Raw genomic sequence first — 72,089 nt, 5'->3', positions numbered from 1 at the left:
TCTACGACCCCTCTCTTCTTTGTAGATAATTTGTGCATCTCTAATAGCTGCTTCTTCAGTATCCCATACAACTTGTTCTCGTCGTTGGGCTGTTTCTCTCGCAGCCAAATCTACATTATCCTCACCGTTTCCAGCCATAAGTTCTTTGGTTGAGGATTGCCCAAACTTTTCCGATGTCTCGATAAGATTTCTTTCCTTCCCCAGCTATCACGGTAGTTTTTCTATATCTGGCTCGTATGGTGGCACTTTTTTCGCAGAGGCTCAAGTCATGCACCAATCTAAACCTGTAACTTGTGCACTGTCAACAACACCAAACGTAAAAAGAGAAAAATAAAATAAAATAGAAAGAAAAATTCCTGAATTAGCACTAGAAACTATTTCAAACACTGTTGATTGCCAATCCCCGACAACAGTGCCAAAATTTGACGAGCTCGAAACACACACTTAAATTATGGTCGCTAGTCAAAGATAGTATAGTATAATATTGTGTCCACAGGGATTGGAGTTAAATAATATTTTCACAGTTTCTAGCTTGATTGTTGTCCAGGAGAATCAACAATTGAGAATTATATGATTAATAACTAAAATTAACTAAGAATCTAAAGCTGTTTACAAATGACTATCGCAACGAAGGTAAGCAAGGAAGTTATCCGTGGGAGAAAAATGGGATTGATAGGCTAGGTGTAAGATAATTATTTGGTATCTAACTCTAGATAAGTCACTTCTAATGTTTAAGTGAGTCTTTCGAATTCACTCAATTATCATTTCAAACGTTCAGCAAAATCTCCTATCTCGATCAAGTCTTAACCTCACAAGTTGAACCAATTTAAGCACGTGAAGATATGCAGGAATGAGTAGTGGATTGGTATTTAGGATAACCTCTCTCGATTATTCTTCTAACTAGGTTTAATCAATGATTCAACTAGCCTCTTTCGATTACTAAGAAGAATTAATAAACTCACCCAACAATATAATGCAAAGATATCACAAATTATGCCTCTCCCGATTATATGAACCAGTGAATATAGATGCAATAGTTAAATCATCCAAAAATGCTTCAATACATAAAACTAGAGTTATAATCCTCAAACAATCATCAATACACCAAATCCATCAAACCCTAAAGAGAACTACTCCATAGATATGGAGTAATTTATCACAAATATAATTAAAAGATAGGAAAACATAAATTCAATCCAAACTCGGGTCTTGAGTGAGGAAGGAATGATGAAATACTTGTGCTCGTGTTCTTCCCAGTCCTAATTAGCCTCTTTATGTCGAATATGTGTCAAATGTGTTTTTTGGAATAATATTTTTCCATGTATTTATACCAAGTAGGGTGGGACCCAGACGAAATCACCTTCTCCTAGCCGAAATAGGACAATTAGTCTGTCAAACTTGCACAGGCATTCAGCATGGGGCGACGCGCCATGCGGGGCATAAGTGGGGAAATCTAGAGAGTTGGTTCTGAATGGCAGCAGAGATTTTCATAGCCACGGCGCCCCATGCGCCATGGCAGTGAGGTTTTCTCAAAGTACGCATTTTTCTTGCATTTTGACGTTCAGACTTGGTCCTCGACCCCGAACACAATCCCGACTTAATCCCTTAGGCTTTTACTCAGAATTCAAAGCTCAAAATCACTCGAATTCATTCTATAACAACTACATATCTCGGAATCACTCCTACAAGGAAGAAAACATATAATAAGTGCAAAACACAATCACTTAAAGCTCAAAACAAATAAAGTGCAGTAAATTTGAGTACAATAAGCGACTAAACCACTAGATTATAGCCTACCATCAGGAACTACTCAGTAGACATGGAGCAATTCATCACAATTATAATTAAAGTATAGGAAAACATAAATTCGATGCAAACTTGGGTCTTGAGTGATGATGGAATGATGAAATCCTTGACCTTTTGCTCCTCCAACTCCTCCTTAGCTTCTTTAGGTCTAAAGTATGTCAAAAGTCCAGAAAATAACATTTTTCCATGTATTTATACCAAGTAGGGTCATGCCTAGAAGAAATTTTCCTTTCCTAGCCGAAATAGGAAAACTTGCAAACTTATTGCTTTTCATGAGTCGCACTGTGCGTCGCCCACTGCGTCGCATTAGTGCTTTTTCTTGTCAGACCTCAGAAACCCATCCTCTGAACTTTGTCATTTCCTGACATAAAATTACACTGCTGCATCCCACAGTGCGTCTCCCAGTGCGTCGCACTAGTGCATTTCTTCAGTTGTTGCTTCTACCTTGATTTTTGACGTTCAGAAGTTATCGTCGACCCCCGAACACTATCTTGGCTTAATCCTTTGGGCTTTTATTCAGACTTCAAAGCTCCAAATAGCTTAAATTAGTTCCACAACATCTACATAACTCGAAGTCACTCCTACAAGGCATACAATACACAATAAGTACAAAACACTAGTAATTAAAGCTCAAACACAATTAAAATGTAGTGAATTAGAGTGCAATAAGCGAATAAAATAAGAGATTATAGCCTACCATCTAGACCCCGCACTTAAACCATTGCTCGTCCTCGAGCAATCAAACTACACTTCACATAGACGCGACCTTTTTCAACAACTATAATTACTCATCACACCAAGAATATTTAAAACAGATTAAGTACAATACCGTAACATCCTTGCCTCAATATTTGACTCAAAAGCACCACGCAATTTTCACAACCCACTCACTTACTCTAACATGGAGGTCAACGACATTACCTTTCCTTCGTGAATCAAGTGCCCCCACTCAACAATAGAGAGTAGTTCCACACACAATAAAATTTAAGAACAATCAGGAACTCAAGATAGAAAGAATTCACTCACTCTCACAAACAACATTCATATGCCACAAAAGACGTGCCATAGGCTTGCCCGTAGTGCACTACTCTACTAATTGAGCTCATTTAGTCAAGGATCAAGTAGGACTTTAATTGATTGTAATGTAAGCTGCGGGACAGGTAGGATACATTTAGATATAAGAGTGACTACACCTCCCTAAGCATTTTAATACATACAATTAGCCATTCAAAATCCCACATTTATGTCAAACTACGACTCCACCTTCACATCAATATACATTAACACCCTACTTCTTTAAGCACAATTACATCAAGTTACCACTATCAAAGAACACTTCTCACAATCATACATTTATTTTTTTTCTTTCCTTTTCAATTCAAGTGGCTCTTACATCTTCAAAACAATGCACCTTTCTCCTTATTTCAATAATTCCACTCAAAACCAAAACCAACCACCCCATACTTCAACTTTTACAAAGTTCATAACAAATGCAAGTGCTCACGAGAGGTACAAAGTTCAATTAGATGGTCAATTTAAACAAATGGGTAAGGCTTGTAATGTGGTTGCCAAGAAAATAGGGTTACATGCTCAAAAGGGTTAACTAAGACTAAATAGGATTACAGGCTCAAAGGGGTTAAATTAGATGGGTAAAAGCATATAACTGGCTCAACAAAGAAATGCCTATATCGCTTCCAAGGCTGAATACAACTATTATTTCGCTTTGAAAACACACGGGGCAAGTTCTAGACATCAAATACAATTCACAGAATAACACAAAACCTCACACACACATGGCACATAACTCACTCAAGATCGGAATCATCAAGACACTCTAGTCAAAGTAGTTAAGCAAAGTTAAGATCATACAATTTAAGGTACTTATACAAGTGCCAAAAACTGAGCCTAAGCGTCACAACTAAAGCACTCACTATTCTCAAGGTATAATAGAGTCAAGAGATATTGCCTTCCATTCAAATCATAGCACAAGGTTTCCTACTGCTAAAAAAAATAAAAACTAACTACACCCGGTTCAAACAAGGGGGAGTTGTTACACTACCTAACAAAATAAAATCTTTTAGTTTTTATCTTTCGACTTTAATCTCTCAAAAAACCCGTCGAATGATATCCATCGTAGGGAAAAATCAAAAAAATTCAATTTTCATATTTTTTCCAATTATTTTATATCTCTGACTACTACAATCAACGAGAAGAAAACTAATATACATACATACAAATATCCCCAACCCCACACTTTAAGTTGTGGCCCCACTAGTCTCCAGAATATCCGCCGTGCAAAGAATCCGTTAGCACCTATCCAAGAAGTCCTGGGCGTCCTCAAACTCAGCCCCACTAAATGATGGAGGCTAGAAGCTCCCAAACCTCTCAAGTCTTCTCTGCTCATCATCAGTCATAACGGGATCCACCTGGGCCTGAGCAGCTACAACCGGCTGGGCAGGCAATACCCCCGGCGTCTGAAGTCCCTACATCACCTTCTCTGGAGTACTGGGCATGGAGAGTCTGAGTACCTCCCCCGGCCTGAGAAGTGGTTGGCGCGGTCTGAATAGAAACAACCTGAGCAAGGTTAGTGCACCCAGGAAAAATCTGAGCCAAAGCGTCCTGAAGGCCTGGGATCACAATGGGCACAGGTTGTGCCTGAGCTGGCCCCACTAGCTCAACCACATCTGGAACCTACTCCTGAGCTGGAGCAACTGGTGGATCTGCAGGCGCTGCTCTACATGTTGTATGAGCTGCACCTCTGCCCCTACCGCGGCCCCGACCGCGACCTTGGCCTATCGTGGCCCTGGCTTGTGGTTCTAGTGGATGTCCGTCCTATCCAGTATCATGTGTCCTCACCATCTATGAGAGAATAGAATAACATAAGTTTTAACTTTTCCGGAATCAACAAATCCGCACGACAAGAATATAAGAATGTGAAATTTCCTAAGGGTTTGACAACCTCTCAAAGATAAGTACAGACGTCTCTGTACCGATCCGCAAGACTCTACTAAACTTACTCATGACCCGTGAGACCTATGTAACCTAGGCTCTGAAACCAACTTGTCACGACCCAAAACCTACCCGTCGTGATGGCGCCTATCAAAGTACTAGACAAGCCGACTACTCAGACATTTCCAACACTTTAAATCTTTGAAAGATATGAAAACAGCTTAAATAAAGGGAAAACCTTTAAGAGCAGTATAGGAAGTCATAATTTAATACATAATCTCTCCCAAAACCGGGGTGTCACCGAGTATATGAGCATCTACATAGAGATATAGTCTGGTACACCGTCTAGGAAATAAAACTAAAATAAGTAAAATGAAAGGTAAGGAAGGAGAGTCAAGGTCTGCGAATGTCAAGCAGCTACCTCGATGGTCTCCGAAAGTCTGGCCTCTGCAAATTAACAATAGCTGTAACCGGAAGCACCCGAATCTACACACGAGGTGCAGGGTGTAGCGTGAGTAAAACCACCTCAATAAGTAACAAATCTAACCTTTGGACTGAAAGTAGTGACAAGTCCAATTATTACGGTCCACTTTCAACATTTAACAGTACGAAAAGTTACAGAAAATACAACCATGATATCTCATATATTTATATTCTACAAATGAAGGTACAAGAACTTAGACATTCTATCAACAAGAACTTAGACCTGCTTTCAGATTTCACAAAAAAACATAACACATAACAGGGTAGATCTAGCCCACATGCAAATAAAATAGTGCACATCCAACCCAAATATCATAACTGCTAACATTCCGCCCACTGTGGGTGTGGAGACTCCGGAGGGGCCGATCCATCCCAAGCGCTATAATAAGCCAAATCATGGCATGAATCAACAAACCTACTGCAACGTGCATTCCGATCCATTAAATATCACTCATAATACACCTTCAGCCACACTCAGCCAATACCTCCTCCAGTCTCTCGGGCTCACCAAAATCATGATATTCAACCCACTAATGATGATATGATATAACAAAATAAAGACAACAGAGACTGAGCATAATATGCAAGCAATAACTGTGATTGATTACAAATTGACAAATTAGGCAGTTAGTTCAGCAGCAAAGTACGACCACTGTAGGTCCTAATAGTACCATCATATAGCCTAAGAAGGGTTTCTAACATGACTGACAGCTCAATAAGCCTAGCACATGGTGAAAATACGAGTAACACTAAGATTTAACAACTATTCAGTTCCATGGAATCGACAAAGTCACAATTCTTACGGTGCACGCCTACATGCTCGTCACTTAGCACATGCGTCACCTCAACACCAATCATATAATATGAAATTAGGGGTTTCACACCCTCAGAACCAAGCTTAGAAGTGTTACTTATCTCAAACCGTGCAAATCTCTACTCCAACACGCTTTTGCCTCGTGAATCGGCCTCTAAATGCCTCGAATCTAGCCATAAACAGTTCGATACAATCAACACGGGCTAAATGAATCAATTCCATAAGAAAAAACTAAGTTATTAATCAAAATTCAAAAAGTCGACTCCAAAGCCAGCCCCCGGGCCCACGCCTCAGAATCCAATAAAAGTCACAAAATCCGGAAGACCATTCAACCACAGGTCCAACCATACCAAATTTACCAAAATCCAACACCAAATCCTCAAACCCCCAAATTACACCTCAACACCACACAATCTAGGTAGGAAATTCAATGGGAAAACATAATTATTGAATAAATTTAACCACAAGTGACTTACCTCAAGAAACCCCTCGAAAATCCTCTCTAAAATCGCCTTAGATAGTGTTTGCAAAGTCCAAAATGAGAGAAGTCATGAAACCCTTCTGTTTTAAACACTGCCCAACTATCCCGCTTCTGCGGTCCCAACATCCGCTTCTATGGTACCGCTTTTGCGGTCAATCATCTGCATCTGTAGAGGCCACTTAAGGGCAGACCAACCACTTCTGTGGTCACAAATCCCGCTTCTGCGGGTGCGCACCTGCGCAAGCCTATCCGCTTCTGCGGACCAGTGGCTCCAAGCTCCTCTTTGCTTCTGTGATCCCCCGCACGCAGGTGCGAGTCCGCATCTGCCGAAATCTTTCTGGATCCGCGCTCCACAACCCCCAGTCCAACTTCGATTCTGTGCTTCCCAGATCGCACCTTCGAGCTCGCACCTACGACCAAAGCTCTGCATGTGCAGTTACACCAGTAGACTCCCAGCTTCACCAATCACCCAAACTCCAAATTCGATCCGTTAACCATCCAAACTCCACCCGAGGCCCCCTGGACCTTAACCAATTATACCAACAAGTCCTAAAACACTATAAGAACTTAGTCGAGCCCTCAAATCACATCAAACAACATCAAAAACACAAATTGCACCCCAATTCAAGCCTATTGAAACTAAGGAACTTCCAACTTCTACAAACGATGCTGAAACATATCAAATCATGTCCGATTGACCTTAAATTTTGCACACAAGTCATAAATGACACCACATACCTACTCCAACTCTTGGAACCCCAATCCGAGCCCGGTAACCACAAAGTCCACTCTCAATCAAATTTATAAATTTCCAATTTGCCATTTCAAGCCTAATTCAATTATGGACCTCCAAAGCACAATCCGGACATGCTCCTAGGTCGAAAATCACCAATAGGAGCTAACGGAACCATCAAAACTCTAATCTGGAGTCATTTACACATAAGTCAACATCCGGTCAACCTTTTCAACTTAAGCTTCCAACCTTGAGACTAAGTGTCTCAATTCATTCCGAAACCTCTCCGGACTCGAACCAACTACCCCGACAAGTCATATAACAACTGTAAAGTATAAAATTGGCAGTAAATGGGAGAACCGGGCCTAAACTCTCAATACGACCGGCCGAGTCGTTACACTCAATATTTATCCCGTATATGCACTCGTCACCTTGCGTACACGGCCTCCACATATCACAATTTTCACAAAAGTACCAAATCCTATGGGGAATTCCCCCCCCCCCCCCCCCCCCCCACAAGGTTAGACAAGTCACTTACCTCAAACCACACTAACTCAATTAAATAGAAGGTCTTTCCCGTGATTTTCCAACTCCGAACGGCTTGAATCTGGCCAAAACAATTTCATACTATAAATATAACTATAGGAAACTAATTTAAATAATTAAATTATGATCTTGGCAAAGAATTAAAAAATTACTCCAAACATCACCTTAGGCCCGCGCCTCGGATCCCGACCAAAACTACAAAAACTGAACACTCATTCAATATTGAGTCCAACCACACAAGAATTATTCAAATCCGACCTCATTTCGCCTTTCAAAACTCATAAATTTAGCCTATGAGTTTTATCATTTTCCCCCAAATTTTCCAACCAAAATCCCTAACTACATGATCAAATTAATGATAGATTAGTGGAATTTAATCAAAATCGAGTTAAGAACTCTTACCCCAACAATCCCTTTACAAATCCCTTGAAATATCGCCTCAAACCGAGCTCTCTAAGTCCAAACTGTGAAATATGATATAAACCCTCAATTTCAAACATACGTTCTGCTGCCCAGTTAATTACACATCGTGATTGCGGCAATACCCTTGCGACCGAGAAGAAAAAAATATCCATCAGCTCAAAAACCTTATACCCGAACGCGGAAGACTGCTCGCGAATGCAGTGAGAAGCTTCACCAAGGTTACGCGATCGCATGAACCAAATCTCGACCGCATAGAGGAATGCACTCACCTCCCAAACCTCCCCTTCCTTCATCACGAACGAGGCACCACCCACGCTTTCGCGATACACTGACCTACCAAGCTTCGCAATCGCACAAGCCATCTCGCGATCGCATAGCACCAATCCACGCCTGCCAAATCTCATATCATCGCGATCGCAGCCCACTGGAACTTCAGCCATTCCTAAATGATCTGAAATGTGCCGAACAAGGTCTAAATCACACCCGAGGTGTGCGAGAGCTCAACCAAATATACCAAAGAGTCCAAAAACATTATACGAATACGCTCAAAGCGTCAAATCACATAAAACAACACTAGAATCACAAATCGCGCATCGATTCAAGCCTAAGAACTTATGGACTTCTGAATTCCGAAACCAAAGCTGATTCATACCAAAACAACTCCAATTGACACAAAATGTTGTACACAAGTCATACATGACATTACAGACCTATTTAATTTTCCAGAATCCGACTCCAACTTTCAAATTTTCCAAAATCTTCCAACTTTCCAACTTTCGCCAATTAATGTCGAAATGACCTACAGACCATCAAATCAACATCCGGACACACTCCTAAGAAAAGAATCACCCTACGGAGCTATTGGAATAGTCAAAACTCCATTCTGGAGTCATCTTCACACAAGTCAAACTATGGTCAACTCCTACGACTTAAACTTCCAACGTAGGGACTTTGTGTCCTATATCACTCTGAAACTCTCCCGAACCCGACACCAAGAACCCTGGCAAGTCACGTAACCACAATATAACATAGATGAAGTATAATTTAGGGAATCGGGGCTAAAATACTCTACATGACCGGCCAGGTCGTTACAACAGGAGACGTACCTCCCTCCGAAGTTCCATAACCGGCTCCAACACCTCACTAGCACCTCAAACCAATTCCCATCGATCCAAAACTAGTGAAAAAATCATGAAAACCAATAAAATATACTCCAACAGTCATAATTAATCAATTTATAAAAATTCCCAACTCCGCTCGAAAAGTCAACAAAGTCAACCCTCGGGCCCACGTGCCCGGACTCCAAAACTCTTCGACGATAAACATTACTCATAATGTCACGAACTAACATATATAACTTATTGTCAATTCCATGTCCAATTTCGTGGTGAAAATCTAAAAATATCAAATTCTAAGTTTTCTTCCAAAATCTCACAATTTTACAAATTTCCATGTTTGGATTCATATATAACTCATGTATTTAACTTACAATGAGTGAGAATAACTTATCTCATAATAGATGATGAAAATCCCCCTTCCAAGAGCTCCAAAAATCGCCCCACGAAGAGAAAATGAGAGAAAGGTGAGCCAATTCCCGTAATTAAAACATTCTGCCCAGGTCCTTCCCCTTCGCGATCGCAGAAAGCACCTCGTGGTCGCGAAGGCCAACAACTAGTTGCCCAAAAATCCTCAATCGCGATCGCGAACCTCCACATGCGTTCGCGGAGCGTTACCTCCCAGAACTACGCGTTCGCGAACTAAACGTTGCGTTCGCATAAGGCAAAAATCCCTAGCCCATCATCCTTTATTCACGATCGAAGTTTCCAAGTCGCGATCGCGTAGCACAAACCAGCAGCCCCAAAGTTCCTTCTTTGTGATCGCATACATCACCTCGCGATCGCGATGCACGACACTAGCACCAGCAACTAGCAGCATCCAAAGCACCCAAACTTGGTCAGAATCCCCCGGGACACCGTCCAATCTCACCAACAAGTCCCAATACCTTGATCAAACTTATCCAAAGGCTCAAAACGCCACGAATAACATCAAAATCATGAATCGACGACGAAAATCTTTCCTTCAAGTTTCAAACATAGAAACTTTGACGAACGTGTCCGAATCACACTTAAACATCCCAGAATGATGCCAAACTTTATGCACAAGTCAAAGATCGCGATACGAACCTATTCCAAGGCTCGGAATCTCAAACGTACATCGATAACACCAAAGTCCACTTCAAATGAAACTTACAAAATTCTTAAACTTTCAAAATGCCAACTTTCCATAATAAGCAATGAAATGCTCTCGGACCACCCGATACTCAACCCGAACATACGCCCAAGTCCAAAATCATCGTATGAACCTATTGAAATCTTAAAATCTTGATTCCGAGGTCGTTTACCTAAAATTCAAACCTTGGTCAACTCTTCCAACTCAAAGCTTCCGAATTGAGGATTTTCCTTCCGAATCAACTTCGAACTTCCCGAAATCCAATTCCGACTAAGTGTACAAGTCATAAAATATGGAGTGAAACTATTCAAGGCCTCAAACCACCTAAGGACTCTCTAGAGCTCAAAATGACCGATCGAGTCGTTACATTCTCTCCCACTTAAACATACATTCATCCTCGAACGTGCCAAGAATCGTTTCGGAGTTGCCCAAAATCACTATTTAACACCTCGTGCACCTACCCGTGCCACCACAACCCATGTGAGCACATTAGCTCAATCCAAACTGAAGTATCATTTATGCTACATTAGCCCATGACAAGCGCAAAACTGATACTTAAATTATGCTCGCTAGTCAAAGACAGTATAGTATAATATTGTATCCATATGGATTGGAGTTAAAGAGTATTTTCGTAGTTTGTATCTTGATTGCTATCGAGGAGAATCAACAATCAAAATTTATATGATTAATAACTAAAATTAACTAAGAGTCTAAAGCTATTGACTAATGATAATTGAAACAAGGATAAGCAAGGAAGTTATTAGTGGGAGAAAATAGGGATTGATAGGATAGGTGTAAGATAATTGTTTGGATCTAACTCTAGATAATTCACTTCTAATGTTCAAGTGAGTCTTTTGAATTAACTCAATTATTAGTTCAAACGTTCAGCTAAAACTCCTCTTTCGATTAAGTCTTAACATCACGAGATGAACCAATTTAAGCACGTGAAGATATGCACGAATACGCAGTGGATTGGTCTTTGGGAAAATCGCTTTCGATTATTCTTCTAACTAGGTTTAATCAATGATTCAACTAGCCTCTTTCGATTAATTAGAAGAATTAATGAACTCAACTAACATTATAATGCAAAGATATCACACGTTATGCCTCTCTCGATTACATGAGCAAGTGAATATAGATGCAACACTTAAAACATTCAAAACGCTTCAATACATAAAACTAGAGTTATAATCCACAAACAATCCTCAATACACCATATCCACCAAACCCTAAAGAGAACTACTCCATAGATATGGAGCAATTCATCGCAAATAATTTTAAAGTAAAGGAAAACATAAATTCAATCCAAACTCGTGTCTTGAGTGAGGAAGGAATGATGAAATCCTTGTGCTCGTGTTCTTCCAACTCCTCCTTAGCCTCCTTAGGTCGAACCTCTCTCAAAAGTGCAGAAAATAACATTTTTCTATGTATTTATACCAAGTAGGGTCGAGCCTAGACAAAACCACCTTTTCCTAGCTGAAATAGGACAATTGCTCTGTAAAAATTGCACATGCACGCTGCATGGGGCGATGCGCCATGCGGGGCATAGTGGGGAAATCCAGAGAGCTCAACAATTCAACAGGCAGCAAAAATACACTGCTGCGTCGCACTATGCCTCACACCCTACGTCGCACTAGTGCAAATTTCTCAGAGTACGGCTCAAAATTTGTGTTTTGACGTCCAGACTTAGTCCTCGACCCCCGAGCACAATCCCAGCTTAATCCCCTGGGATTTTACTCAGACTTCAAATCTCCAAATAGCTCTAATTAGCTCCACAACATCTACATCACTCATAATCACTCCTACAAGGCATAAAACACACAATAAGTGCAAAACACTACCAGTTAACGCTCAAAACAAGTGAAGTGCAGTGAATTAGAGTACAATAAGTGACTAAAATACGGGATTATAGCCTACCATCAATACCCCACACTTAAATCATTGCTCGTCCACGATCAATCAAACTACACTTCACATAGAACACGACCTTTTTCAACAACTCTTATAACTCATCACACCAAGAATATTTAAAATAGATAAAGTATAATACCGTAACATCCTAGCCTCAAGATTGGACTCCAAAGCACCACGTAGTTTTCAAAACCATCTCACTTACTCTAACGCAGAGATCAACGACATTACCTTTCCTTCGTGAATCAAGTGCCTCACACAACAATAGAGAGTAGTTCCGCACATAATAAAATTTAAGAATAATTAGGAACTCAAGATAGACAAAATTCACTTACTCTCAGAAAAAACATTCATATGCCATAAAAGATGTACCATAGGCTTGCCCATAGTGTACTACTCTACTAATTGAGCTCATTCAGTCAAGGATCAAGTAGGACTTTAATTGGTTGTAATGTAGGTTGCGTGATCGGTAGGATACATTTAGATATAAGAGTGACTACACCTTCCTAAGCACTTTTAATACATACAATTAGCCATTCAAAACCCCATACTTAGGTCAAACCAAAACTCCACCTTAAAATCAATATGCATTAACTCCCTACTTCTTTAAGCACAATTACATCAAGAGTTACCACTATCAAGGAATATTTTTTCACAATCATACACTTAATATTGTCTTTCTTTTTCAATGCAAGTGGCTCTTACTTTTTTCAAACATTACACATTTCTCCTTATTTCAATAGTTCTACTCAAAAGCCAAACCAACCACCCCACACTTCAACTTTTACAAAGTTCCTAACAAATTCAAGTGCTCACGAGAGGTAAAAGGTTCAAATATATGGTCCATTCAAACAAATGGGTAGGGCTTGAAATGTGGTTGCCAAAGAAATAGGATTACAGGCTCAACGGGGTTAACTAAGATACATAAGAATTAGGTGGTCAAAAGATTATAACTGACTCAACAAAGAAATGCTTATATCACTTCCAAGAATGAATAAAAATACTGTTTCGCTTTGCAAACACACGGTGCAAGTTCTAGACATCCAATACAATGCATAAAATACACAAAACCTCACTCACACATGGAACATAACTCACTCAGGATTGGACTATCATGACACTCTATTCAAAGCAATTAAGCAAAGTTAAGATCATATAATTTAAGGTACTTATACAAGAGTCAAAAACTGAGCCTAAGCGTCACAACTAAAGCACTCACTATTCTCAAGGCATAATAAAGTCAAAAGATATTGCCTTTCATTTCAAATAATATCACAAGGTTTTTTATTCCTAACAAAAATAAAAACTAACTACACCCGGTTCAAACAAAACCCTTGGAAAAGAACCGCGGCACAAAGAAAAACCAAGGGGAAATTATTACACTACCTAACCAAAGAAAATCTTTTTGTATTTTTCTTTCGACTTTAATCCCTCAAGAAAATTGTCGAATGATATGCATCGTCGGGAATAATCGAAAGTTTTTCAATTTTTATGGGTTTTTCAATTATTTTCTATCTTTAACTACTACAACTAACACAAAAAGAAAAATAATATACATAGATACATACATAAAAATATCCCCCACCCCACACTTTAAGTTGTGGCATGTCCCCATGACGCAAAATTAAAAATCATAAGGTAAAGGAAACTTTCCTGAATTTTCTTCTTTTCCGAGACCTTATGAACTCCACCCCTAATTCTGAATTCATTCCTCGTTTTCACTCCTTAGGATTCTTTATGGAGCTCATTATGCCCAATTCTTCTTATGATACCCGCAAGACCTGCTCTTTTCTTTCTTTCTTGTCCTTATCTTGAGCGGTGAATTGCTCGTTTATGGTGATCCTTAACTTGTTTTTGGATTCTTTCACAAGATCAATCCATACATATTCCTGTAAATCCACAAAAATAAAATTCACATGATCAAGGTTAGAATAAGAAAATAAAGAAGAAGGTCAAGTGAATATTCTTTTGGAATGTCCAAGACCATTTTTTCCTCATTCTCTTCTACTAAATGTTACAAATGTGGAAAGGTGGATGGGGTTTTGAACTCTTCTTCCGTTGCTTCACACTCAACCACATCCTTATTTTCGATCATCACAGTTGAATCAAAGTCCTCTTGTATCATGGAAATCTCCCTATGTAGCCGCTCATCCTCTTGGGTAGGCTTATTCTCGCAGGGTATCTCCTCCATGTATTTACTATCAAAATGCAATGAGCTTTCTGAAAGTATATTAACTAGTATACTCACTCGCGTTGTTAGGTTCTTAATGAATTCATCATTTTTCATAAACCTTTCATCGATACTATTCATGAACCTATGCATAAGCACTTCTAAACTACGATTCTCCTCCTGAGGTGGTTGTCTCACTTCGCTTTCATTCCAGCCGTAATAAAGATATTCATCCCAACCAGAGTCGGGATTATGCCCATATTAATCCTCATACCTGTACGGACTAGAAATAGAGTGAGATTTTTTAAAATACGAACCATAGCAAGAATACATACCTACTTGACAATAAAGCCATAGACGATTTCCACCGCATTTAAAACATATAGCAGACCGCTGATAATGTTCAGCTGCTAAATCTTCAACCATTTTCTTAGGCTGGTTGTACTCCATCTTCACAATATTTAGAGTTCAATATCTGCAGTACCTTCTCCAACTTGTTAGGTACTACAAAACAAATCTTGAAAAGAAGTTAACTAATAAAGAAAATAAAATAGAAAAGGAAAAATAAAAGAAAAAAATTAAAACATAATTCCTGAATTAGCACCAAAAACTACTTTGAACACTATTGATTCCCCGGCAACGATGCCAAAATTAGACAAGCGCAAAACTCACACTTAAATTCTGCTCGCTAGTCAAAGATAGTATAGTATAATATTATATCCACAGGAATTTAAGTTAAACATTTTTTTCGTAGTTTCTAGCTTGATTGTTATCCAAGAGAATCAACAATCGAGAATTATATGATTAATAACTAAAATTAACAAAGTGTCTAAAGCTATTGACTAATGACAATTGAAACAAGGAAAGGTAAGGAAGTTATCAGTGGGAGAAAATAGGGATTGATAGGATAGGTGTAAGATAATTGTTAGGATCTAACCATAGATAATTCACCTCTAATGTTCAAGTGAATCTTTTGAATTCACTCAATTATTAGTTCAAACGTTCAGCTAAAACTCCTCTTATAAGTCTTAACCTCACAAGATGAACCAATTTAATCATGTGAAGATATGCACGAATGCTCAGTGGATTGGTCTTTAGGAAAATAACTTTCGATTATTATCCTAACTAGGTTTAATCAATGATTCAAATAGCCTCTTTCAATTATTTAGAAGAATTAATGAACTCAACCAATAATATAATGCAAAGATATCACAAGTTATGCCTCTCTCGATTACATGAGCAAGTGAATATAGATGTAACAATTAGATCATCCAAAATGCTTCAATACATAATACTAGAGTTATAATCCTCAAACAATCCTCAATACACCATATCCATCAAACCCTAAAAAGAACTACTCCATAGATATGGAGCAATTCATCGCAAATAAATTTACAGTAATGGAAAACATAAATTCAATCCAAACTCGTGTTTTGAGTGAGAAGGGAATGATAAAATCCTTGTGCTCGTGTTCTTCCAACTCCTCCTTAGCCTCCTTAGGTTGAATCTCTCTCAAAAGTGCAGAAAATAACATTTTTCTATGTATTTATACCAAGTAGGGTCGAGCCTAGACAAAACCACCTTTTCCTAGCTGAAATAGGACAATTGCTCTGTAAAAATTGCACATGCACGCCGCATGGGGCGACGCGCCATGCGGGGCATAGTGGGGAAATCCAGAGAGCTCAACAATTCAACAGGCAGCAAAAATACACTGCTGCCTCACACTATGCCTCGCACACTCCGTCGCACTAATGCAAATTTCTCAGAGTACCGCTCAAACTTTGTGTTTTTGACGTCCAGACTTGGTCCTCCACCCCTAAACACGATCTCGGCTTAATCCCATGGGCTTTACTTATACTTCAATAACTCCTATATCACTCAGAATATCTCCTACAAGGCATAAAACACATAATAAGTGCAGAACACTACGAATTAAAGCTCAAATCAAGTTAACTGCAGTGAATTAGAGTGCAATAAGCAATTAAAATACGAGATTATAGCCTACCATCAACACCCCACACTAAAACCATTGCTCGTCCTCGAGCAATTAAACTACACTTCACATAGAACACAAACTTTTTCAACAACTCTCATAACTCATCACACCAAGAATATTTAAAATAGATTAAGAATAATACTGCAACATCCTAGCCTCAAGATTTGACTCAAAAGCACCACGCATTTTTCACAACCCGCTCACTTACTCTAACACAGAGGTCAATGACATTACCTTTCCTTCGTGAATCAAGTTCCGTCACACAACAATAGAGAGTAGTTCCACACACAATAAAATTTAAGAACAATTAGGAACTCAGGATTAACAGAGTTCGCTCACCCTGAGAAACAACATTCATATGCCACAAAAGACGTACCATAGGCTTGCCCGTAGTGCACCACTCTACTAATTGAGCTCATTCAGTCAAGGATCAAGTAGGACTTTAATTGGTTGTAATGTAGGCTGCGGGATGGGTAGGATATATTTATATATAAGAGAGACTACACAACCCTAAATACTTTTAATACATACAATTAGCCATTCAAAACCCCACACTTATGTCAAACCAAAACTCCACCTTAACATCAATATACATTAACTCCCTACTTCTTGAAGCACAATTACATTAAGAGTTACCACTATCATGGAATATATTTTCACAATCATACACTTATTTTTTTTTCTTTTTCAATTCAAGTGGCTCTTATTTTTTTAATCAATGATTCAACTAGCCTCTTTCGATTACTAAGAAGAATTTATGAACTCAACCAACAATATAATACAAATATATCACAAGTTATGCCTCTCTCGATTACATAAACTAGTGAATATAGATGCATTAATTAAATTATCCAAAATGATTCAATACATAAAACTAGAGTTATAATCCACAAACAATCATCAATACACCAAATCCATCAAACCCTAAAGAGAAGTACTCCATAGATATGGAGGAATTAATCACAAATAAAATTAAGGTATAGGAAAACATAAATTCAATCCAAACTCGGGTATTGAGTGAGGAAGGAACGATAAAATCCTCGTGCTCGTGTCCTTGCAACTCCTCCTTTGCGATATTTGTCAAAAGTCCATAAAATATCGTTTTTCCATGTACTTTTACCAAGTAGGGTCGGGCCCAAACAAAATCACCTTCTCCTAGCCGAAATAGGATTGTCACTCTGTAAAAATTGCACAGGCGCACAGCATGGGGCGATGCGCCATGCGAGGCATTAGTAGGGAAATACATAGAGTTAATTTCTGATAGACAGCAGAGATTTACACAGACGTGGCTCGCCACGCGTCGCGGCAGTGGACTTTTCTTAGATTACAGAATTTTCCTCGCTTTTTGATATCCATATGTGGTTTTAAACCCCCGAACGCGATCCCGACTTAATCCCTTGGGCTTTTACTCGGACTTCAAAGCTCCAAATAGCTCGAATTCATTTTGTAACATCTACATAGCTCGGAATTACTCGTACAAGGCATAAAATACACAATAAGTACAAAACACTAGTGATTAAAGCTCAAACAGAATAAAAGTGCAGTAAATTAGAGTACGATAAGCGACTAAAATACGAGATTATAGCCTACAATAAACACCCCACACTTAAACCATTGCTCGTCCTCGAGCAATCAAACTACACTTCATATAGACACGACCTTTTTAAACAACTCTCATAACTCATCACACCAAGATTATTTAAAACAGATTAAGTACAATACCGTAACATCCTAGCCTCAAGATTTGACTTAAAAGCACCACGCATTATTTATAACCCGCTCAGTTACTCTAACACAGAGGTCAACGACATTACCTTTCCTTCGTGAATCAAGTTCCCTCACAAAATAATAGAGAGTAGTTCCACACACAATGAAAATTAAGAACAATTAGGAACTCAAGATAGAAAGAATTCGCTCACTCTCAAAAACAACATTCATATGCCAAAAAGACATACCATAGGCTTGCCCGCAGTGTACTACTCAACTAATCGAGCTCATTCAGTCAAGGATCAAGTAGGACTTTAATTGTTGTAATGTAGGCTGCGGGACGTGTAGGATACATTTAGATATAATAGTGACTACATCTCCCTAAGCACTTTAATACATACATTAACAATTCAAAATCCCACACTTATGTCAAACCATAACTCCACCTTCAAGTCAATATACATTAACTCCCTACTTCTTTAAGCACAATTACATCAAGAGTCACCACTATCAAGGAATATTTTTCACAATCATACAATTATTTTTTTCTTTTCTTTTTCAATTCAAGTGGCTCTTACTTTTTCAAAACATTGCACCTTTCTCCTTATTTCATTAGTTCCACTTAAAATCCAAACCAACCACCCCACACTTTAACTTTTACAAAGTTCATAACAAATTCAAGTGCTCACGAGAGGTAAATGGTTTAAATAGATGGTCCATTTAAACAAATGGGTAGGGCTTGAAATGTGGTTGCCAAAGAAATAGGACTACATGCTCAAAGGGGTTAACTAAGATATATAACAATTAGGTGGGTAAAAGCATATAACTGGCTCAACAAAGAAATGCCTATATCACTTCCAAGACTGAATAAAATTACTATTTTGCTTTGCAAACATATGGGGCAAGTTCTAGACATCAAATGCAATGTACAAAATAATACAAAATCTCACACACACATGGCACATAACTCACTCAGGATCAGATTATCAAGACACTTTAGTCAAAGCAGTTAAGCAAAGTTAAGATCAACCAATTTAAGGTATTTATACAAGAGTCAAAAATTGAGCCTAAGCGTCACAACTAAAGCACTTACTTTTCTCAAGGCATAATAGAGTCAAGAGATATAGCCTTCCATTCAAATCATAGCACAAGGTTTCCTACTATTCTACAAAACGAAAACTAACTACACCCAGTTCAAATAAAACCCTTGGAAAAGAACCACGGCCCAAAGAAAAACCAAGGGGGAGTTAATACACTATCTAACAAAAGAAAATATTTTTTGTCTTTTTTTCTTCGACTTTAATCCCTGAAGAAACCTGTCGGTGATATCCATCGTCGGGAAAAATTGGAAATATTAAAAAACAAATCAATTTTTATGGTTTTTTTAAATCTCTAACTACTAAAACTAACACATATACATACAACATACAACATATCGCCCACCCCATACTTTAAGTTGTGGCATGTCCCCATGACACACAATTAAAAAGCATAAGGTAAAGGAAACTTCCCTAAATATCTAGTCTGGGTCTGAGTCAAAGTCGGGATCCATTCCTCACCTTCGGACTATCACGCACATCCATGCTGACTGCTTCTTCTTAGATTTTTTGGGGTACACCCCACACTTATCTTTCTCACTCAGTGCAGCCTTCTCTTTCGAGCCCTTCACTTTCCACTCGACACTCGCAGCTAGTTTTTCCTTTTATGCCCTTTTTTCTACATTCATGTCAAACGTCATCATTTTCTCACCCACTCTAAGCATAAGCTTCCTCTCGTGTATATCCAATATTACTCTACCCGTTTCTAAGAATGGTCTTCCTAGGATGAGGGGGACCTCCTTGTTCTTCTCCATATTCACCACTATAACATCTATAGGAAATACGAACTTATCCACCCGAACTAACATATCTTCCACTATCCCCTCGGGTATTAAAGTCATTTGGTCTGCCAGCTGCAAAGATATTGGCACTGACATTATCTCTCCAATCTTTTTCTCCAGTTTCCTGTAAATAGATAGAGGCATTAAGTTAATTGATGCACCAGAATCACATAAAGATTTATCAAAATTAATAGAGCCTAAAGAGCAAGGTATAGTAAAACTCCCTGGATCTTGGATCTCCATACTTTTGTTGGAGTTTGTTTTACAATATCATAGTGCAATGCTCTGTGAGCTTGACCACTGAGGTTTCTTCTATCTTCCTCTTCTTTGTCAGGATCTTCTTCAAGAATTTGGCATAAGCTGGCATTTGGGAGAGCACTTATGTGAATGGCAAATTTACATTAACTTGTTTCAGCATATCTAGAAATCTCTCAAATTGTTGTCCAGTTTTTCTCTATATAGCTTTTGAGGAAAAGGTAGAGCATGCATATGCTCGCTCTCATTAGATTCAGCCTTCTCAAAGTTCCCTCCTTCTTTTTGGTAGCTCCCTTCTTGCATTTCTTCTTCTTGTCAATATCATTCTTCAGCTGCTCCCCACTTTCCTTTTCAAGTACCACCTCTTTTTGGATTGGAGTGGTATCTTTCAGCACCTACCCGTTTCTCAAGGTTACAACATTCGCTGTCTCTTTGGGATTTCTCTCAATATCAGCTAGCAGAGTACTTGGGACTCTCTCAGATAATATTGTTACAATTTGTCCCACTTGTCTCTCCAAATTTAGAAAACCAATGCCCAATTATTTGATAGTTTCCCTGTGGCCTTCATTATATCTTCTAGACCAGGCTGATTGGACTGTTGAGGTTGAAACTGCTGCCTCTACTGATTTTGGAAGATTGGAGCTCCTTGTCCTTGAGGTCTAGAGTTATTTTGTTGCCACGCATTTGTAGTACCTCCAGGTGAACTCCATGAAAAACTGGGGCGCCTCTAACCCATTGCATTATAATTTCCCACAGCATTCACTTCCTCAGTTGAGGCTTGACACTCATGAGTAGGATGTCCTCTTCAACATATATCACAAGCTGTATGAGGCTCACTTTGTATTGTAGCTAAGGTCAGCTTCCATATTTCTTTAGCCATAGCATTAAGTTGTACCTATACAGATGTGTTAGCATCAACCTGGTGAACACCTGCCGATCTTCTTCTTTCAGCACTCTCAGAAGGCCACTGGTTTGCATTTTCAGACAACTCATCAAGAATTGTGACTATCTCCTCTAGAGTCTTCTTCATCAAAGGGCCTCCAAGTGCATTGCTCAATGTTCTACGTGAGGCCGATGTCAATCCATCCCAAAAGTCTTGGAGTTGCATCTAGAGTTCAATTCTTCTATGTTGACACTTTCGAACAATCTCCTTAAATATATCCCATGCTTCGAAAATCGTTTTAGTATCTTTCTGGTAGAAGTTATGGATTTCTCTTCTAAACTTGCCCTTTTTAGGCGAGGAGAAATATTTATCAAGGAATTTTCTAGTCATCTCCTCCCATGTTCTAATCCAACATGTGGGAAAGCTTCGAAGCCACTGCTTTGCATCATCTTTAAAAGAAAAGAGGAATGCCCTTAAATACACCTCATCTTGTGACACACCATAGTATTGAAAGGTGTTCATAATCTCCTCGAAGTCCATTAGATGTGTGTTTGGATCTTGGTTTGGCTTGCCTCTGAAGACACAACAATTATGAAGGGTTTGAATCCACCCTTGCTTTAATTCAAAATTGTTTGCTGCAATTGGAGGTAGTCGAACACTGGATAATCCTTGATTGTAGACCGGTCTAGCATAATCTCCAAGTGGTCTCCCATGTAAGGGTTGATGTTTATTAAGTCTGAGACCCCTCTCTTCTTCATAGATAATTGGTGCATCTCTAATAGTTGGTTCCTCAGCATCTCGTAGAGCTTGTTCTCATCGTTGGGTTGCTTCTCTCGCAGCCAAATCTACATTATCTTCACCGTTTCTAGCCATAAGTTCTTTAGTTGAGGACTGTCCAATCGTTTCTGATGTCTCGGTGAGATTTGTTTCCTTCCTCAATTGTCGTAGTTATTTTTCTATCTCGGGTTTATATGGTAGCAATTCCTTCGCATAAGTTCTAGTCATGCACCACTCCCCGGCAACGGCCCCAAAATTTGACGAGCGCAAAACACACACTTAAATTATGCTCGCTAATCATATATAGTATAGTATAATATCGTATCCACAGGGATTGGATTTAAATAGTATTCTTGGTTGCTATCCAAGATGATCAACATTTGAGATTTATAAGATGTTTAACTAAAATTTACTATGATTCTAAAGTTATTGAATAATGAAAATCGAAACAAGGAATAAGCAAAGAAGGCCTACCATCAATCAGCAACACCTCCTCCAACTCGAGGCGCTCTAGCACCTGCAGGGCGTGGTACAACTAGGGGTAGTGCACAGAGTTCGGGAGGGGCCAACAGTTTCTATGCTATGAGGGGTCGCCAGAGTTCAGAGGCTTCACCAGATGTTATCACAAGTATATTGACTGTCCAATCTCATGATGTATATGCCCTTATTGATCCCGGTTCCACTTTTTCATATGTCACTCCTTATGTTGATATGGAATTTGGGATAGAACCAAAACAACTTCATGAGCCGTTCTGTCATGCCCCGACCTTGGGGAGTGCGACCAGCGGTCAACCGAGATGCCCCAATTAGGCAAGCCTTTACAATACCTTCTACCCCACTCGCCCATGAATAAAGAGAAGATACATTTATATCATTAATTAAACATTGAGTAGATTCCATGAACAATGCCAATTCCATTACCATTGGTCATTTCATCTTATAGTCTCAAAATATATACACAATCATAGTTAAAGTGCAACAATTGATTCAAATACAACAAGGCTAGTTTGACTTTCTCAACACCCATATACAGCCCACACTATGTGTACGGAGCCTCTACGGATACAAAATACTATGATCACGCCAGAAATAATGCCCCGGCTATAGCTCAAAATGTAATACACGTGGGACAAAAGATACACGACCCCGAATGAAGTGGGGCTCACAAAATCTACTGAGAAGAGGGTGTACTTCTATCAATGATCAATGCCACCTACTGCGGAACCACCTGCATCCATTAAAGATGCAGTGCCCCCGGCAAAAGAGACGCTAGTACATATGAAATAGTACTAGTATGTAAGACTAAACACCCTCTCGTTAGAACGAATGATAACTCAAGGAAGGACAGTCATAAATCAATAGAAGCCTCAGACAATACTAAAACATCAAATTAGGAGCAAAATAAGTGTCAAGTAAATTTCCATTATTTTAGGTTGTGAGATCTTAGCACCGATATACCACCGTAATCTTAGCACGGAGTCCGATCTCGGCCCGATTGGCTAGGCCGTCTTACTCGAAGACATCAACCAAAGAACCCCACGTGGCAACAAGCCACCCAAGCTTTATGACTCTTAAATCTTATGGATTATGTGGAAAAGACTAAGGATTCAAGGTATGTGGTTAAGCCACGTGAGATTCTCCACCTTAAGAAGTCATAAAACATCTCAACCTTAAGAAGTCATGAATAACCTTAAGAAGACATAAAACATCTCAACCTTAAGAAGTCATGAATAACCAACGTAAACTACTTGAGACCTTCTAATATGCATCTGCATATATCAACATAAGCAATGAAAGATCTTCACCAATTCAAAGTAAAGTGAGATTTTATAAGCATCTTCAACAATTCATAAAGATAGGAATGGAAACGTTACTGTCCTAGCAAGGAAAGCCATACAAGAGTTTGATCAAATTCACCAAAATCTCCAAGAATCGGATGTTCAACAAAGGAATTAGTATGAAGTTATACTACGTAATAGCAACGGAATTTGCCATTCTAAGAGTTCACGGTACAATCTTTCTCAAGAATATCATACGGATATTTCCCTACTTCAATCTGCTGTCACGTATTTTCGCACAAGACATATGTTAAAGGGATTATCAAGAGAATCGACTCAGGTATGTTAAGGCTATCCCTTCTTTTTTTTGGAATGCTCCAAATAATATAAATGAAACGAGCAAAATACACAACTTGCATAAATGACTCTATTCATAAAAATACTAGGGGTGTCTATATTCTTGATTCCCCATGTGAATTATTATTATATCATCTGTTCTTGGGTCTCAGAAAAATACGTATTTGATAAAGTTTATCCGAAAGGCATATTGATTTTTATGACATTCCGAGAAATCTTATTAATGTATTTATTATGCATTTCATGCATTTATACATGTACATTTACCCATGACTAGATGGCGTTATATACACATATATATGTATATGGGATATGGAAAAAGGTTACGGCGTTATATACGCACCACCAACTGATCAGCTGGTATACGTTGATGATTTGCCCACAGTGGCCGAGATAATATGATGGGATGCCCTCAGAGGCTTGATGATGTTATGTACGCATATACCTATGCATGGTATGGCATTTGGATGCATATGCATGGCATTGTAAATATTTTTTATTCGCAGAATTATTCAGACTTACATGTTGAGTCTTTTACTCCATGTTTCTCATGTCTATTATTTACTGATGTTCATCCTTACATACTCGGTACATTATTTGTACTGACGTTCCTTTTGCCTGGGGATGCTGCGTTTCATGCCCGCAAGTCCCGATAGATAGGTTGAGAGCCCTCCAAGTAGGCTATCAGCTCAGCGGAAGATGTTGGTGCGCTCCATTTGCTCCGGAATTGCTATTTGGTTAGTATCATTAGGACATGTATTGATTGGTATGGTGGGGCTCTGTCCCAACCTTTATGACAATTATGTATTCTTAGAGGCTTGTAGAGAGATGTCATGTGTACAGGGTATTTGTATGGCCTTGTCGGCCTATGTTTTGAGTTTATAAATGATCATGTTGGCCTTATAGGCCCGTATGTCACGTGTATAGGTTTTTATATCAGGTTGGGTCGTTCTATGTTGGGTAATTCTCTCATGTTTACTCTGTTTATCTCATGACGTCCCTTCTGGCCCACTTACCTATGATGATGTAATAAGAAAGATATATTATGTTAGTACTCGGTTGAGTAAAGTACCAGGTGCCCGTCGCGGCCCATCGGGTTGGGTCGTGACACTAAGTAGAAATACTGGATAATCCTATACATCAATGTCTACATATAAAAAGATAATGAATAAATAGATCTAGAGAGAGGGGGACGTCGGGGCTTGCGGACGCCGGCAGGTATACCTTGAAGTCTCCGCCGCTGAACCCTAGCTAATGCCTGGGATGATAGGAAGTACCTGGATCTGCACAAAATAATGTGAAAAATAGTAGCATGAGTACAACACAACGGTACCCAGTAAGTACCAAGCCTAACCTCGGTAGAGTAGTGACAAGGTCAGGTCAGGGCCCTACTGGAAATAAATAAGAAAAATTGTACAAATAATTTAACGGTGCAATAATAATAATAACTAAAATGAAACAAGTAAGGGATATGCCAAAATTAACTACACAGAATCAAGGCAAATAATGCATCACGGAAGAAAGCAAGGAAATGTTAATGCAAGGAAACAAACAACCAAACACAAATGAACTAACAAAGAAATAACAAGAGTCACTACCGAGGTATCGCCTCGTAGTCTCAAATCACAAAAGTAATCCATAATCTTTCCTTATATCACTGTGGGAGCCTTTCATTTAGTGTTGAAAATAATTTTCCCAAAATAGCATCTCGCATTTTAGCTCACCTTATCACACCGCATGGCTTCTAGTAGTTCCCCTACTAGCCACGTGTAGAAAACTCACCTTATCTTACCACATGCGTTTCAACCCCAAAATCTTATACCACCGCATGTGTATCAATATCTCAATGCACCACAAATTGCACCTCAAGTGCCCAATATCACAACTTGCCAAAAGAAATCAACAATAGCAGTATTTTCACAATAAGGAGCATACGCCTCAACCACAATGTACACAAAGTCTCAACAATAAAAACCGGAAGTGAATAACTCAACAAAAGGATATTGCACGACATAACACTTTGCCTCAATAGGAATCACGACCTTTGTAACTCAATATCAATTTCAACAACAAGATATTCCAAGAATGAAAACTTCAAGTAAAGAGTTCAACAGTTAAATAATGAATATGGAATAAAGGAAACAAGAACTTCAACTAAACATACAAGTAAGAGATACGACAAGTAGAGCATATGAAACTATACAAATGATGATGAAGGTAACATGTTAAGATAACTCAATTAAGGCATGAAAGGAATCTACGTAGCTAAAACCGATAATTTCTACATTTAGCCTGTGCACGCACTCATCACTTTGCGTACACGGCTTTCATACATCACAGTTATCACAACAAACTAATCCTAAGGAGAAATTTCCTCACACAAGGTTAGGCAAGTCACTTACCTCAAATCACGCTAACTCAATCAACTAGTAGACCTTTCCCTCGATTATCCAACTCTGAACAGCTCGAATCTAGCCAAAATAATTTCATACTATAAATACAAACTATAGAAAACTAATTCGAACAATGAAATTACGATCTTTACAAAGAAATAAAAAGTCAACTCAAACAGTCAACCCCAGCCCGCATCTCGAAACCTGACAAAAATTACAAAACACGAACACCCATTCGATAACGAGTCCAACCATACAAGAATTACTCAAATCCGACCTCAAATCACCTTTCAAATCCCCAAATTTTAGCCTAAGAAGTTTCACAAATATTTCCCCAAATTTCCAACTCAAATCCCTAATTAGATGATAAAAACAAATTCGTGTAATTCAACCAAAATCGAGTTATGAATTCTACCCCAATGTTTTCACAGAAAATCTCCCGAAGAATCGCCTCACGCCGAGCTCTCTAAGTCCAAAAATGGATTATGAAATAAACCCTCAAAAATTCCTCTTTTTCGCCCAACAAAACCGCTTCTGCGAGCCTGGGATGGCATCTGTGCCATCGCAGATGCGGATTCTACAAAAGTCTAGAAATTCTGCTTCTACAGACCATGGCTCGCACCTGCGAGCCCGCTTCTGCGGAGTCTCGACCGCATCTACGGTCCCTTGCCTACTCACACCACTCCGCTCCTGCAATGCCCCTTCCGCTCCTGCGCTTCCGCTTCTGAGGAAAATGGACCGCACCTGCGGTCACAACTGAGCAAGGCCAGCTCCACTTCTGCGATCAACTGCTCGCTTTTGCGGGTTTGCACCTGTGGCCAGTCCCTCCACAGGTGCAATGACACCAGATGCTGGGAACTTCAGCAATTGTACAAGTCCAAAAATTGGTTCGGATTCAATCTGAATCACACCTGGGGCCCCCAGGGTCCCCGGGACCCCATCTGAATTTACCGACAAGTTCTAAAACACATAACGGACCTACTCGAGGCTGAAAATCACATCAAACAACATCGATTCTACGAATCACAAACCAAATTCAAGCCTATGAAACTATAAACTTACAAATTATGAAACAAATGTTGATTCATACCAAAACAACTCCGATTGACTTTAAATTTTGCACACAAGTCATAAATGACATGATGGACCTATTCTAACTTCTAGAATAGGGATCCGACCCTGATATCAATAATGTCAACTCCCGTTCAATCTTTCCAAATCTTCCAAACCTTAATTTTTCTAACTTTTGCCAATTCACGCCGAAATGACCTACAGACCTCCAAATCAATATCCGGACACGCTCCTAAGTCTAAAATCACCATATAGAGCTATTGGAACCGTCAAAACTCCGTTTTGAAGTTGTCTACACAAAAGTCAAACTATGGTCAACTTTAAAACTTAAACCTTTGACTTAGGGACTATGTGTCCTATTTCACTCTGATACTCCCCCCAACCCCCCCCCCTCCCCCCCGAAACAAAAACAAAAAACCCGGGAAAATTACGTAACCACAATACAACATAGAGGAGGCAATAAATAGGGGATTGGGGCTTAAATACTCAATGACTGGCCAGGTCGTTACACTTTGACAGTCCTTCTTTGATGAGATTTAATTTAGATGTTAGTTCTTCCGTTTTAATTTAGATGACATATTTCGCTTATCGAAAGTCAAACTATATAAAGTTTGACCAATGTCTTAAAATATAATTTTTTTATCATATTGACATGAAAAAAATTACAACTTATAGTATTTTCCGAATAGTACTTGAATAACCAATTTTTCATTTTAAAATACCGAGTTGAACGAATCCAATTTAGCTTCACAGTTTAGTCAAATTGACTCTCAATAAGCAAAATATGTCATCTAAATTGAAATAGAGGAAATAGTATTATTCCTTGTTAAAGTGGATAATTTAGTGGTATTATTATATGCTTCTCAAAATATAGGTAATTTGTGTTTGGTTATCCAGTTATTATTCATTACTTTACAATTATCCGAATTTACTTGATACCTTATTTTTTGTAATAATTTGACTAAAATTTCTCATCCCGCTAGTTGGTATAATCTTATATATACTCTGTTACTTTCCTGAAAAAGGAGGTGAAATAACATATTTTCTTATGACAGACGTTTAATTCAATAATTAGTACAAGTAAATTAGATATCATTAATATGTCATCCTGTGTCTCATCAGCTATGATAATCGCATGTAATTCATTTTGTTTACCCGAAAAATGGATAGAGTTGAATTTGTACGTTGTTCTAAGGGTATGTGGTATAACTTGACACGAATCGTAACAATAAATAGAAATATCGAATGTTAACTGTAGAGAATGAAAAATAAGCAAAGTTGGGAAGAAGATGATTTTCAGATTTGGCAAGATGAATCAATTTATCAAGCTAAAAAGGATAATTCTTCAATATATGGGAGAATAATATTCCAGTTACAATGTATGCAAAACTTGATGCTTACAGAAATAATAATCATCCCCTTTATAGTGGAAGGATCCTACTTTAGATATACTTAAAAATACATAGTGGGAGACCCATGATAAATCAGCTTTTTTATAATTCCTGCAAGGATTCTCTCCTCTAGTGGGATTGCACCAGCTCTTGTCTATGAGCTCGATATTGACTCGAGCTTGGTATCGACTCGAGCTCTTGATCTTGACTCGAGATCTCGATCTTGACTCGAGCTCGATTCTAACCCGGCTCCTTGTATTGATTCGGGGCCAGTGTTGATCGGTCTCTGCCTCATAAGCTCGATAACTTCACTTTGCATCATAGTTCGATTTGGATTCGAGCTCGATAATGATATTGAGCTCGACATTGATCGGTCCCTAGGGCTCGAAGCTTGGTGACCTGGCTTCAGACCTCAACTTGATTATGAAGATGCTTCTCCGATCTAATGCATTACCATTTCGACCAGTTTGTACGAAGGACTTATCAGTTTTTACCATATACAGATAGTCCCCTCGTTTCTCGGGAAGGATGTAGCGAGAAAAGACATGATTTCTCAATGGCTCGATCAAATATAAGCTGACGTTTACATTGGGATCGATCATGACGCACGTGATAGTTGTATCATCGGTTTAGTTTTTCAAGGCATTAAATGCATGTCAGATGATGGTCGGCCATTATCAAAATTGAACTGCCATTGTTGTACCTATAAATAACCCTCTTTTTCACTTTTAATCACTTTTACATCTTCAAACTCTAAATTTTCTAACTTCTTTCTCACACTTTCTGAATTCACTCGCAAAATCTGTGATTCTTCTATGCAAAATCTTTCTTCAAAAACACTACATCTTTGTCACCTCTTTCTCTTTTAAATCTTTAAATCCAGAAATGGCGAAAACATCAAAAACCATTCCTCAAAAAGAAAAAGCTTTTTCTTCACAACCTGCCGCCAACAAAACACCGCTGGAGCCACAGCCTGAGGAGTGAGTTCCTGGGGCGTGTGTTCTTACCTCCGATTTTAAGGTCGATAAAGGCTCGTCGGTTCCTGGCCGATGAGAGCCAGTATCGAGGTATATGTGTTCGATAACTGAGAGGCACCTCGAATAGCTAAAGAAAGATTGCAATTGGGAGAACAAAGAAATAGTAATCCCGTCTTCTGAAAAAGATATCACGACTTATGTGAAAGGGTTTTTAAGTGTGTATACTTACCTATTCACGTTAGGTCCCCTCGATCCCGTTAATATTGATTTCTACCACCAATACCAAATAACCCTAGGCTAGATCCATCCTTCTTTTTTGTGGATCATTATTTTGATCCGTTACTTTGTGAACAAAATCGAGGGGATGCCTTTCACCCTCGATCATCTCATCCGATTGTACTGCCCTCGCCTCTTTCGAGACGGATTAATAAAACTTCAGTGTCGGGCTACCAAGATTCTGTTCTCGAGTATATATGAGGATAGGGATCGAGGCTGGATGGGCAGGTTCATTCGAGTAAAGACTTTGGACCTGATTCCGACTGAAAAGATGCCTTTTCCCGAGGAGTGGAACATGAAGCATAAGTGTAATTCTGTCGTTATCTTCTGCTATTTTGCCTCTTCATTCCTTTTCTCACTGATATCCCCCTTTTTGTGATGCAGTGGTTCCTTAGATTCCCGGTGCAGTCCCTGATCTCAAGAACTGGGTACGGGATCTAATTTCGACCTCCACATACGCCGAGCGTTTGTGGCGTGATTTGTCCAAGGGCCGATGGGAGGCCAAAAATAATGGTGAGCCTCTTTCTTGTATCTTTGGTAGTTCGAACAAGATGCTTTCCATATGCTTAAATTTATTTTCATGTATGTAGGTATGGGAAAAGATGCGATTTTGAGGCCCTCATCCGTTGAGAAAGAGGCTTCGGCCTCTGATCCAAAGCCGGTGAAAGATAATAAGAAAAAAAGGTCCTCCACCTCCGAAGATCCAAAACCAAAGATGAGGATGGCTCGTAAGCCGAGGAAGAATACCATTCCTTTGACTGTAGAATCAGTTTTGCGTCTAAGGGATGAAGAAGAAGAAGAAGAAGAAGAAGAAGAAGAAAAAGAAAAAGAAAATGACGGGTCCGTGCTGGTGGCCCGAATGAAGAAACCACTGATGCTCCAAAGGCAGCTGCATCGATGGTGATTTATAAAGCTCCATATCGGACTAAGGAGATATCCGATAAAGGTTCGGGCAGAGTTTCCGAACCGTTAGAGATCGAGGATGCTTCCTACTGAAGTCGAAAATCGGTGGGTATATCAAAAGAGACCGATCCTGAAGCTCTCCGAATTGAGGAGAACGCCCCAAGCGAGTCGCTTAGGTCAATAGTAATCACGGACTCGCCCAATCTCCCTGCTTTTTCCGAAGGGGCGATTCGGGATGCCCAAGCTTTGGGGGCCCTCGAGATAAACCAATCACATGAAGGGGAGGACCCCTTCTGTGATTTGTTTACTGGTGTCGAGGATGTTGCTGGCCCTAGTGATGTGTCGGGCCTTTTCTGTGAAGTGCAACAAGCTCTAAATCGTGTAAGCACTAACTCTCTTCGTTGATACCACTTTCATGTTTTCTATTCTATTCTAACTTCTTTTCTTCTTTCTTCGTAGGCCGCAACAGCTCATCGAGAAGCATGTTCTCAGTCTCGAGTCGAGCTGCATCGATACGAGGCCGACCTTCAACATGTGATGCAGGAGAAGAACGCCCTTAAACTCATCTTAGGGAAAAGGGGAGAGGAAATCAAAGACCTCGGAGCTGAGTTGGCCAAGGCTCACCAGGATCGGATCGATCTTTTCGAGCAGGTAATGATACTATTAAAATCCTATGGGCTCGATATCGGAATGATGGCTAATTGTTTGGTCTCACAGTTGCAGCAAAAACTTGAGATGATCGGGAAACTCTGTGAGGAGGTCGATGTGATAAAGGCGGAGTCCTTGAAGTGGAAAGAAAGTATGGACCGCTTTGCTGTAGAGAAAGAGGTTGCTCGAGCCCAATTATCATCGGCCAAAAGCCAACTTCAGATCATGAAGGGGAAAAGCTCGGTTCAAGTAAGAAGAATAGAGGAGCTCGAGGCTTGGTTGGCCGCCAAACTTGACAAGGCCAATCTGACGCTGAAAAGGCAAAGGCCGATGCGGATGCATTTGTAGCCGTCTATCGGGCCAATGCTGAAGCTGCTCAGGTACAAGTAAGAGAGGCAGCCGATACCACCAACACTCACTGAAGAGATAAAAAAGGCTAAAGAGCTCGAAGCCGATGCTGAAACCTTGGCTTTCGATGATGGCGATGGTGATGTTGATGATGGGAGAAAAAGTGGGTCCGAGAGCGGGGAGGAGCCCGATGGAGAAGAGACTGTCCCCGTAGATAACCAAAAAACTTAGCCCTTAGTTTTAATTTTGTTTTTTTGTGTAGGGTCATGTTCGGACATTATAAACATTCTTGTATATATATGTAAAGATCTTTTCTTTTCACGACTTTCCTCTGTTTTATTCTTTGTCTCATAAAGATTTTGTTTCATTCATGCCTTATGAAGATTTTCTTAAGGTTTTAGGCAATTCGATTGTATTTGGACCTTGTAACCTTTATAACTAAGGGAGTGCTTGCTCGAACTCGAAATAAGGTATCCCGTAGGCTTAGTAGTCGAGTGAGTGATTGCTCGAACTCAAAGTGATGTTGCCTGTAGGTTTAATAGTCGAGTGAGTATTTGCTCGAACTCGAATTAATACAGCTCGTAAGCTTAATGAGTGATTTCGAACTCGAAGTAATGTAGCCCATAGGCTTAATGATCGAGTGAGTGATTCGAACTCAAAGTAATGTAGCCCGTAGGCTTAATTATCGAGTGAGTGATTCGAACTCGAAGTGATGTAGCCCGTAGACTTAATGATCGAGTGAGTGATTTGAACTCGAAGTAATGTAGCCTGTAGGCTTAATGATCGAGTGAGTGATTCGAACTCAAAGTAATGTAGCATGTAGGCTTAATGGTCGAGTGAGTGATTCGAACTCGAAGTAATGTAGCCTGTAGGCTTAATGGTCGAGTGAGTATTTGCTCGAACTTGAAATAAGAGTAGCACACAGGCTTAGTAGTCGAGTGAGTGCTTGCTCGAACTCGAAGTGATGTACCCCGTGGGCTTAATGGTCGAGTGAGTATTTGTTCGAAATCGAAATAAGAGTAGCACGCAGGCTTAGTAGTCGAGTGAGTGCTTGCTCGAACTCGAAGTGATGTAGCCTGTAGGCTTTATTGGTCGAGTGAGTATTTTCTCGAACTCGAATTAATACAGCTCGTAGGCTTAATGATCGAGTAAGTGATTTTGAACTCCAAGTAATGTAGCCCGAAGGCTTAATGATTGAGTGAGTATTTGCTCGAACTCGAAATAAGAGTAGCCCGCAGTCTTAGTAGTTGAGTGAGCGCTTGCTCGAACTCGAAGTGATGTATCCCGTAGGCTTATTAGTCGAGTGAGTGATTTGAACTCGAAGTAATGTAGCCCGTAGGCTTAATGGTCGAGTGAGTGATTGCTCGAACTCGAAGTAAGATAGCCCTTAGGCTTAATAGTCGAGTGAGTGATTTCTCGAACTCGAAGCATTTCAGTCCATAGGCTTTATGGTGTAAGTTTTTTCAAAACTCCTTCGGTAGTGGTCGGCCCTTAAGCCTATTTGAATTATGAAGCAGAACGAAAATTTTCAAAATATGAGTTATCGGTAAAAAGGTTATTATACATGTGTTCGTATTTTGTGCCAGGGCTCGAGCAAAACTATGCGGGCATGGTTCGTTTTGACCATTTGGCCCTTACACTTTTCCCTATCGAGACCCTGTTTGATATGACTGGTACGAAATAACTGTCTTGTATCGAACTCGATTTATTCGATGGTAAAGCCCCCCAGTATTCGAGGTTGATTGTAAAGAAGCCTTGGATACTATTGAATTGTCCTCAGGTAGCACATAGTTGTTGTGTCGTTAAGAACCTTGCCGGAAAAACCTGGTTGGGATAAAAACCGATCTAAGGGAAAAAGAGTGCAACGCGTACTTTAAAACCTAAGGTTTCGATGTTTTTGGTTGAACTCCTGCAATGAGTTAGTATCGAATATATATAGACGAAAGAAGGGAGAAAATCATACCTTAACAATAATATCGTTTGAGGTGTGACACGATCCAATTGTTTGGTAGTTGTTCGCCGTTTATAATACCGAGTTTGTAAGATCTTTTATCGACGTTTTCGAGTACTAGATACGGTCCTTCCTAGTTTGGACCCAGTTTTCCTTTGTTTGAATTTTAGGGTGATTTTCCTTAGCACTAAGTCCCCGATTTTAAAATGGCGAAGATTGGTTCTTCGATTATAGTATCTTTCGATCCGTTGCTTTTGGGCGGCCAATTGGACGAGAGCGGCTTCTCATTTTTCATCCAATAATTTGAGGGTAGTATTCATAGCCTCGTGATTTGATTCTTCTATCGTATATCGATATCTGGCATTGGGTTCCCCGACTTCGACTGGAATCAAGGCTTCGGAGCCATATACTAAGGAGAACGGGGTTGTCCCCGTACTGGATTTTGATGTTGTTCGATATGCCCAAAGGACTTCAGGCAGGATCTCTCTCCATTTTCCCTTAGCGTCGTTCAACCTTTTCTTTAGGTTCTGAATGATAGTCTTGTTCGACGATTCGGCCTGTTCGTTCCCACTAGGGTGATACGGTATTGATAATATCCTTTTTATTTTGTGGTCTTCAAAGAATTTTGTCACTTTGCTGCCGATAAATTGTTTCCATTGTCACACACTATTTCGGCGGTTATCCCAAATCGACATACGATATGATCCCAGATGAAGTCTATACCTCTTTCTCTCTCACTTTCTCGAACGCATGTGCTTCAACCCATTTAGAGAAATAGTCAGTCATAAATAAAATGAACTTGGCTTTACCTGGAGCCGATGGCAGAGGGCCGACGATGTCCATTCCCCATTTCATGAATGGCCATGGAGATAGAACTGAGTGAAGTCGTTCTTCGGGCTGATGGATCATCGGTGCAAACTTTTGACATTTGTCACATTTTTGAACAAACTCCTTTGCATCTTTGTCCATATCGATCCAATAATATCCTGCTCTGATTATTTTTTGGACTAATGAATCGGCACCAGAATGATTTCCACAAGTACCCTCGTGAATCTCACATAAGATGTAGTCGGTGTCTACTGGACCTAAACATACTGCCAGTGGTCCATCGAATGTCCTTCGGTATAATGTTCCATTTGCATTTAATGTGAATCAAGCAGCTTTGGTTCGCAGGGCCCTCGAATTTTTAGGGTCCGATGCGAGTTTTCCGTTCTCCAAGTATTCAATATACTTATTCCTCCAATCCCAGGTAAAGCTTGTAGAATTTATCTCGGCATGACCTTCTTCGATGACGGACCTCGAGAGTTGAATGACAGTCCTCGAGTTGATCTCATCTTCCTCAACCGATGATCCCAAATTTGTAAGTGCATCAGCCTCACTGTTTTGTTCTCGAGGTATATGTTGTAAAGTCCATTCTTTGAAACGGTGCAAAGTTACCTATAGTTTGTCCAAATACCTTGGCATTCTATCCTCTCGAACTTCGAAGGTTTTGTTTACTTGATTTACCACCAGTAAAGAGTCACACTTGGCTTCAATGACCACTGCTCCCAAGCTTTTAGCTAACTCGAGACCTGCAATCATGGCCTCATACTCGGCCTCGTTGTTAGTCAACCTAGTAGTTTTCATAGATTGCCTAATAGTGCTACCCGTAGGCGGCTTTAAAACAATGCCTAGCCCGGACCCTTTTAGGTTCGAAGCCCCGTCTGTGAAAAGGGTCCATACCCACGACGACGTACCCGATTTCAACTAGAGTTCTTTTTCGACTTCAGGTACGAGGGTTGGCATGAAATCGACCACGAAGTCCGCTAAAATTTAAGACTTGATGGCCGTCCAGGGCTGATATTCTATATCGTACCCACTTATTTTTACGGCCCATTTGTCCAATCGGCCTGATGGTTCGGGCTTGTGTAAAATATTACAAAGTGGGTAAGTAGTTAATATGCATATGGGGTGACATTGAAAGTATGGTCTTAACTTTCTAGAGGCACTTATCAGCGACAGTGCCAATTTTTCTAAGTATGGATATCTAGTTTCTGCTTCCCCTAAGGTTCGACTTACATAATAAATGAGAAATTGCGTACCTTGCTCTTCTCGAACTACGACGCCGCTTACCGCAATTTCCGATACTTCTAAGTACAAGCAAAGTTTCTCTTCTGCCTTTGGATTGTGCAGCAGTGGTGGGCTCGATAGGTATCGTTTTAATGCCTCTAATGCATGTTGGCTTTCCGAGGTCCAGGTGAAATCGTTCTTCTTTCTGAGCAGAGAGAAAAATCTGTGACTTCGATCCGACGACCTTGAAATGAATCGGCCTAAGGCAGCAATTCGTCATGTTACCCTCTGCACTACTTTTACACTATCCACGACGGTGATGTCTTCGATGGCCTTGATTTTATTGGGGTTGATATCCATCCCTCGATTCGATACCATGAAGCCAAGAAACTTTCTCGATCCGACTCCGAAAGCACATTTTTCGGGGTTGTGCTTCATGTTGTATTTCTTTAAAATCTCGAATGTTTCCTGCAAATGAGCCAAATAGTCCTCTGCGCGCAGGGACTTAAATAGAATGTCATCAATATAAACTTCCATTGATTTACCTATTTGTTCTTCGAACATTTTATTTACTAGGCATTGGTAAGTAGCTCCTGCATCTTTTAGCCCGAAGGGCATTACATTATAACAATAGGTTCCATACTTGGTGATAAACGAAGTCTTTTCTCGGTCCTCCGGGTTCATTTGGATTTGATTTTACCCGGAATAGGCATCGAGAAAATTAAGGATCTCATGGACGGCCGTGGTATCAATCATGCGATCGATGTTAGGCAGTGGAAAAGAATCTTTGGGGCATGGCTTGTTTAAATCCTTGTAATCTACACACATTCTAAGTTTGTTCCCTTTTTAGGGACTACAACCACATTGGCTAACCATTCGGGATATTTCACTCCCGAATGGACCCTATTTTGAGAAGTTTAGTTACCTCATTATTTATGAATGCATGTTTTACCTCGGACTGGGTCTTCTCTTTTGCTTCACCGATTTGAACCTAGGGTCTAGGCTTAGCCGATGCGTCGTTACATCCAGTGGGATCCATGTTATGTCTAAATGTGACCAAGCAAAAAATCTATATTATCAATAAGAAATTGAATAAGCTTTTTCCTGAGTTCGGGGGTTAATCCCGTACCCAGGTATACCTTTCATTCGGGCAGATATTCAATTAATACGACTTGCTCCATTTCTTCGATCGTTGATTGGGTCGCGTCGGAATCATCGGGGACCAGGAAGGATCTTGGGATCCCTTGCTCATCATCTTCGTCAATCTTCTAATCTTCTAGTTGGTTTGAAGCTAATGTCTGTGATTGCTATTTGGCATCACGTTCCCCCTTCGAGCCCGAACACTTTGTCGATGAAGGCGAGGATATCGGAATTGCTTCTTCGATGGCAAACATTTCCCTTGTGGAAGGTTGTTCCCCGTATACTATTTTGATTCCCTCCGATGTTGAGAATTTAAGAACCTGGTGGAAGGTCGAAGGTACGGCTCTTATATTGTGGATCCACGGCCTTCCAAAAAGGGCGTTGTATCTCATATCACCTTCTATTACGTGGAACTTCATTTCCTGGATAGTCCCGGTCACGTTTATCGGCATAATTATCTCGCCTTTGGTAGTTTCACATGCCATATTGAATCCTTTTAGAACCAGGGTTGTGGGTACGACCCGGTCCTGTAGACCGAGCTATTCTACAACCTTCAATCTAATAATATTGGCCGAGCTACCTGGATCAATTAACACACGCTTAACTTTAGTTTTATTCATAAATACGGATAATACCAGTGCATTGTTGTGAGGTTGCATGACTCCTTCTGCATCTTCATCATTAAAGGGCAAGGTTCCTATAGGTGTGTGATCCCAAGTTCGAGATCGCTTTTCTCTTATAACCGATGTCTTAGTGTGTTTAAGTACCGGCCCCTGAGGGGTATCGATGCTGCCTATGATCATGTGGATGACGTGTTGTGGTTCTTCTTGTTCGTTTTGTTTGCCGAAATCCCTGATTTTGAAATGGTTTTTGGCTCTGTTGCTTAAAAATTCTCGAAGGTGCCCTTTATTGAATAACCGGGCTGCTTCCTCTCTTAGTTGCCTGTAATTTTCCGTTCTGTGCCCGTGGGTGCCATGATATTCACATATTTGATTGGGGTTCCTCTGGGCAGGATCGTTCTGCATGGGTCGAGGCCATTTAGTGTCCTTGATGCGTCGGATAGCCAACACGATGGAGGATGCAATGATGCAGAAGTTATACTCCGATAATCGTGGTGCTTCCTTAGGTCCGGTATGCCTATCGAACCTATTTCTGTTCATCAGTCCTCGAGACCCTTGGCTTAGATCATTTCTCTTTTTGCCTCGTACGGGGTTACATGAAAGTTTGCTACCCCGACGATCTCCGTTGTACGGCCGGTATCGATCCTTGCTTGACCTTGGTTCTCGATCGGTATTCCTCTTAAAACCGGACCCGGAACCCAACTGATCGTCTTCGACCCTTATTTTAGATTGATACCGATTGTGCACATCAGCCCAAGTAATAGCTGGGTATTCAATTAGGTTATGTTTCAACCGTCGTGAAACCATCGAGCTTCATTCGTTCAGACCTTGAGTGAAAGATTGAACAGCCCAACCGTCTGTGACCGGTGGTAGATTCATTCGATCCATTTGGAAACTAGATACAAATTCTCTTAGCAACTCGTTATCCTTTTGTCTTACCTTGAATAGGTCCGTCTTCCGGGTCTCGACTTTTATGGACCCGGCATGTGCTTTTACGAAACAATCTACAAGCATAGCAAAAGAATAAATAGAGTTAGATGGTAAATTATGATACCATATCATTGCCCCCTTCGACATGGTTTCACCGAATTTTTTCAATAATACAGATTCGATCTCAGCATCTTCAAGATCGTTCCCTTTAATGGCACATGTGTAAGAGGGTGACATGTTCTTTGGGGTCGGTCGTCCCATTATACTTAGGAATTTCGGGCATGCGAAACTTCTTTGGGATTGGTTTAGGGGCCGCGCTCGGGGGGAAAGGCTTCTGTACGAATTTTTTGGAATCTAAACCTTTCAATATCGGGAGTGTCCCCGGGATCTGATAAACCCTGGAGTTGTATGTTTCCACCTTTTTGTTGTTTTCTTCGATCCTCTTTTCTCCTGATTCTATTCGTTTTGTCAGTTCTTCGAACATCTTAACAATTTTGGGATTGGTCCCCGATTCTTGCTCATTTGACCTCGCTACACCTGGCTCCGTTCTGTGGGTGATTTCTCGGGGTGGACTAGGCTCTGGTCTGCTCGGTACCTGTGTTTGACTCTACAACTGAGCTATCGCTACCTATTGAGCTTGCAACATTTCAAAAATCATACGCAAGCCGATTCTGTTTTCCTCCACGTCATGGGTGTCTTGAGGTGCAGATCGAGTACCACCCTGAATGCTATTTTCGGGCTAAGAACGTTGGTTTTCCTCAATAGCCACATGTGAATTGATGGCTAATGGTACTTCGACTCAGGCCCCAACGGCATCGATAAGCGGTCTTTTGGCCCTGGTTGTCAAGTTGTTGTTTTCTCCTTGAAGGCCAACTTCGTTGTCGATAGGTAAAGCCATTAATTGAGAGTTCGTTATTTCTAATTCAAAATCAAAGACACTTTCAACAACAAGTATAAGAGGGTGCATTTAGCAGATTCGTACAAAATAACCACTGTTATCCTTAGCTCCACGGTGGGCGCCAAACTGTTTACCCGAAAAACGGATAGAGTTGAATTTGTACGTAGTTCTAAGGGTATGTGATATAACTTGACACAAATCGTAAAAATGAATAGAAATATCGAATGTTAACTATAGATAATGAAAAATAAGCAAAGTTGGGAAGAAGATGATTTTCAAATTTGGCAAGATGAATCAATTTATCAAGCTAAAAAAGGATAATTCTTCAACATATGGGAGAATAATATTCTAGTTACAATGTATGCAAAACTTGATGCTTACGGAAATAATAATTATCCCCTTTATAGTGGAGGGATCCTACTTTAGATATAATTAAAAATACATAGTGAGAGACCGATGATAAATCAGCTTTTCCATAATTCATGCCAGGATTCTCTCCTCTAGTGGGATTGCAACGGCTCTTGTCTATGAGCTCGATATTGACTCGAGCTTGGTATCGACTCGAGCTCTCGATCTTGACTCGAGCTCGATTTTGACCCAGCTCCTTGTATTGATTCGGGTCAGTGTTGGTCGGTCTCTGCCTCATAATGTCGATAACTTCACTTTGCATCATAGTTTGATTTGGATTCAAGCTCGATAATGATATCGAGCTCGACATTGATCGGTCCCTAGGGCTCAAAGCTTGGTGACCTGACTTCAGACCTCCACCTAATTATGAAGATGTTTCTCCGATCCAATGCATTACCATTTCGACCAGTTCGTACGAAGGACTTATTGGTTTTTACTGTATACACATTTATTCCATTTTTTTCTTCTTATGTGTAGTCGATGTTCAATGACTTGTCCGAATATGAATTATTTTGTCATTACTTGTTCTGATTTGGTAATAGGTCTCTTGTTTTCTTCTAAGTTTGTCTTCTTTCTTTGCTTTATAGCACGACAAACTTTGAAAAGGATTGTGTCCAATTTATAAACAAACCACCTAAGACTCCTAGGCAACATGACCTCGTGAATGAGGATCACCAATAAGGCTAGTGATGACGGAAATATGGTGTAACAACCCGACCGGTCGTTTAGAGTATTTGCATTTTGTTCAGCTATTTGAAGTCTTGAGTAGGTTCGTATGGTGTATTACGACTTGTTTGAATTGTCGGTCTTGGTTTCCAGGTGATTCAGAAGTGATTTGGAAGAATGAATTTTATGTTTGAAGCTTTAAGTTGGAAGAGTTGACCGAGTTTGACTTTTGTGTATTTGACCCCGGATCAGAGTTTTGATAGTTCCGTCAGGTCCGGATTGAGATTTTGGAATCGGGCGTATTCCCGAATTTACATTTGGATATTTCTAGAAGGTTTTGAAATTAATTGGCGAAAGTTAAAAATTTGAAGGTTTGGAATATTCATAAGTTTGACCGAGAGTTGACTTTGATGATATCTGATTCAGATTGTGGTTCTGGGAATAGGAATAGCTTTTTTAAGTCATTTGGTACTTGTGTGCAAAATTTGATTTTATTCCGAATTGATTTGATATGGTTCGGCACGAGTTTTGGAAGTTGAAAGTTCAAAAGTTCATTAATAATGATTTGAGGCGCGATTCGTGATTTTGATATTGTTATGCATGATTTGAGGCCTCGAGTAAGTTCGTATTATATTATGGGACTTGTTGGTATATTTGGACGAGGTCCCGAGGGGGCTCGGGTGAGTTTCGGACGTAGTTTGGATCATTTCGAATGGTTTTGCATTGCTGGTTTTCTATTGTTACCTGTTGCTTCTCGTGTTCTTCGCGATCCCGAAGGTCTAGCCGCGATCGGAAAAGGTGTTTTGGTCTGCTGTGAACTTGCTCTTCATATTCGCGTGAGGATGAACGCGTTCGCGTAGGGATGGGGCTGGTCTTCATCGCGTTCGCATCTGCTTCCATGCGTTCGCGTAGTGTTATGGGCTGAGCTGGACAGGAGGCTGGTTTCCTCTTCGTGTTCGCGGGGCTATTGCTGCGATTGCATAGAGTAATCTTGGGGCAGTGCATTTTTCTTCTTTGCGATCGCGATGGTATTTCCACGATCGCAATTCATTAATTCGTCCAGTGAATATAAAGTACTCTATTTCGAAGGGTTTCGACCATTTTTGCATATTTGGAGCTATGAAACTCGGATTGAGACGACTTTTGAAGAGATTTTCACCATATGAATTGGGGTAAATGTTCTCTACTCAGTTTTGATTATATTTCATGGATCTATTCTTGTTTTTGGCATTTGGTTGATGATTTCAAAGAGAAAGTTGGGGGTTTTACTCTAAGATTTCATAAAGTAAATTTTCGAGTTTTGAGCATCGATTCAAAGTCGTATTTGAGTGAAACTAGTATGGTTGGACTCGTAATTGAATGAGTTGTCAGATTTTATGAGTTTTGTCGGGTTCCGAGGTGCGAGCCCAAGTTTGACTTTTTGGTTGACTTTGGGCTTTTGATTAAAGATTCGATCGGGTTTATTTTCTTTGGCATTATTTGATGTTCTTAAGTTGCTTTTGGCTAGTTTCGAGCCGTTCGGAGATCGGTATGCGTGGGATGGCATTTTTTAATATCGTTTGGCTTGCTCGGTATTGGATTCGGCTTGTTCGAAGTAAATAACACTTCTAAACTTGGTATTGAGGGTATGAATCCCTGAATATACGTATTATGTGTTTGGTTTTTCTGTGACACACATGTTAGGTGACGGGCGTGTAGGCGTGCACCGTGTGAATATGACACGGATGATTCTGTGATACTGTGTAGTTACCTAAGCTTGTGTTTATCCATAAAATTCCTACGTGCTAGAGTAATTGAGTTGTGATCCATGTTAGAAATCATGTTTAGACTATATGCTTATTCTGTTGGGACCCACTGAGGTCATATCTGCTGTTGAGTTATTTGCTTAAATTGTAGTTGCATACTTAGTTATAGTCATTCATTTGCATATCATATCTCAGTCTCTATTATCATTTGTTGTCATAACATGTTATTATTATTTGGGCTGATTGGCATGAGATTTGTGAGCCCGAGAGACTAGAGAGATTGATGATTGAGTTGGGGCACGAGAGCCGTGTTGTGAGTGAGATTAGTGGATCGGGTTGCACGTCGCAACAAACCTTATGGCTATATGTGGATCGGGTTGCACGCCGCAACAGGCCTCATGGATATATGTGGATCTGGTTAAACGCCAAAACAGGCCTTATGGCTATATGTGGATCGGGTTGCACTCCGCAGCAGTCTTATTGCTATATGTGGTTCGGGCTGCACGCCACAGCAGGTACCGTACAGTGCTGAGAGGCTGAGTGTGCTGAGTGATTTGAGTGTGATGAGTGGGAGTGGGAGACAGTGATATTGAGTACTCTTAGAGTGTGATTACATGAGTTCATCGCTCTGATGCATTGCATTGACAAGTATATTTGACATACAGACATAGAGATGCATTTTCTCATATTACACGGTATTGTGACATTTATGACTTCATATGCACATTTACATGTAGGCATAGAGATGTACTTACCTCATGCCATCTGAGATTTAAATATTTTACCTGCTGTTGAAAGTCTTTGGAAAAAATCATAGTTTTCTGATATACTCATATTTGGGTGATTTCGGTGAAAGATTTGGGTTTTACTATTATACTTGAAAAGCATGCCTATTTTTCCATAATTGTGGACGAGCTGAGCATCATATCCTTGAGTTACTTCTTGTACTATTTTTATTATGATGTTATAAGTTGTTGTTGGCTATTGGTGTTGGATTCTAACCGCTGTCCAAGCACGTCACTGCTTTCAACCTAAGATTAGGTTTGTTACTTATTGAGTACATGGGGTTGGTTGTACTCATACTAAACTTCTGCACCTTGTGTGCAGATTTTGGATGCTGATGTTGTAGCTGGCATTGGAGACGTACCTGCATCCGGTCATAGTTACCTCTCGTTCTTGGTAGCTTTAGAATTATTAATCTGTTTGTGTATATTTACAACAGATGATCAATTTATTTCATACCAGATTTGTAAACTCTAAATCTTAGAAGCTCATGATTTGTACTACCAGTCTTTGGGATTTTGTATAAAAGCTCAGTTATTTCATCATTTATTTTCTCAGTTAAATCTCTTTTGAATCGGATTATTGCTATTTGGCTTACCTAGCGGGTTGGGTTAGGTGTCATCACGACTAGTTAGTTGGATTTTGGGTCGTGACATATAGATGTTCCGGTGAAAGTGGAAAAGGACACTTGGAGGGTTGGGCTGGTTTTTCCTCCTCCTTTTTAGAGGTTGACCTTAGAAAGAGAGGATTTGTGTTTTGGGTTGTGAAGAACAGTAATAAGATCCTCGGACTATGTCAAGAGACGGGGAGCTAGTCAAGGCTGTTATAGTGCGAATTTTAACCTATATGTTTTTTACCCATCTTAATCATACTATCAATTAATATTTATAGAGCCAATATTACCTAACAAATGATCTGATTGGATAAATATCTTTTATATTATCAGTAAATAGAAATTAAACTCTTCCTAAGTTAATTCAAAGCAGTTGTGCCTGAGACGTAGAACGATAGTGTTAGGTCCGACACAGCAACCTTCACTACTTTGGTGTTAGAAACATAGTTTGTACACGGACTAACATCATTTGCATGAATCGTGCCAAATAGAATAGTTGCACAGAGAACATAACGTTGTAACATTTAGACACAATTCAGTTACCAGAAGCAACAGGAGGAGCACTAAAAGCATCTTTTAACCTGGGTTGTACTGTTATGCCTGTGACCACGCCGGTTTATGATATTAAGCATGTGACCACGACGGACTGGTAGCACGTTGAATTGGCCGTGCTTGCGTGTAGATATAGATCCATCTCCCAAAAGCCGCCCTCTCATGTTTCTCTCTTGATGATATACACGCGGGTATGAAAAAAAAATTATCAGTGATTTAGTACGTGATGATAGGCTAGAAATACAAGTTTTTGGCTACTTTGCACCTATTATTTGCTACACTTCAACTGTGTTTGAACTAAAATATCGATAATTTATACTCGTTACGTATTTTTTGTTGTGTAGGTTGAGAATCCAAGCTAAAATACATTTTTGGAGCTTAATTAGATAAATAAAACTTTGAAGTTTGATAGTTAAGTCGGGATTGAATACGGGGTCGGAGATAGTGTGTGTATATATATATATATATGAAAAAGTGAGAAAAAATGTACAAAGCCAAGATTTGCACTAACACCTCCGTGCTCAAGGGTGTGTGGTATTTCAGTGACTTGGCAAATTGCATCAGGAAGGAAAAGGGGCAGTCTTCTAAATTTGTCCACTTACACGTGATGTTGGACTTTGTGTACACCAAGGTTGCTGCCTATTTAATTGTTAGGCACAATTGTGCACTTCTATGAAAAGTGCCACTAATGCGGCGTCCCGTGCGTCGCGCTGATGTACTAGTGCAATATTTTGCGAGTTATTTCGGTTCGGTTCAGAGTGAGTATTTTAGTTTAGGTCTGTTCATATTCAGTATAAATATACTATAAACACGATTTTTGAAGGGAATTCGACCTAGGAGAGTTTTGGGAGAGCTACCACGTCTTGAAAATACAAGATTTTATAAATTCTCTTGCCAATCGATGTAAAAACGAGAGTTAGTATTATAAAATTGTCTTTGATGTTTTCTATGTTCTTAAACGTATTTGTGATAACTTTCTCCATACCTATGGAGTAGTTTTTTCCTAAGGTTTTGACGGATATGGTATTTTGATTGATATTTGTGGATTAACTCTAATTTAATTGTGTGATTACGTGTATGGAACTTTGAATTGTTTTCAACTTTATTCACCGATTTATTTAATCGAAAGAGAAATATTTTGGTGATTATCTTTACATTATTTGATTTGGTTTAATTTAGTGATTCTTCTAAGTAATCGAGAGAGCTTTTTGAATTATTGATTAAACCAAGTTAGGTGAATATTTGAAAGACGTTTTCCTAAAGACTAGTCCATTAACATATTCTTGCATATCTTCACAGTGTTTTATATTAGTTTATTTTGTAGAGTTCAGATTTAATCGAGAGATGAATCTTAACCTTACGTTTAAGCTAATCATCGAGTGAATTTGTGAGAATCATTAGCACATTAGAGTGAATTTAAACAGAGTTAGATCTCAAATAGTCATCTTACACATATCCTGTCACGACCCTTATTTCTCCCATTGTTTACAACCTGTTAGTTCAACTCTCCTTCTCCGTGATGAGGTCTAATTATTGGTAATCTTAATTTAGTAGTTAATTGTAGTAGTAATTACTCGAAATCAAGTGTTGATCATCCTGAATAGCAAATAAGACAGAAATTACTCGAATATTGTTTAAATCCAATGCATGTGAAGATGATAATTTAACTATACAATGTTTCGCTAGCGAGCATCAATTTCGTGTTGTATTTTGCGCTTGTCAAATTTTGGCGTACATTGCCGTAATTGACAATAAATAGTGATCAAAATAATTTTTTGTACTAATTCGGAATTTAGTTCTTTTTTCTTTTTGTGTTTTTTTTTTTTTTAGTTAACTTGTCTTCAAGATTTCTTTTGTAGTACCTGACAAGTGCTAGGAATAAAACTTGAAAAAGTATTGTTGATATTGAACTCTAATTGATGTTGAAAATGGAGTACAAGCAGCCTAAGAAAATAGTTGCAGAGTTAGCCGCTGAACATTATAACAAGGCAGCTATATGTTATTCTAGTTCTCTATTGTTATATTTTGGCTCTCCTAGCCGGTATGTTATGCGCTATAACGACGGGCTGAAATTTTGGATTGTGACAAGTATCTTGTACAATCTCTTGAAATTTTTTCATGGCCAGTGGAGGCAAACTTATAGCTATCAAAATACCTTTTTCTCCCATGTTATTTTTAAGAGGAAGACAAAAGCTAATCACAGATATAGCTTTTGGAACCCCTCCAAAAATAGGCAATCCCCATCCAAAATCTATTTCATCAAATCCAGCAGATCTATTATCTGAGATAATAAAATTCCAAGATTTTGTCAACTCCAGTCTCCCTTTAATCACCATTAAATCCGCCACTGATCTGACGTATTCTTCGTTCATTTGATCTTTAACTTTTCTAACCAAATCAATTGCATATGTTAAAGGACTTGAACATAACAATCCTGCTTTTGATACTGCTGCTGGAGAAACCCATGCATTCCCATAATATCCTAAGGGGAGTTCAAATTTTAGTGATTTTCCACGTACATTAACAAGGTAAGTCAAATGGACAATCTCTTCGGGATGCAGACCAAGAGCAATCGTACGACACTTCCATAAAAATGCAACTAATAACTCGAATTTTTTATAAATTACATGTTGGTTTGGAGAAATGTGGTCTTGAATTGCTTCCATCTCTTTATTTCCAAAGAAGAATGAGTGTTGTATCAACTTAGTATTGTCTTGATCCCATGCATTAATATTATTGCTTTTGTGATCATCAAACTCATGGTGCGTACATGTAATGCATGGGGATGATCTAGCACTTAAGATATGCCTTTGCCATACGGGTAATATAGTAGGTGTTGAAGCTCCTTTGATCAATTCAGTTAAAGCATTTAGAAACAATTTCACACCATAGGCATCCATCATAGTGTGATTTAATCTGAATCCAACAGCAAATCCTCCACAGCTAAAACGGGTTACCTATATATAAATATATATATAGAGAGAGAGTAAGGGGGAGGGGGTAATCATATGTTAGCTTAAGTAAGGGAACTTTGATGACTATGGGAAATTAAGTCATGAACAACAAACTCTTGGCACACATTACGCTAATTAGATTTATGTTCATTAGCCAAAAGTCACTTTTTACATAAAAAATATTTTACTATGCTCTAGTTATTACAATAGTCACTTTGACTAGATTTTGTGTAAAACTTTCACTTGAAAAGTCTATTATGCCATTGACATTATAAATTCTCTCATTTAAGTAATACCTTCTATATTATATACTTATATAATATATTTTTACCTAGCTATTTTGCTTATATTTAAAATAACTTTATATTATTTTATTTATTATTTTTATAATATATCCATACATTTAGTTCTCCCCTGACACTCAATTTGTTTAATCATATTCAAAGATGAATATATTTAAAAATATAAAAACAACAAAAAAATCTTATTTTAATATTTATTTAAAATAATAATAAAATATTTATTTAACAAATAATATTATTTTTTTAGTCAGTGACACTTTTTTTAAAGTATTCAAATATATTTGTATTTAATATTAAGTTTTGTATGCTTTCTCTATTAATATTATTTATTTTAAAGTGTTAATCTTATATGTTAGATTACTAAATGTGAGTATTTTATTTATTTGATTAACGACTATGGCTTGGCTGATAAATATGTGAACTTTAATTTTATAAATTTTATTTTAAAAAAATTATTAGGCATGGTTAAGAATGTTGACTTGATATTTGTTCACAGTAATTTATTGACAAATTTAATAATGTGACCTATACAACAATAACATACCGAGTAATATTTTACATTGTGGGGTCTGGGGAAGCTAGTGTGTATGCAGACCTTACCCCTACCTTGTGAGGATAGAGAGGTTGTTTTCAATAGACCCTCGGCTCAGGAAATATATATATATATATATATATATATATATATATATATATATATATATATATATATATATATATATATATATATATATATATATATATATATATATATAATGTTATATATCTTGAAAACTAACGTTAAGGAAAAATTAAAAGTACAAATATATTATAAAAATAATAAAGAATATAATATTAAGTTATTTTAATTATAAGTAAAATACCTAAGTAAAAATATATTATATATAATATGGTAGGTATTACACAAAATTGGAGGATTTATAATGTTAAGGGCATAATAGACTTTTCAGGTGAAAGTTTTATAAAATCTGGTTAAAGTGACTATTGTGATAACTAGAGCATAATAAAATACTTTTTGTGTAACAAAAGAAAGAAAAATGACTTTTTGGTAATGAATATAAAATTGAATGACTTTTACATAATCAAAAAAGAATGATTTTAGAGTAATGAACGCAAAGTTGAATGACTATCCATGAAATTTACTCCGATTAATCCATATTATTTGGTCGATTAACAATATCAATAGTAATGAAGTCGTCTAACATTAATGTCACTATTCCTTTTCCATCACCGGAACCTCATTAAGTTTTTGCAAAAAGTTCTTTTATAGTCGCGACACTAACTCTAAAATTTAGCAATTTATGTAAATACTAACATATATATTTTTCCAAAGAGATTACTTTATCCATCTGGCTTCATCAATATATTAAAGCAAAATGTGACACTGAAATTATAGCGCAGGGAATAAATGCCTGTAAGGGCGTTTTTGCTGTTCAAGAAATAAAAAAGAAGAATTTTCATAAGTTTAAATTCTAAGGTAAAAAATATTTACACAATCATGTCATTTATTAAATAACTACATATAAATCTCTTAATTGATAAATATTACTTACTATAATAGATAATTCCGTAAAAATTCAAGTAACATGCTGCTGCTATCACAAGTTAAAAAACCTTCACATTATGGACGTATATATAACTTAAATCATTCCATCTAAATCAAACATAAGGAGATTGTTTACCTGAACTAACAAAAAAGGACAGCCAATGATACCAGCAGAACCAGGCACATTATATAGCAGTTGATCCAAGTATGGACATGGTGGTTTAATGGAGTCTCCTAACTTGTCAAGCTCCACTTGGGCATCAGCTTCTACAAACAAGATTCCTTCACCATTGCAATCCACAACAAGCTTCCTATCAGGCATTAATTCAACGATCCTACCAGCTAATGGATAGTAAAACACTAGTGTCTTTGACAATCCTTCTTTGATGAGATTTACAGGATCTTTGCCTTCCATTGAAGGATTATATTTGTAAAACATTAATATGGGAATTTGAAAACGAAGACTCCCTTGATCATCTATATCAGAAAGATGTTTTCTCTCACGAGGTGTTGTTGTTGCTGGAATTACTAATTCTGGCTTTTGCAGCGTCATTGATATCACTAATGGTCTTGAACTTGACATAGTTTTGTTTCTGAATTGAGGTTTGCACTAATTCATAGTACGCATTTGGGTTTGGATTTATAGAAGTGTGTAAATGATTCAATATCGGCCACAAGATATTATAACATGTTACTTCTTCCAAAATACGTCATCTAAATTGAAACAGAAAGAGTAGTATTATTCTTTGTGAAAGTAGATAATTTAGTGGTATTATTATTTGTTTCTCCAAATATAGGTAATTTGTGTTTAGTTAGCCTGTTATTATTTGTTACTTTGTAATTATCCGAATTTACTTGATAGCTTGTTTTTATAATAATTTGACTAAAATTTCTCATCCCGCTAGTTGGTATGATTTAATATATAGTCTCGTTACTTTCCTGAAAAATGAGGTGAAATAACATATTTTCTTGTGGCAGAGGTTTAATTCAATAATCAGTACAAGTAAATAAGATATCATTAATATATCAGCCTGTGCCGCGTCAGCTATGATAATCGCATGTAACTCATTTATTCCATTTTTTTCCTTCTTATGTGTAGTCGATGTTAATTATTTTGTCATTACTTGTTGTGATTTGGTAATTCGTCTCTTGTTTTCTTCTAAGTTTGTCTTCTTGCTTTGCTGTATATCACAACAAACTTTGAAAAGGATTGTGTCCAATCTATAAACAAACCACCTAAGACTCCTAGGCAACATCACCAATAAGGCTAGTGATGACGGAAATATGGATATTCTGGTGAAAGTGGAAAAGGAAACTTGGAGGGTTGGGCTTTTGTTTTTGGTCTCAAGCAGAAAAGGGCCAATGGAGAATTGGTTTTAGTAGTTAAATGGGCTGGGCTGGTTTTTCCTCATCCTTTTTTAGAGGTTGACCTTAGAAAGAGAGGATTTGTGTTTTGGGGTTGTGGAAAATATTTATCAGATCCTCAGACTATGTCAAGAGACATGGAGCTAGTCAAGGCTGTTGTGAATTTTAACCCGAGTGGGGCCCGTCCATAAAGCAGGTAAAGCAACTGATTTAGGCCTCACATTTGTGGAGGTCTCATTTTTTTTTTTTACACCTATTAGTCTATATATAAGATTTAAAAAAAAGTTATGTGAAGTGAAAAAGTTTGATTTCTTTATTTAACAAATAAAGAGATGAAAGATTTGCAACTGCTTTGATTTCTGCCAAGCAAATTGCATTTGAAATTACTATCGAAGCCGAATTTCATAAGAAACGTGTAATATATAGGAAGAAACAATTTGAGGAGAATGTTAATAATGAAATCTCAAAATCTCTCGAAGTGTCCTTTAGACTTGATTACTTTTTATACATACCCCCTCTAGTCCATAATAAATGACTTTTTAATCTTTGATGTGCCCCTTAAGAAAATACTGACTCCTAGAACAAAAATGTATTTTGACTGAATTATCCTTAATTAAAATTTATATGTTGTTAACTTGACACATTAAGATATGTAAATAAGGGCAAGTTTTGGAAAAATAAAGTTAATTCCTTCTTGATTATATAAAAAGACACTTATTTTGGACCAAAATAAAAGCCAAAAAAATCACTTATTATGGGACATCGGTGCCTTTCTTCATTCGGGCCACCAGCGCGGACCCGTCGTTTCTTCTTCTTCTTCTTCTTCTTCTTCTTCTTCTTCTTCTTCTTCTTCTTCTTCTTCTTCTTCTTCTTCGTATTCATCCCTTAGATGCAGAACTGATTCCATGGTCAAGGGAATGGTATTCTTCTTCAGCTTACGAGTCATCCACTTCTTCGGTTTTGGATCTTCGGGAACGGAGGCCCTTTTCCTCTTATTATCCTTCACCGGCTTTGGAACGGATGCCGAAGCCTCTTCCTCGATGGATGAGGGCCTCAAAACCGAATCCTTGCCCACGCCTACATACGGGAAAATTTATTGAAGTATATGGAAAACATCTCGTTCGAACTACCAAAAAGTACGAAAAATGGGCTTACCATAATTTTTGGCCTCCCATTGGCCCTTTGACAAATCACACCATGAGTGCGCGGCGTATGTGGAGGTCGAAACCAGAGCTCGTACCCAGTTCTTGAGATCAGGAACTGCGCGGGGCATCCAAGGAACCGCTGCATCACAAAAAGGGGAATATCGGTTAGAAAAGAAATGAAAGGGCAAAATAGAAAGAAGTAACAGCAGAATTACACTTACGTTTCATATTCCACTCCTCGGGGAAAGGCATATTTTTAGTCGAAATCAGGTCTGAAGTCCTTACTCGAACAAACCTTCCCATCCAGCCTCGATCCCTGTACTCGTCTATGCTCGAGAACAGAGCCTTGGTAGCCCGACGCTGAAACCCTCCTCGAAAAAGGCGAGGACGGTACAATCGGATGAGATGGTTGAGGGTGAACGGCATCCCCTTGATTTTGTTCACAAAGTATCGTATCAAAATAACGATCCGCCAAAAAGAGGGATGGACCTGGCCTAGGGTTATTTTGTATTGACGGCATAAGTCAATAATAACATAATCGAGGGGACCTAACGTGAAAGGGTAAGTATACACACTTAAAAACCCTTTCACGTAAGTGGTTATATCTTCGTTAGAAGAAGGGATTATTATTTATTTGTTCTCCCAATTGCAACCTTTCTTTAGCTGTTTGAGGTGCCTCTCGGTTATCGAACACATGTACCTCGATACTGGCTCACATCGGCCGGGAACCAATGAGCCTTTATCAACCTTAAAATCAGAGGTAAGAACACACGCCCCAGGAACGCACTCCTCAGGTCGTGGCTCTACCGGTGTTTCATCAGCGGCAGACTGTGAAGATGAAGCTTTCTCTTTCTGAGGAATGGTTTGTGATGTTTTCGCCATTTTTGAATTTAAAGGTCGAAAATAGAAGAAAGTGACAAAGATTTAATAGTTTTGAAGAAGGACTTTTGTAGAGAGGAACCACAGATTTGCGAATAAACTTAGAGGGTACGAAAAAGAACTTGAAAAATTTGGAAGATTGAAGATGTAAAAGTGACAAATAGTAAAAGAAAGGGCTATTTATAGATTAAAACAATGGCGGTTATAAATCAGCGGTGGCCGACCACCGTCTGACATAGATTAATTGCCTTGAAAAACTAAACCGACGGGACAGCTACCACGTGCGTCATAATCGAGCCCAATGTGAACGTCAGCTTATAATCTGATCGAACTGTTGTGAAATCATGTCGTTTCTCGCTACATCCTTCTCAAGAAACGAGGGGACTATCTGTGTACGGTAAAAACCAGTTAGTCCTTCGTACGAACTGGTTTAAATGGTAATACATCGGATCGGAGAAGCATCTTCATAGTTTCAGGTTAAGGTTCGAAGTCAGGCCACCAAGCATTGAGCCCGACGGACCAATCAATGTCAAGCTCGATGTTATTATCTAGCCCGAATCCAAGTCGAACTATGATGCAAAGTAAAGTTATCAAGCTTATGATTCAGAGACCGACCAACACTGACCCCGAATCAATACAGGGATCCGAGTCAGAATCGAGCACGAGTCAAGACCGAAAACTCGAGTCAATATCGAGCTCACAGGCAAGAGCCGTTGCAATCCCACTAGAGGAGAGGATCCTGGCAGGAATTATGGAAAAACTAATTTGTCATGGGTATCCCACTATGTATTTTTAATTATATCTAAAAGTAGGATCCTCCACTATAAAGAGGATGGCTACATTTCTGTAAAGGACAGCTTTTTGGCTTACATTGTAACTCAAGCATCATATACTTCTATACTGAAGAATTATTCTTTCAAGTTTCATAAATTGATTCATCTTGCTTAGTCCCAAAAGTCATCTTCTTTCCAACCTCGTTTATTCTGCATGCTTTGCAATCTGTATTTGATATTTCTATTTATCCTACGATTTGTATTAAGTTACACCACGTAACCTTAGAACTACGTACAAATTCAACTCTATCCATTTTTTGGGTAAACAATTGGATAATAGAATTCAGAAAGATTACCTATATAAGGTATGGTGCACGTAGAAAGTATACAAAGAATCCGAGATTCTCGCTTTTACACAAGCAGTAGAACAAGATAAGCAATCAATTAATTAGCCGTGAAGATTTGCTATCTAATCGAGATTACAAGGAGCCTTGCCAAACTATCTAAGACTATCAGAAGCTATTAAGGAAAGTCTAGCAGTGCACAAAAGAATATCTCTATTCAAAGACTTAGTGGCTATGTATGGAAAGAGCAGAAAGAAAAATTATTTTGTCCTGCAATTAAGGAGAGACCCACAAGGAAAGGATTTCAAGTTAGACAAAGTCTATATTCTGTCCAAGTTAATAAGAAGCAATTCAACTTCAGACAAAAAGCACAAATCATACTGGTACGAAGGAGGATCTCATGGGGTGACCAAATTTATATCAACGTTAGATATGGAAACAAATATTTCTCCAAGCAAACATCAAGCAGCAGTCAATATCAATTATGGAAGCAAATAACTTCAAGAAGAAATAAATCAAGGAGTTGACATTCAGTAATCAGAGAAGATTTACTCACAAGGGTTCAGAAAAAGATATTACTCCAAGATTCAAGTAAATAATCATAAATGGATGTAGCGAAGAGTGCTAGAATATTCAAAATTCCCTTGGATCATGAGATAGCCAGAACAAGTTGAAAAGGCTATAAATAGGCATTTCTAAGAAAGAAGAAAAGTACGCAGCCTTCAATACAATTGTCTATCCAACTACAAGTTCTTTATTCTACTCTTAACAAGCATTGTAATTCACTTTTAGTAGATTTACTGTATACACAAAAGAGTGAAGAGAGACAAAAAAAATATTGGAGAGGCAGTGTGTCCTTAGAGGTTGTGTCATTATTCGTTTCTTTGGTGACTAAGTGAAAATCAAAGAGTCGTTGTTGGTGAGCGAGTAAAAACCAACCTTTTGCGTTGTTGGTGAGCGTGTTAAAACCAACCCTTGTTCGTTGTTGGTGAGCGAGTAAAAACCAATCTTGTAAATGTTGGTGGTGAACGTTGACAATCACACAAGCTATACTCAACTCATATTACAAAGTGATCAAGAGATAACATCCTTGCAACCCAAGCAAACTGGAGTAGGATACCACAATGGTTCCGAACCTGTATAACATTCCTGGTGTCATTTACCTTACTGCTTTCATATTTTATTATAAGCAATTATTATTTGTTGAGATTAGTATTTGATAATCAAATTACTAACAATATTGTGCAGGTTGTCTTCGTATTAGTCGACTAGGTTTGAGGAGTAGTCGATTAGAAATTTCAAAATGCTACAATTCAACCCACCCCCACCCCTTGTACTTTCAATTGGTATCATAGCAGGTCTCACATCTTTAATTTTGCTTAACAGCAAGTGAGAAAAGATCCATGGCAGGTCATCAAATTACTGGAACCATACTTCAAGAGGGTTACTCAACAAGAAGGCCATCGTAATTCAATAGTCAATACTATATCCATTGGAAAGAAAGAATGAAGGATATGTTCAATCGATAGATTATCGAGCCTCGCTAGTTATTCATAATGGACCAAGGCCTATTCGAACAACAATGATGGAAAGAATCTTGTAAAAGTGGAATCTATATTTGACTACACAAAAGAACAGTTGGATATTATGAAAACAAATGCAAGAGCGATCAACATGCGCTATTGTGCGATTAATGAAGAAGAATATAAGAAAATATCCACTTGTGAGACTGCTAAAGCTATATGGGACAGATTGATTTCTTTATTTAACAAATAAAGAGATGAAAGATTTGCAACTACTTTGATTTCTGCCAAGCAAATTGCATTTGAAATTAATATCAAAGCCGAATTTCATATGAAACGTGTAATATATAGGAAGAAACAATTTGAGGAGAATGTTAATAGTGAAATCTCAAAATCTCTCGAAGTGTCCTTTAGACTTGATTACTTTTTATACATACCCCCTCTAGTCCATAATAAATGACTTTTTAATCTTTGATGTGCCCCTTAAGAAATTACTGACTCCTAGAACAAAAATGTATTTTGACTGAATTATCCTTAATTAAAATTTATATGTTGTTAACTTGACACATTAATATATGTAAATAAGGGCAAGTTTTGAAAAAATAAAGTTAATTCCTTCTTGATTATATAAAAAGACACTTATTTTGGACCAAAATAAAAGCCAAAAAAATCACTTATTATGGACCGAAGAGAGCAGTAGACAAGGTTATTTTTCACTTTAAAATAGATTTGAACAATTAGAGGCATATGAAAATATTTTTGGTTTTATATTTAGCGGTAAAAACTGAGATCATTAGTTGATGGAAATTTGAAAAAATATTGCCTTTATCTTGAATGCTCCTTAAATCATAATAATCAACCCAATATTGATAGTTTAGATTTATTTTCTGAATCAAAAATAGTAAGAAAAATAGTGCAATTAGAAGATAATAATTTAATTGATATACTCAATCAAATAAAAAGGTTTGATTATTTTTCAAATGCCTATATTACTTATAGAATAATGTTAATAACTCCCATTACCGTTGCTTCAGTGGGAAAAAATATTTCAAAATTAAAATTGATAAAACCTTATGTAAGGCCCCGTAAAATATTTGCTAAAAATCCGGATTCCGTGATGCCAAAGTAGGCGTAGAGGTTAATAGTAGTAGAAATTCTTCGGACTTTTTGGATTGAACAATGCACTGGGGGGTTGAAGGAAAACGTTGGGCAGAAGTACGCATTTCTGCGGCCCATTCTGCGGCCGCAGAACTATTTGCGGAGCGCAGACTGGTCGTAGAGTGGGGCAAATTTCTAGGTATTTTTTATGCCCAATTTCGCGGCCTTTATGCAATCGCATAACTGTTTCGCGGGCCGTATTCTAGTCGCATATCCTGTCTTGGGATTTTTTGGAGGGAGGTTCTGTAGTGCACTATACGACCGCAGAACCATTTTGTGGTATATTATGCGACTGCAGAACAGGTCTGCGGGCCGCATAGTGACCGCAAACCAGGTTAGTTTTTTTTTTTTTAGTTTTGGCACCCAATTTCGCGGTCATTTCGCGGATCGCATAACTATTATGACACCCGTTCCGGAACTTCATTTTTGATATTTTTAAACCCGATCCAATTCCGTTAAAACACATCCCATAGACCATTTTGAGCACATTTCTAATATTTTAGAGTGAGAGGGAGAGTTCTTAGAGTGGGGGAGCAATTTTTAACAATTGCCCATCAATTCTTGCTCAATCATTGAGGATTAACAAAGGAAGTCTTCACCCTAAAGGTAAGAATCTATGTCCTAGCTCTCAATTTTAATTTTTTATAAAATTGGGATAATTAGAGAGGCAATTATTCAGTGTGGGGGGAGGGGGAGGGGGATTGTTGTCTTGCATGCATGTATCCTTGAAGTATGTGGGAAGATTGTGAGCTAAAAATAGTAGAGAGTGGATTGAAAAATGATGGAATCTTCCACAAAAGAGCCCTTAGAACCTTAATACACACCTAGTGTTTGATAAAATACTCAAATGAGCTAAAACCATGATCATCTTCCTAATTTTTGGTTCTACTTGTTATATTTCTAAAATAGATTGAAGTTGCTAAGAATTTCGGATCATTTTAGAGTTGAGAAGCTCAATTGAGGTATGTTGGCTAAACCCCCTTCTTCTTAGAATCAAATCCCACGGTGTTCATGTAATTGGAGCAAGTCCTTGATCATTATTGAATTGGCTTTTCCTAATGTGGTTGTGTTAAGGGATGTTTGTTCAATGTTTATTCTAAATGCTTCATCATGTCATCTTGCCATTTGAGAATATGTTCAAAATGTGAAATATGTGTTAGGAATGTTAAAACTTCATGTCAAGACCGAACTAAGGGTTATTATGCCAAATTATATGAAAGGCTTCTATGTGCCTAAGATTTCCTAAATTGCTCATATGTGAATTAATATCTTGAATGGGAAGCCCTATTGATGTTGATAATGATAATGATATTTGAACATGGAAAAGGGAATTGGGATTATGAAATACGGCCAAGTGCCAAGAATGACTTTGTAATTGTTAAGAAGTACGATGTGAGATGATTGACTGAAGAAGGTAATGTCTCAAATGAGATGGCCTAGACGATCGGGCCGAGATCGGACTCCATATAAGAACACGGTGGTATTATGGATGAAATTGTGGTAATGTCTCAAATAAGATGGCCTAGCCGTCGGGCCGTGATCGGACGCTATGCCGCACACATGGTGGTACTGTGCTGAAAATTATAATGAAATTGTAGTAATGTCTCAAATGAGATGACCTAGCCAATCGGGTCGAGATCGAACTCCGTGTAAGAATACAGATGTATTGTGAATTGTGGAATATCGATACTAAAGATCACACAACCTAATAATATGAAAATTGACTTGAAAATGTATATGATCCTTAACTTGTTATTTTAATATTATTTGAAGCCCTTATTGAATTCTGGACTATTCCTCTTGTATTATTATTCATTCTATTGAGCTGGTGTTTAGCTTTACATACTAGTGCTATTCGACGGTACTAACGTCCCTTTTGCCGGGGGCGCTGCATCTTTAAATGGATGTAGGTGGTTACATAGCAGACAATGTTGATCACAGATAGCGTTGCATCCTCTTCTTAGCGTACTCGGTGAGCCCCATTTCATTCCGGGATCATGTATTATACCTTTTGTTTATATTGTGGTCACTTTTGAGGTATAGTCGGGGCTTTGTTACCGGCACCATCTTGACTCTCTTTTGTATCTTTAGAGGCTCCGTAGACGCTATGTGGATTGTACATGGGTATTAGAAAGGTCAAATGGATTAGGTTGTTTTTTGGATTTTTGTTCCACTAAATCACAAAATGTATGCTTTTTTGAAACTTAACAGGAAGAAGCAAAAAAATGAAATGGTTTGGTAATGTCTATGCATATGGTCCTTCTACTGGTTAGCTAATAAAAACATGTCTTCTCTTATCATGGGTGAGTTGGGTAGAAAGTATCTAACACGCTTACTCGGCCGGGTTCACTCGGTTGAGCGCCGGTCGTGCCTCCCGAGGTTGGGGCGTGACACCTTAGATCAACAATGTCTCAAAGATATTAAATGAACTAGCTATATTGTCAATTGAGAAAGACTTATTAGAAAAAATTGATTATAAAAAATTAATAATAACTTTGCATCTAAAAAAAATTAGAAAAATAGATTTCAAATAAAAATAAAATATTTTTTATTAATAAAAAATTTAATGCCCCTCATAAAGTTTGGCTTTAGGCTACGAAACTGGTTGGGCCGCCCCTGTTTTAACCTATATGTTTTTTAACCATCTTAATCATATTATCAATTAATATTTGTAGAGAAATTTACCTATATTACCTAACAAATGACCTGATTGGATAAATATGTTTTATATTATCAGTACATAGAAGTTAAATTCTTCCTAAGTTAATTCAAAGCAGTTGTGCCCGAGGAGTAGAACGATAGTGTTAGGTCCGACACAACAACCTTCACTACTTTGCTGTAAGAAACATAGTCTGTACACGGACTAACATCATATGCAGAGGCAGATCCAAAATTTAAAATTTATGGGTTGTTGCCGTAATCTCTAATTAATATACAATAATAATTGGGTTCACAATTAGATATTTAGTAAATTTTTTAATAGAAAGACATTGTCTATTCAAAAGTTACTACTCTAGATCCCCCACTGATCATATGCATGAATCATGACAAATAGAATAGTTGCACAGGGAACATAACGTTGTAACATTTAGAAACAGTTCAGTTACCAGAAGCAACAGGAGGAGCACTAGAAGCATCTTTTAACCTGGGTTGTACTGTTATGCCTGTGATCACGCCGGTTTATGATATTTAGCATGTGACCATGACGGGATGGCAGCACGTTGAATTGGCCGTGCTTGTGTGTAGATATGGATCCATCTCTCTAGGGTCGTCCTCTCATGTTTCTCTCTTGATGGTATACACGCAGTTATTGAGGAAAACTGATCAGCGATTTAGTACGCGATGATAGGCTAGAAATACGAGTTTTTGGCTACTTTACACCTATTATTTGCTACACTTTAACTGTGTTTGAGCTAAATTATCGATAATTTATACTCATTACGTGTTTTCTGTCGTGTAGGTTGAGAATCCAAGCTAAAATGCATCTTTGGAGCTTAATTAAATAAATAGAACTTTGAAGTTTGATAGTTAAGTCGGGATTGAATTCGGGTCGAAGATCGAGTATATATATGAAAAAGTGAGAAAAAATGTTCAAAGCCAAGATTTGCACTAACACGACCGTATTCAAGGGTGTATGATATTTTAGTGACTTGGCAAATTGCATCAGGAAGGAAAAGGGGCGGTCTCAAAAATTTGTTCACTTACACGTCATGTTGGACTTTGTGTACACGAAGGTTGCTGCCTATTTAATTGTTAGGCACAATTGTGCACTTCTATGAAAAGTGCCACTAATGCGGCGTCCCATGCGTCGCGCTGATGTACTAGTGCAATATTTTGCGTCGTTGGTGAGCAAGTAAAAACTAACCTTTTGCGTCGTTGGTGAGCGTGTTAAAACTAACCCTTGTTTGTTGTTTGTGAGCGAGTGAAAACCAACCTTCTAAACGTTGGTGGTGAACGTTGCAAATCACACAAGCTATACTCAACTCATATTACAAAGAGATCAAGAGATAACATCCTTACAACCCAAGAAGACTGGAGTAGGATACCACATTAGTTCTGAACTAGTATAAAATTCCTGGTGTCATTTACTTTCTTGCTTTCATATTTTATTAGAAGCAATTAATGTTTGTTGAGATTAATATTTGATAATCGAAGTACTATCAGTATTGTGCAGTTGTTTTCGTATTAGTCGACTAGAAATTCAAAACGGCTACAATTCACCCCCCCCCCCTCCCCCCTTTGTGCCTTCAATTAGAATATTAGAGTTGATTTAAATAGAGTTAGATCCCAAATAGTTATCTTGCACCAATCCTGTCACGATCCTTATCTCTCCCATTGTTTACAACCTGTTAGTTTAACTCTCCTTCTCTATGATCATGTCTAATTATTGGTAATCTTAATTTAGTAGTTAATTGTAGTAGTAATCACTCGAAATCAAGTGTTGATCATCCTGAATAGCAAATAAGCCAGACATTACTCAAACATTATTTAAATTCAATCCATGTGGAGACGATAATTTAACTATATTATCTTTGGCTAGCGAGCATCAATTCCATGTTGTGTTTTATGCTCGTCATATATTGGCGTACGTTGCAGGGATTGACAATCAATAGTGTTCAAAATATTTTTTTGTACTAATTCAGGATTTAATTTTTTTTTCTTTTTTTCTTTTTTTGTTTTAGTTAACTAGTCTTCAAGATTTTTTTTGTGTAGTACCTGGCAAGTGCTAGGGATAAAGCTTGAAAAATTATTCTTGATATTGAACTCTAATTGATATTGAAGATGGAGTACAAGCAGCCTAAGAAAACAGTTGTAGAGTTAGCAGTTGAACATTATAACAAGGTTGCTATATGTTGTTCTAGTTCTCTATTGTTACATTTTGGCTTTCCTAGCCGGTATGTTATGCGCTATAACGACGGGCTGAAATTTTGGATTGTGACAAGTATCTTGTACAATCTCTTGAAATTTTTTCATGGCCAGTGGAGGCAAACTTATAGCTATCAAAATACCTTTTTCTCCCATGTTATTTTTAAGAGGAAGACAAAAGCTAATCACAGATATAGCTTTTGGAACCCCTCCAAAAATAGGCAATCCCCATCCAAAATCTATTTCATCAAATCCAGCAGATCTATTATCTGAGATAATAAAATTCCAAGATTTTGTCAACTCCGGTCTCCCTTTAATCACCATTAAATCCGCCACTGATCTGACGTATTCTTCGTTCATTTGATCTTTAACTTTCTTAACCAAACCAACTGCATACGTTAAAGGACTTGAACATAGCAATCTTGCTTTTGTTACTGTTGCCGGAGAAACCCATGCATTCCCATAATATCCTAACGGGAGTTCGAACTTTAGTGATTTTTCACGTACATTAACAAGGTAAGTCAAATGGACAATCTCTTTGGGATGTAGACCAAGAGCAATCATACGACACTTCCATAAAAACGTGACTAATAGCTCGAACTTTGTATAAATTGCACGTTGGTTTGGAGAAACTTGATCTTGAATTGCTTGCATCTTTTTATTTCCAAAGAAGAATGAGTGTTGTATCAACTTAGTATTGTCTTGATCCCATGCATTAATATTATTGCTTGTGTGATCATCAAACTCATGGTGCGTACATGTAATGCATGGGGATGATCTAGCACTTAAGATATGCCTTTGCCATACGGGTAATATAGTAGGTGTTGAAGCTCCTTTGATCAATTCAGTTAAGGCATTTAGAAACAATTTCACACCATAGGCATCCGTCATAGTGTGATTAAATCTGAATCCAACAGCAAATTCACCTATGAATATATATATTGGGGGGGGGGGGTTAATCATATGTTAGATTTTTGGAGCTTAATTAGGTGTTTTCTGTTGTGTCGGTTGAGAATCCAAGCTAAAATACATTTTTGGAGCTTAATTAGATAAATAGAACTTTGAAGTTTGATAGTTAAGTCGGGATTAAATTCGGGGTCGAAGATCCAGTATACATATGAAAAAGTGAGAAAAAATGTTCAAAGCCAAAGATTTGCACCAACACCTCCGTGCTCAAGCGTGTGTGGTATTTCATTGACTTATTGCATTAGGAAGGAAAAAGGGGCAGTCTTCTAAATTTGTCCACTTACACGTGATGTTGGACTTTGTGTACACCAAGGTTGCTGCCTATTTAATTGTTAGGCACAATTGTGCACTTCTATGAAAAGTGCCACTAATGCGGAGTCCCGTGCGTCGCGCTGGGCGACGTACTAGTGCAATATTTTGCGAGTTATTCCGGTTTCGCTCAGTGAGTATTTTAGTCCAGGTCTGTCTATATTCGGTATAAATATACTATAAACATGATTTTTGAAGGGAATTCGACCTAGGAGAGTTTTGGGAGAGCTACCACGTCTTAAAGATACAAGATTTTATCAATTCTTTTGTCAATCGATGCAAAAACGAGAGTTAGTATTGTAAAATTGTCTTTGATATTTTCTATGTTCTTAAACGTACTTGCGTTAACTTTCTCCATACCTATGGAGTAGTTTTTTCCTAAGGTTTTGACGAATATGGTATTTTGATTGATATTTGTGGATTAACTCTAATTTAATTGTGCGATTATGTATATGGAACTTTGAATTGCTTCCAACTTTATTCACCGATTTATTTAATTGAAAAAAAAATATTTTGGTGATTACCTTTACATTATTTGGTTTGGTTTAATTTAGTGATTCTTCTAAGTAATCGATATAGCTTTTTGAATTATTGATTAAACCAAGTTATGAGAATATTTGAGAGACGTTTTCCTAAAGACTAGTCCATTAACGTATTCTTGCATATCTTCACAATGCTTTATATTAATTTATTTTGTAGATTTCAGATTTAATCGATAGAGGAATCTTAACCTTACGTTTAAGCTAATCATCGAGTGAATTCGTGAGAATCATTAGTGTTAACTTCAAGGTTTCACGTATTGATTTTGATGATAACAAACCAACATAATTATTAATCAAAGAACATTTACTTGTGATAATCTTATTCTTGCACAGATTTATTCAAGAAAGAAGATACTGGTAAAGATCCAAACAAATATGAGAAAGCGAATATCATGTGAAAAATTTATGAGTGAAAATATTATTATCAAGGAAGAATATTTTCAGAGATTTTATCTCCAAGCGTCATAGAAGGAATTATATTTGAAAGTCAAATTTTAAATATTGAATGACTTACTATAATATCAGAAGAAGAAATTATGGAAATTATAGAAGGAAAGTTTTTCAATATCTTGAAAGGAAAGTTGCTAAAATCATGGAGAAGATCTATTATTTTGTGGAAAGAAGATACTAAATGGAAGAGAAACTACAAGGCCAAGGAAGAATATATTTTCTATGGGGAAAGAAAATATATTTATGGGTATAGTATAATCTATATTATGGAAAGAGCTTTGGTCAACTAAAGAGAATATTGGTTAGCAAGGAAAGAAAATTCAAAAAGGATCATCTACTACAAATTCGCTGAAGTGCTAAGAAGCAAGGAAATTGTTCAAGAATGAAAAAGGATATTCACCACAATTTGTAGAGGAAAAAGAAGCTGCTGAAGATTTCATTTCAGACATGGCAAGGAAACAAATCAAGGAATATCTATTTGTTATCTGTCAAGACAAGGAGTGTGATTCTTATTCAAATCAAAGGTATCCAATAATTAAGATATTATGATAAGTTGCTGGGAAGTATTGGATAATAGAATTCAGAAAGATTACCTATATAAGGTATGGTGCACGTAGATGGTATACAAAGAAGTTGAGATTCTCGCTTTTACACAAGCAGCAGAACAAGATAAGCAATCAATTAATTAGCCGTGAAGATTTGCTATCTAACCGAGATTACAAGGAGCCTTGCCAAACTATCTAAGACTATCAGAAGCTATTAAGGAAAGATTCTTTGCTACAACTATTAAGGAAAGTCTAGCAGTGCACAAAAGAATATCTCTATTCAAAGACTAGTGGCTATGTATGGAAAGAGCAGAAAGAAAAGTTATCTTGTCCTGCAATTAAGGAGAGACCCACAAGGAAAGAATTTCAAGTTAGACAAAGACTATATTTTGTCCAAGTTAATAAGAAGCAATTCAACTTCAGACAAAAAGCCACAAATCATACTGGTTCGAAAGAGGATCTCATGGGGTGACCAAATTTATATCAAGGTTAGATATGAAAACAAATATTTCTCCAAGCAAACATCAAGCAGCAGTCAATATCAATTATGGAAGCAAATAACTTCAAGAAGAAATAAATCAAGGAGTTGACATTCAGTAATCAGAGAAGATTTACTCACAAGGGTCCAGAAAAAGATATTACTCCAAGATTCAAGTACATAATCATAAATGGATGTAGCGAAGAGTGCTAGAATATTCAAAATTCCCTTGGATCATGAAATAGCCCGAACAAGTTGAAAAGGCTATAAATAGGCACCTCTAAGAAAGAAAAAAGTATGCAGCCTTCTATACAATTGTTTATCCAACTACAAGTTTTTTATTCTACTCTTAAAAATCATTGTACTTCACTTTTAGTAGATTTACTGTGTACACAAAAGAGTGAAGAGAGACAGAAAAATATTGGAGAGGCAGTGTGTCCTTAGAGGTTGTGTCATTATTCGTTTCCTTGGTGACCGAGTGAAAACCAAAGAGTCGTTGTTGGTGAGCGAGTAAAAACTAACCTTTTGCGTTGTTGGTGAGCGTGTTAAAACCAATCCTTGTTCGTTGTTGGTGAGCGAGTGAAAACCAACCTTGTAAACGTTGGCGGTGAACGTTGAAAACCACACAAGCTGTACTCAACTCATATTACAAAGTGATCAAGAGATCCTTGCAACCCAAGGAGACTAGAGTAGGATACCACAATGGTTCCGAACCTGTATAAAATTCCTGGTGTCATTTACCTTACTGCTTTTATATTTTATTATAAGCAATTATTGTTTGTTGAGATTAGTATTTGATTGAATCGAAGTACTAATAATATTGTGCATGCTGTCTTCGTATTAGTCGACTAGGTCTGAGGAGTAGTCGACCAGAAATTTAAAAAGACTACAATTCGGGGGTCACCCCCCCTCCCCCTTGTACTTTCAATTGGTATCAGAGCAGGTCTCACATCTTTAATTTTGCTTAACAGCAAGTGAGAAAAGATCCATGGCAGGTCATCAAATTACTGGAACCATACTTCAAGAGGGTTACTCAACAGAAGGCCATCATAATTCAATAGTCAATACTATAGCCATTGGAAAGAAAGAATGAAGGTTTATGTTCAATCAATGGATTATCGAGCCTGGCTAGTTATTTATAATAGACCAAGGCCTATTCCGAACAACAATGATGGAAAGAATCTTGTAAAAGGGGAATCCATATTTGACGACATAAAAGAACAGTTCGATATTATGCATGCAAACAAACGCAAGAATATAAGACTGCTAAAGCTATATGGGACAAATTGGAAAATATACATGGGGACACCAATAAAGTTAAAGAAATTGAATCCAAGTCAACTCTTGAAGAATCAGAAAATGGTGAAGATCGAGAAGACTTGGCCATGATACCCAGGACGAGAAAAAAGAAGAGTAGAAAGAAGCAGAATAGAAAATATCAATCCATCCAGAATCATAAAAAAAACTATAAGAATGAGGCTCAACAATAAGAGAACGTATGTTGCTATGAATGTGGTAAACCTGGACATATAAAATTAAAATGTCCTAACCTCAAGAAGAAGAATCATAAAATCTCAACTTGGAGCAACGAGGATGATCAAGAAGAAATGACAAACATATATCTCAAGGAAAGAGGAGAAACTCACGAGGTGTGCTTTAATGCTATTCTGGATTGTGATCTCAAGAAAAGGAATTACAAATCTTGGAGCGACAAGAATGAATCTGAAGAAGAAAGCGATCACGAAAGAATGGAGAACCTATCTTTCATGGAAATAGTAGAAATTGACAAGGTATATCCTACTCCTATTACGTATTGCGATAAAGTGATGAATTGCAGAAAAATATTGAATTAGTTCTCAACGACCTTGAGAAAATTCTCAATGAATATAATAAGTTGAGGAAAGAGAAGAAGAATTAGGAGATCCAACTTGAAGAATATAACAAGTTGAGAAATGAAAAGAAAGACTGGGATATTCAGCTTGAAGAAAATCTAGTGAACAACTTACTTCAAGAAGAGAATTCTGAGCTTCGCAAACAAATAACCAGCTTTCACAAATCCTCCGGCCACTACTTTGATCGAGCAAAGTCGACTCCCAATTTTAACAGCTATAAGTCGACTGAAAAGGGAGTAAACATTCTATTTCAAACATGTTGACTCAAGAAAGTTTCAAGTCGACTAAGGTACATGCTGGTAAATACTCTACTTCTATTGTTATATGTCACTACTGTGGTAATTTTGGACATAAGGCATTTGTATGTAATTAAAGTCATGTTAGATCAAAAGTCATTTGGAGACCTAAGCAATTACATGTATTTCCAATTATACAAGCTACTAACCATGAAGGACCCAAAAAGGTTTGGGTACCAAAAATAAACTAATTTATTTTGCGGAAATTCCTAAGTCCATCCATAAAAAGGATCAATAATGTTTGCATATTGGTTGGTCGAGGCACTTGCTTAAAGATGTTTCAAATTTCTTATATATTCAACAGAGGATGAAGGAAATACGACGTATGATCTAAATAAATGACTGGTATCACTAAGGATTATTCAAGTTCTTCTCGCTGCATTAGATAACACATATCTAGTTATTGATTTAGTGAAGGATAGCCTGGTATATACATGTTAGTCACCTATATACACTATGAGTCCACTAGCTAAATCACATTGTTACTCTATTTGGTATTATTTTTTATCCATGACTTAGAGACTCTAAATAGCTTGAGTATAGGTCTTTCATAAACCATGTCACTTGCATAAGATATTAGGACAAGCAAGCATGTGATTTTATTAATATCGTACAAACATGATTCATGCCTATATGTGTCTTAGATTATTCTTGAAGTGAAAAATATATGTGTGATATTTGCTTTCCTGATACGAATACTAATGTTTCATTCAAGCCAATAAAGTTATTCAACCTTGAGGTCACTTCTGCATATGAAAATTTTCGAGCAATACTCAAAAGCTTGAAGACAAAAGGTATGTATTTCTACTATTGATGATTATTCACCTCAACTGGGTTCTGTTCTGGATCCATGTTGGAGAACAATTCATATGAGATATGATATGAAGAAAAATTAATTATTGATTATGTTCATCCTTTTGGTCAAATGTCTATCCACTATCATGAAAATGACAAAAGTTGGTAAGATTGACGGTATCTTCCTAACCCTTGCTACCAGCTAATCTTATGGACATGAGTTTATCTTACTGCACTAATGTATCTTTGAGCAAGAATGTAAATGCTGATTGGTATTGGTGCATTCATACAAGCTAATCTAGAAAATCCTTGAGGAACATTATGGTGAATGATGTATTCTAGAAATACAAGAATAATCGAATAAAATCGAAAGAGATAAAGTATGAGAATCGACCAAGTGTACCACCAAGTATATTCAAAACTAAGCTTGATGTAAGGTATTGAGAAACAAAGGTAAACTTATAGATCAAGGTTTCACAGCAAGAAGGTGATTGAATTTGAGAGTACAAGGGAGAATTAACTTTCCTCTTCAAATCTCAAAACAATGCAAAGCAAGAAAGGAAGTTCTTTCATATGGCAGAGCATTCAAAAGAACTATTCAAGAGGCTTGCATTAGAACTTTATAGTACATAAGTACTCCTGTGAGCCGTCTACTTCTCTAACCAAAGAGAAATATGCCAATGGTAAGGTAATATGCAAGTATGTCTCGAGGATATTGAAATATTTTCTCAATTTGAGGAAAGAATTTGGTATCTTAATGATATCCTAATGTATCCTTTTTGGTAAAAATGATTCATTATCATCTTACCTCTTTTGTGTTTATCATTTGTGTGATTTCAATTCTATGATAGCATGTCTATGGCTCGATTCTATTAGAATAGATTCAAAATTGTGTCGTACTCCTCTACGTTATTGGAAGTCCAATAAGTCTCTTTAAATATTTGAAATTATTTTTGGTTGACCTAAATGAACTGAAATTTCTCATGCTTCGTGTGGTCAGCATGATTTGGTTATTCAAGAATTTTTCCAACTGAATCAAACCTTTGGTATTGATTGCTTAGGGTTTATTATACTTGTCGTTGGTTTCACTTTAAACTGGATGAATTAATGGATTGTGCATTTACCTCTGGTGGTTTGAGCGTATGCTATATTATTGGTTCTAGTAATTTATATCCTATTCCACGATGATGAAAAAAGGGGGAGAAAATAAATGTGTACAAAAGCTCAAAAATTCAGGTAGAATGCACGGAGATATGGGGAGCATAATTGAGGAATGCATAGAGTGAGGGGAGTTCACACTTGATGTACTACATACATTTCGAGAAGATTACTTCAGGAAAGTAACCTGTTTATCTAGCTTATTCCATCACTGTCTTTAATTAAGTGTTTGATTAAATTTTCTTATTTTGTACTCAATGGTTTGCCATCATCAAAAAGGAGGAGATTGTTAGCTTCAAGGTTTCACGTATTGATTTTGATGATAGCAAACCAACATAATTATTAATCAAAGAATATTTACTTGTGGTAATCTTATTCTTGAATAGGTTTATTCAAGAAAGAAGATGCTGGTAAAGATCCAAACAAATATAAGAAAGAGAATATCATGTGATAAATTTATGAGTGAAAATATTATTATCAAGGATGATTATTTTCAAAGATTTTATCTCCAAGTGTCATAGAAAGAATAATATTTGAAAGTCAAATTTCAAATATTGAATGACTTACTACAATATCAGAAGAAGAATCTATAGAAATTATGGAAGAGAAGCTTTTCAATATCTTAAAAGAAAAGTTGTTAAAATCATGGAGAAAATCTATTATTTTGCGGAAAGAAGATACTATATGGAAGAGATACTACAAGACCAAGGAAGAATATATTTTCTATGAAAAGAAAATATATTTATGAATATAATATAATCTATATTATGGAAAGAGCTTTGGTCAACTAAAGAGAATATTAGTTAGCAAGGAAAGAAAATTCAAAAAGGATCATCTACCACAGATTCGCTGAAGTGCTAAGAAGCAAGGAAATTGTTCAAGAATGAAAAAGGATATTCACCACAATTTGTACAGGAAAGAGAAGCTGCTGAAGATTTCATTTCAGACATGGCAAGGAAACAAATCAAGGAATATCTATTTGTTATCTGTCAAGACAAGGAGTGTGATTCTTATTCAAATCAAAGGTATCCAATAATTAAGATATTATGATAAGCTGCTGGGAAGTATTGGAAAATAGAATTCAGAAAGATTACATGAGCATCTAAATGAATACTAGGCCTAACTAATAAAAATACTGTATGAAAATATAGAACAGTATAATAACTGAAAGAAAGAGAGTTAAGGTCGGCAGACTCCAGGCAGCTACCTTGATAGTCTCCAACTGATAGCACTGTGAAATCTAACAGTCGTCGTGTCCAAAAGCAATCGGATCTGCACACGAGGTGCATAGGATAGTATGAGTACAACCAACTCAATAAGTAACAAGACTAACCTCTGGGTTGAAAGTAGTGATGAGCTCTGCAAGTACAGTCTAGTACATAAATAATGGTACAAAAATGTAGGCATGCTTTCAAGTTCAACAGTTAAACTCAGTCAAGAAAAAATAGATCAATACTGCATGATATGGGAAATATGACATCTCAGTAGAAAGAACTCATGTATTGCTGGTCACAAATCATTCGGTCACTCGGTACTGTTCAAGGCCAATCTAGCCCAGGGATATTCCATCCCATATATATACACATCGACTGACAGTCAATCACTCAGTACCATATAAGGCCAATTCAGCTTTGGAAAATTTATCCCCAAATATAAATGATACGGACAAGATCCATGTCCAGGGAAATTTATCACAATATAAATAAGAAAGGCAAGTCCATGTCCTGGGAAGTCCATTCCGAATATATAATCATCTACGCTCACTAGGGGTGTGTACAGACTCCGGAGGTGCTCCTTCAGCCAAAGCGTGATATAAAGTCGATATGGACTTCTGCAAGCTGGCATGCCCGATCCGTATAATAATAAAACCTATAAGGCCTGCTGCAGGCGGGCAGCCCCAATCCATATAATAGTAAAGCCTAAATGACCTGCTGCGGCGTGGAACCCGATCCCAAAAATATCCTCACAATCAAGCCCTCGGCCTCACTCAGTCATCAATCTCTCCAGTCTCTTGGGCTCAAAATATCATGAAAATCAGCCCAAAAATGATAATATGATGTATCAATTAATAACAGAGACCAAAATATGACATGAAATGAATGAACATGATTGAGTATGAAATTACAATTTAAAACATTTAATTCAACAACAACACGACCCCATGGGTCCCAAAATATCAGCACGTAACCTAAACATGATCTTTAATAAGAGCCTCGACTCAATTTATCTAACACGTGGAGGATACACGGGTAATAACTAGTTCTTTAAAAAAAATTTAACTCCACATAATTTATTTAAGTCACAATTTCTATGGCGCACGCCCACACGCTCGTCACCTAGCATATGCATCACCTTCAACGATTGATATAACATAACATTTAGGGATTCATGCCCTCATAACCAAGTTTAGAAATGTTACTTACCTCAAACCGTGTAATTTTTTATTGTGCAATGTCCTTGCTTCGCGAATCGTCCTCTGAACACCTCAAATCTAGCCACAAATAATCCGATTCAGTCAATAAAAATTATAGGGATTAATTCCATATGAAAATACAATTTTTTCATCAAAATCCGAAATTTCACCCAAAAATAGCTCATGGGACCCACGTCTCGGAAGCCGACAAAAGTTATAAAATCTAAAATTTTATTCAATCACGAGTCTAACCATACCAATTTTACTAAATTCCGACATCAACTCGACCTCCAAATCCTCAAATCTTATTTTCTAGTCCCTAGGTTCAAATTCCCGATTTACACCTCAAAAACACGTAATCTAGTCGGATTATTTGATGATAATTCAATATTATGGAGTAAAAATGATCACATGTGACTTACCTCAAGTTTCCCGTTAATTCTCTTTGAAAATCGCCCCAAAAACCGTGCTTGAAATGTCAAAAATTACAAAAATGTCGGAACTTCTCTATTTTGTACACTGCCCAGTGCTTTCGCACCTGCGGCTCCCTTTCTCGCTTCTGCAGCTAAAACTCCGCTTCTGCAGAATCCAATTACCCTACTGCATCCACTTCTGTGAGGCTTGAACCGCATCTACGCAATCGCATATGCGGAAAATCCCATCGCACATGCGCTCCAGTCCGTATCTGCGCCCATCTGTCCCCTTCTGCGGCCACACAGGTGCGGCACAAACTTTGCATCTGTGACCTCTGCTCACCTCTCCCTTGGCCGCTTCTGCGATAGTCCTTGCGCTCCTGCGATCAAAGCTTCACAGGTGCGGTAGCACCAGAAGCAAAATTTTCAAATTTTCCTAAG

At 37.9% G+C, this 72,089-nt stretch overlaps 2 protein-coding genes across 2 annotated transcripts; both read right to left on the bottom strand.

Annotated features, from left to right (window-relative positions):
* Positions 1–46,418: 46,418 nt before the first annotated feature.
* Positions 46,419–49,988, bottom strand: LOC142171638 (methanol O-anthraniloyltransferase-like). The gene is made up of 2 exons (XM_075235063.1): positions 49,475–49,988; positions 46,419–47,496 (listed from the first exon to the last, which is right to left on the bottom strand). The coding sequence occupies exons 1-2, from the start codon at positions 49,919–49,921 to the stop codon at positions 46,558–46,560; spliced, it is 1,386 nt and encodes a 461-aa protein (XP_075091164.1). The 5' UTR covers positions 49,922–49,988; the 3' UTR covers positions 46,419–46,557.
* Positions 49,989–61,382: 11,394 nt separating this feature from the next.
* Positions 61,383–66,068, bottom strand: LOC107793392 (alcohol acyl transferase 1 allele GSa-like). Its single transcript, XM_075235885.1, has 3 exons — positions 65,981–66,068; positions 65,204–65,311; positions 61,383–62,317 (listed from the first exon to the last, which is right to left on the bottom strand). The coding sequence occupies exons 1-3, from the start codon at positions 66,066–66,068 to the stop codon at positions 61,398–61,400; spliced, it is 1,116 nt and encodes a 371-aa protein (XP_075091986.1). The 3' UTR covers positions 61,383–61,397.
* Positions 66,069–72,089: the final 6,021 nt, after the last annotated feature.

This window comes from Nicotiana tabacum, chromosome 17 (assembly GCF_000715075.1).
Source record: "Nicotiana tabacum cultivar K326 chromosome 17, ASM71507v2, whole genome shotgun sequence".
In the NCBI taxonomy this organism is placed as follows: domain Eukaryota; kingdom Viridiplantae; phylum Streptophyta; class Magnoliopsida; order Solanales; family Solanaceae; genus Nicotiana; species Nicotiana tabacum.
Note: the sequence above shows the minus strand (reverse complement) of the source record. Positions and strands in the feature narration are given on the sequence as shown.

What these genes read in the sequence shown, in the direction of transcription:
- LOC107793392 (XM_075235885.1), bottom strand. Translation starts at nt 66,068, where the DNA reads ATGGCCAAGTCTTCTCGATCTTCACCATTTTCTGATTCTTCAAGAGTT. An exon ending in AACTTTATTGGTGTCCCCAT is followed by an intron (nt 65,312 to 65,980) that starts GTATATTTTCCA and finishes AGTTGAGTACAG; the next exon opens with CTTGTGTGGTTTTCAACGTT. An exon ending in GCTCACCAACAACGCAAAAG is followed by an intron (nt 62,318 to 65,203) that starts GTTAGTTTTTAC and finishes ATATATTCATAG; the next exon opens with GTGAATTTGCTGTTGGATTC.
- LOC142171638 (XM_075235063.1), bottom strand. Translation starts at nt 49,921, where the DNA reads ATGTCAAGTTCAAGACCATTAGTGATATCAATGACGCTGCAAAAGCCA. An exon ending in GTCCTTTTTTGTTAGTTCAG is followed by an intron (nt 47,497 to 49,474) that starts GTAAACAATCTC and finishes ATTTATATATAG; the next exon opens with GTAACCCGTTTTAGCTGTGG.